Raw genomic sequence first — 72089 nt, forward strand, 5'->3', positions numbered from 1 at the left:
GTTACATGCATTTGAATGGGGAACTCGACCGAAACAAAGTATAGGTTTTCATTATGTGAATAACTTGGAAATCTTAGCTCAAACAGCTGCAAAACCTGTTTGCCCAGCACGGAGACCTTGAGTTCTATAAGATAAAGCCATAAACATGTGTATCCGAGTCTTCTATCAAAAGTTACAGCTATTTATATGAAGTTGTACAAAAACGCTTTCTTTCGCCAAGACAGTGCGTTTCTCACTGTTACATGCATTTGAATGGGGAACTCAACCGAAACAAAGTATAGGTTTTCATTATGTGAATAACTTGGAAATCTTAGCTCAAACAGCTGCAAAACCTATTTGCCCAGCACGGAGACCTTGAGTTCTATAAGATAAAGCCATAAACATGTGTATCCGAGTCTTCTATCAAAAGTTACAGCTATTTATATGAAGTTGTACAAAAACGCTTTCTTTCGCCAAGACAGTGCGTTTCTCACTGTTACATGCATTTGAATGGGGAACTCGACCGAAACAAAGTATAGGTTTTCATTATGTGAATAACTTGGAAATCTTAGCTCAAACAGCTGCAAAACCTGTTTGCCCAGCACGGAGACCTTGAGTTCTATAATATAAGGCCATAAACATGTTTGTCTGAGTCTTCTATCAAAAGTCACAGCTATTTCTATGAAGTTGTACAAAAACGCTTTCTTTCGCCAAGACAGTGCGTTTCTCACTGTTACATGCATTTTGAATGGGGAACTCGACCGAAACAAAGTATAGGTTTTCATTATGTGAATAACTTGGAAATCTTAGCTCAAACAGCTGCAAAACCTGTTTTCCCAGCACGGGAACCTTGAGTTCTATAAGATAAAGCCATAAACATGTGTATCCGAGTCTTCTATCAAAAGTTACAGCTATTTCTATGAAGTTGTACAAAAACGCTTTCTTTCGCCAAGACAGTGCGTTTCTCACTGTTACATGCATTTGAATGGGGAACTCCACCGAAACAAAGTATAAGTTTTCATTATGTGAATAACTTGGAAATCTTAGCTCAAACAGCTGCAAAACCTGTTTGCCTAGCACGGGAACCTTGAGTTCTATAAGATAAAGCCATAAACATGTGTATCCGAGTCTTCTATCAAAAGTTACAGCTATTTATATGAAGTTGTACAAAAACGCTTTCTTTCGCCAAGACAGTGCGTTTCTCACTGTTACATGCATTTGAATGGGGAACTCGACCGAAACAAAGTATAGGTTTTCATTATGTGAATAACTTGGAAATCTTAGCTCAAACAGCTGCAAAACCTATTTGCCCAGCACGGAGACCTTGAGTTCTATAAGATAAAGCCATAAACATGTGTATCCAAGTCTTCTATCAAAAGTTACAGCTATTTATATGAAGTTGTACAAAAACGCTTTCTTTCGCCAAGACAGTGCGTTTCTCACTGTTACATGCATTTGAATGGGGAACTCGACCGAAACAAAGTATAAGTTTTCATTATGTGAATAACTTTAAAATCTTAGCTCAAACAGCTGCAAAACCTGTTTGCCCAGCACGGAGACCTTGAGTTCTATAAGATAAAGCCATAAACATGTGTATCCGAGTCTTCTATCAAAAGTTACAGCTATTTATATGAAGTTGTACAAAAACGCTTTCTTTCGCCAAGACAGTGCGTTTCTCACTGTTACATGCATTTGAATGGGGAACTCGACCGAAACAAAGTATAGGTTTTCATTATGTGAATAACTTGGAAATCTTAGCTCAAACAGCTGCAAAACCTGTTTGACCAGCACGGAGACCTTGAGTTCTATAATATAAGGCCATAAACATGTTTGTCTGAGTCTTCTATCAAAAGTTACAGCTATTTCTATGAAGTTGTACAAAAACGTTTTCTTTCGCCACGACAGTGCGTTTCTCACTGTTACATGCATTTTGAATGGGGAACTCGACCGAAACAAAGTATAGGTTTTCATTATGTGAATAACTTGGAAATCTTAGCTCAAACAGCTGCAAAACCTGTTTTCCCAGCACGGGAACTTTGAGTTCTATAAGATAAAGCCATAAACATGTGTATCCGAGTCTTCTATCAAAAGTTACAGCTATTCATATGAAGTTGTACAAAAACGCTTTCTTTCGCCAAGACAGTGCGTTTCTCACTGTTACATGCATTTGAATGGGGAACTCGACCGAAACAAAGTATAGGTTTTCATTATGTGAATAACTTGGAAATCTTAGCTCAAACAGCTGCAAAACCTGTTTGCCCAGCACGGAGACCTTGAGTTCTATAAGATAAAGCCATAAACATGTGTATCCGAGTCTTCTATCAAAAGTTACAGCTATTTATATGAAGTTGTACAAAAACGCTTTCTTTCGCCAAGACAGTGCGTTTCTCACTGTTACATGCATTTGAATGGGGAACTCGACCGAAACAAAGTATAAGTTTTCATTATGTGAATAACTTGGAAATCTTAGCTCAAACAGCTGCAAAACCTGTTTGACCAGCACGGAGACCTTGAGTTCTATAATATAAGGCCATAAACATGTTTGTCTGAGTCTTCTATCAAAAGTTACAGCTATTTCTATGAAGTTGTACAAAAACGTTTTCTTTCGCCACGACAGTGCGTTTCTCACTGTTACATGCATTTTGAATGGGGAACTCGACCGAAACAAAGTATAGGTTTTCATTATGTGAATAACTTGGAAATCTTAGCTCAAACAGCTGCAAAACCTGTTTTCCCAGCACGGGAACCTTGAGTTCTATAAGATAAAGCCAAAAACATGTGTATCCGAGTCTTCTATCAAAAGTTACAGCTATTTATATGAAGTTGTACAAAAACGCTTTCTTTCGCCAAGACAGTGCGTTTCTCACTGTTACATGCATTTGAATGGGGAACTCGACCGAAACAAAGTATAGGTTTTCATTATGTGAATAACTTGGAAATCTTAGCTCAAACAGCTGCAAAACCTGTTTGCCCAGCACGGGAACCTTGAGTTCTATAAGATAAAGCCATAAACATGTGTATCCGAGTCTTCTATCAAAAGTTACAGCTATTTATATGAAGTTGTACAAAAACGCTTTCTTTCGCCAAGACAGTGCGTTTCTCACTGTTACATGCATTTGAATGGGGAACTCGACCGAAACAAAGTATAGGTTTTCATTATGTGAATAACTTGGAAATCTTAGCTCAAACAGCTGCAAAACCTATTTGCCCAGCACGGAGACCTTGAGTTCTATAAGATAAAGCCATAAACATGTGTATCCGAGTCTTCTATCAAAAGTTACAGCTATTTATATGAAGTTGTACAAAAACGCTTTCTTTCGCCAAGACAGTGCGTTTCTCACTGTTACATGCATTTGAATGGGGAACTCGACCGAAACAAAGTATAGGTTTTCATTATGTGAATAACTTGGAAATCTTAGCTCAAACAGCTGCAAAACCTGTTTGACCAGCACGGAGACCTTGAGTTCTATATTATAAGGCCATAAACATGTTTGTCTGAGTCTTCTATCAAAAGTTACAGCTATTTCTATGAAGTTGTACAAAAACGTTTTCTTTCGCCACGACAGTGCGTTTCTCACTGTTACATGCATTTTGAATGGGGAACTCGACCGAAACAAAGTATAGGTTTTCATTATGTGAATAACTTGGAAATCTTAGCTCAAACAGCTGCAAAACCTGTTTTCCCAGCACGGGAACCTTGAGTTCTATAAGATAAAGCCATAAACATGTGTATCCGAGTCTTCTATCAAAAGTTACAGCTATTCATATGAAGTTGTACAAAAACGCTTTCTTTCGCCAAGACAGTGCGTTTCTCACTGTTACATGCATTTGAATGGGGAACTCGACCGAAACAAAGTATAGGTTTTCATTATGTGAATAACTTGGAAATCTTAGCTCAAACAGCTGCAAAACCTGTTTTCCCAGCACGGAGACCTTGAGTTCTATAATATAAGGCCATAAACGTGTTTGTCTGAGTCTTCTATCAAAAGTTACAGCTATTTCTATGAAGTTGTACAAAAACGTTTTCTTTCGCCACGACAGTGCGTTTCTCACTGTTACATGCATTTTGAATGGGGAACTCGACCGAAACAAAGTATAAGTTTTCATTATGTGAATAACTTGAAAATCTTAGCTCAAACAGCTGCAAAACCTGTTTGCCCAGCACGGAGACCTTGAGTTCTATAAGATAAAGCCATAAACATGTGTATCCGAGTCTTCTATCAAAAGTTACAGCTATTTATATGAAGTTGTACAAAAACGCTTTCTTTCGCCAAGACAGTGCGTTTCTCACTGTTACATGCATTTGAATGGGGAACTCGACCGAAACAAAGTATAGGTTTTCATTATGTGAATAACTTGGAAATCTTAGCTCAAACAGCTGCAAAACCTGTTTGCCCAGCACGGAGACCTTGAGTTCTATAAGATAAAGCCATAAACATGTGTATCCGAGTCTTCTATCAAAAGTTACAGCTATTTATATGAAGTTGTACAAAAACGCTTTCTTTCGCCAAGACAGTGCGTTTCTCACTGTTACATGCATTTGAATGGGGAACTCGACCGAAACAAAGTATAGGTTTTCATTATGTGAATAACTTGGAAATCTTAGCTCAAACAGCTGCAAAACCTGTTTGCCCAGCACGGAGACCTTGAGTTCTATAATATAAGGCCATAAACATGTTTGTCTGAGTCTTCTATCAAAAGTCACAGCTATTTCTATGAAGTTGTACAAAAACATTTTCTTTCGCCAAGACAGTGCGTTTCTCACTGTTACATGCATTTTGAATGGGGAACTCAACCGAAACAAAGTATAGGTTTTCATTATGTGAATAACTTGGAAATCTTAGCTCAAACAGCTGCAAAACCTGTTTGCCCAGCACGGGAACCTTGAGTTCTATAAGATAAAGCCATAAACATGTGTATCCGAGTCTTCTATCAAAAGTTACAGCTATTTCTATGAAGTTGTACAAAAACGCTTTCTTTCGCCAAGACAGTGCGTTTCTCACTGTTACATGCATTTGAATGGGGAACTCCACCGAAACAAAGTATAAGTTTTCATTATGTGAATAACTTGGAAATCTTAGCTCAAACAGCTGCAAAACCTGTTTTCCCAGCACGGAGACCTTGAATTCTATAAGATAAAGCCATAAACATGTTTGTCCGAGTCTTCTATCAAAAGTTACAGCTATTTATATGAAGTTGTACAAAAACGCTTTCTTTCGCCAAGACAGTGCGTTTCTCACTGTTACATGCATTTGAATGGGGAACTCGACCGAAACAAAGTATAGGTTTTCATTATGTGAATAACTTGGAAATCTTAGCTCAAACAGCTGCAAAACCTGTTTGCCCAGCACGGAGACCTTGAGTTCTATAATATAAAGCCATAAACATGTGTATCCGAGTCTTCTATCAAAAGTTACAGCTATTTCTATGAAGTTGTACAAAAACGCTTTCTTTCGCCAAGACAGTGCGTTTCTCACTGTTACATGCATTTGAATGGGGAACTCGACCGAAACAAAGTATAGGTTTTCATTATGTGAATAACTTGGAAATCTTAGCTCAAACAGCTGCAAAACCTGTTTGCCCAGCACGGAGACCTTGAGTTCTATAAGATAAAGCCATAAACATGTGTATCCGAGTCTTCTATCAAAAGTTACAGCTATTCATATGAAGTTGTACAAAAACGCTTTCTTTCGCCAAGACAGTGCGTTTCTCACTGTTACATGCATTTGAATGGGGAACTCCACCGAAACAAAGTATAAGTTTTCATTATGTGAATAACTTGGAAATCTTAGCTCAAACAGCTGCAAAACCTGTTTTCCCAGCACGGAGACCTTGAGTTCTATAAGATAAAGCCATAAACATGTTTGTCTGAGTCTTCTATCAAAAGTTACAGCTATTTATATGAAGTTGTACAAAATAGCTTTCTTTCCCCAAGACAGTGCGTTTCTCACTGTTACATGCATTTGAATGGGGAACTCCACCGAAACAAAGTATAGGTTTTCATTATGTGAATAACTTGGAAATCTTAGCTCAAACAGCTGCAAAACCTGTTTGCCCAGCACGGGAACCTTGAGTTCTATAAGATAAAGCCATAAACATGTGTATCCGAGTCTTCTATCAAAAGTTACAGCTATTTCTATGAAGTTGTACAAAAACGCTTTCTTTCGCCAAGACAGTGCGTTTCTCACTGTTACATGCATTTGAATGGGGAACTCGACCGAAACAAAGTATAGGTTTTCATTATGTGAATAACTTGGAAATCTTAGCTCAAACAGCTGCAAAACCTGTTTGCCCAGCACGGAGACCTTGAGTTCTATAATATAAGGCCATAAACATGTTTGTCTGAGTCTTCTATCAAAAGTCACAGCTATTTCTATGAAGTTGTACAAAAACGCTTTCTTTCGCCAAGACAGTGCGTTTCTCACTGTTACATGCATTTTGAATGGGGAACTCGACCGAAACAAAGTATAGGTTTTCATTATGTGAATAACTTGGAAATCTTAGCTCAAACAGCTGCAAAACCTGTTTTCCCAGCACGGGAACCTTGAGTTCTATAAGATAAAGCCATAAACATGTGTATCCGAGTCTTCTATCAAAAGTTACAGCTATTTCTATGAAGTTGTACAAAAACGCTTTCTTTCGCCAAGACAGTGCGTTTCTCACTGTTACATGCATTTGAATGGGGAACTCCACCGAAACAAAGTATAAGTTTTCATTATGTGAATAACTTGGAAATCTTAGCTCAAACAGCTGCAAAACCTGTTTGCCTAGCACGGGAACCTTGAGTTCTATAAGATAAAGCCATAAACATGTGTATCCGAGTCTTCTATCAAAAGTTACAGCTATTTATATGAAGTTGTACAAAAACGCTTTCTTTCGCCAAGACAGTGCGTTTCTCACTGTTACATGCATTTGAATGGGGAACTCGACCGAAACAAAGTATAGGTTTTCATTATGTGAATAACTTGGAAATCTTAGCTCAAACAGCTGCAAAACCTATTTGCCCAGCACGGAGACCTTGAGTTCTATAAGATAAAGCCATAAACATGTGTATCCAAGTCTTCTATCAAAAGTTACAGCTATTTATATGAAGTTGTACAAAAACGCTTTCTTTCGCCAAGACAGTGCGTTTCTCACTGTTACATGCATTTGAATGGGGAACTCGACCGAAACAAAGTATAGGTTTTCATTATGTGAATAACTTGGAAATCTTAGCTCAAACAGCTGCAAAACCTGTTTGACCAGCACGGAGACCTTGAGTTCTATAATATAAGGCCATAAACATGTTTGTCTGAGTCTTCTATCAAAAGTTACAGCTATTTCTATGAAGTTGTACAAAAACGTTTTCTTTCGCCACGACAGTGCGTTTCTCACTGTTACATGCATTTTGAATGGGGAACTCGACCGAAACAAAGTATAGGTTTTCATTATGTGAATAACTTGGAAATCTTAGCTCAAACAGCTGCAAAACCTGTTTTCCCAGCACGGGAACTTTGAGTTCTATAAGATAAAGCCATAAACATGTGTATCCGAGTCTTCTATCAAAAGTTACAGCTATTCATATGAAGTTGTACAAAAACGCTTTCTTTCGCCAAGACAGTGCGTTTCTCACTGTTACATGCATTTGAATGGGGAACTCGACCGAAACAAAGTATAGGTTTTCATTATGTGAATAACTTGGAAATCTTAGCTCAAACAGCTGCAAAACCTGTTTGCCCAGCACGGAGACCTTGAGTTCTATAAGATAAAGCCCTAAACATGTGTATCCGAGTCTTCTATCAAAAGTTACAGCTATTTATATGAAGTTGTACAAAAACGCTTTCTTTCGCCAAGACAGTGCGTTTCTCACTGTTACATGCATTTGAATGGGGAACTCGACCGAAACAAAGTATAAGTTTTCATTATGTGAATAACTTGGAAATCTTAGCTCAAACAGCTGCAAAACCTGTTTGCCCAGCACGGAGACCTTGAGTTCTATAATATAAGGCCATAAACATGTTTGTCTGAGTCTTCTATCAAAAGTTACAGCTATTTATATGAAGTTGTACAAAAACGCTTTCTTTCGCCAAGACAGTGCGTTTCTCACTGTTACATGCATTTGAATGGGGAACTCGACCGAAACAAAGTATAGGTTTTCATTATGTGAATAACTTGGAAATCTTAGCTCAAACAGCTGCAAAACCTATTTGCCCAGCACGGAGACCTTGAGTTCTATAAGATAAAGCCATAAACATGTGTATCCAAGTCTTCTATCAAAAGTTACAGCTATTTATATGAAGTTGTACAAAAACGCTTTCTTTCGCCAAGACAGTGCGTTTCTCACTGTTACATGCATTTGAATGGGGAACTCGACCGAAACAAAGTATAAGTTTTCATTATGTGAATAACTTTAAAATCTTAGCTCAAACAGCTGCAAAACCTGTTTGCCCAGCACGGAGACCTTGAGTTCTATAAGATAAAGCCATAAACATGTGTATCCGAGTCTTCTATCAAAAGTTACAGCTATTTATATGAAGTTGTACAAAAACGCTTTCTTTCGCCAAGACAGTGCGTTTCTCACTGTTACATGCATTTGAATGGGGAACTCGACCGAAACAAAGTATAGGTTTTCATTATGTGAATAACTTGGAAATCTTAGCTCAAACAGCTGCAAAACCTGTTTGACCAGCACGGAGACCTTGAGTTCTATAATATAAGGCCATAAACATGTTTGTCTGAGTCTTCTATCAAAAGTTACAGCTATTTCTATGAAGTTGTACAAAAACGTTTTCTTTCGCCACGACAGTGCGTTTCTCACTGTTACATGCATTTTGAATGGGGAACTCGACCGAAACAAAGTATAGGTTTTCATTATGTGAATAACTTGGAAATCTTAGCTCAAACAGCTGCAAAACCTGTTTTCCCAGCACGGGAACTTTGAGTTCTATAAGATAAAGCCATAAACATGTGTATCCGAGTCTTCTATCAAAAGTTACAGCTATTCATATGAAGTTGTACAAAAACGCTTTCTTTCGCCAAGACAGTGCGTTTCTCACTGTTACATGCATTTGAATGGGGAACTCGACCGAAACAAAGTATAGGTTTTCATTATGTGAATAACTTGGAAATCTTAGCTCAAACAGCTGCAAAACCTGTTTGCCCAGCACGGAGACCTTGAGTTCTATAAGATAAAGCCATAAACATGTGTATCCGAGTCTTCTATCAAAAGTTACAGCTATTTATATGAAGTTGTACAAAAACGCTTTCTTTCGCCAAGACAGTGCGTTTCTCACTGTTACATGCATTTGAATGGGGAACTCGACCGAAACAAAGTATAAGTTTTCATTATGTGAATAACTTGGAAATCTTAGCTCAAACAGCTGCAAAACCTGTTTGACCAGCACGGAGACCTTGAGTTCTATAATATAAGGCCATAAACATGTTTGTCTGAGTCTTCTATCAAAAGTTACAGCTATTTCTATGAAGTTGTACAAAAACGTTTTCTTTCGCCACGACAGTGCGTTTCTCACTGTTACATGCATTTTGAATGGGGAACTCGACCGAAACAAAGTATAGGTTTTCATTATGTGAATAACTTGGAAATCTTAGCTCAAACAGCTGCAAAACCTGTTTTCCCAGCACGGGAACCTTGAGTTCTATAAGATAAAGCCAAAAACATGTGTATCCGAGTCTTCTATCAAAAGTTACAGCTATTTATATGAAGTTGTACAAAAACGCTTTCTTTCGCCAAGACAGTGCGTTTCTCACTGTTACATGCATTTGAATGGGGAACTCGACCGAAACAAAGTATAGGTTTTCATTATGTGAATAACTTGGAAATCTTAGCTCAAACAGCTGCAAAACCTGTTTGCCCAGCACGGGAACCTTGAGTTCTATAAGATAAAGCCATAAACATGTGTATCCGAGTCTTCTATCAAAAGTTACAGCTATTTATATGAAGTTGTACAAAAACGCTTTCTTTCGCCAAGACAGTGCGTTTCTCACTGTTACATGCATTTGAATGGGGAACTCGACCGAAACAAAGTATAGGTTTTCATTATGTGAATAACTTGGAAATCTTAGCTCAAACAGCTGCAAAACCTATTTGCCCAGCACGGAGACCTTGAGTTCTATAAGATAAAGCCATAAACATGTGTATCCGAGTCTTCTATCAAAAGTTACAGCTATTTATATGAAGTTGTACAAAAACGCTTTCTTTCGCCAAGACAGTGCGTTTCTCACTGTTACATGCATTTGAATGGGGAACTCGACCGAAACAAAGTATAGGTTTTCATTATGTGAATAACTTGGAAATCTTAGCTCAAACAGCTGCAAAACCTGTTTGACCAGCACGGAGACCTTGAGTTCTATATTATAAGGCCATAAACATGTTTGTCTGAGTCTTCTATCAAAAGTTACAGCTATTTCTATGAAGTTGTACAAAAACGTTTTCTTTCGCCACGACAGTGCGTTTCTCACTGTTACATGCATTTTGAATGGGGAACTCGACCGAAACAAAGTATAGGTTTTCATTATGTGAATAACTTGGAAATCTTAGCTCAAACAGCTGCAAAACCTGTTTTCCCAGCACGGGAACCTTGAGTTCTATAAGATAAAGCCATAAACATGTGTATCCGAGTCTTCTATCAAAAGTTACAGCTATTCATATGAAGTTGTACAAAAACGCTTTCTTTCGCCAAGACAGTGCGTTTCTCACTGTTACATGCATTTGAATGGGGAACTCGACCGAAACAAAGTATAGGTTTTCATTATGTGAATAACTTGGAAATCTTAGCTCAAACAGCTGCAAAACCTGTTTTCCCAGCACGGAGACCTTGAGTTCTATAATATAAGGCCATAAACGTGTTTGTCTGAGTCTTCTATCAAAAGTTACAGCTATTTCTATGAAGTTGTACAAAAACGTTTTCTTTCGCCACGACAGTGCGTTTCTCACTGTTACATGCATTTTGAATGGGGAACTCGACCGAAACAAAGTATAAGTTTTCATTATGTGAATAACTTGAAAATCTTAGCTCAAACAGCTGCAAAACCTGTTTGCCCAGCACGGAGACCTTGAGTTCTATAAGATAAAGCCATAAACATGTGTATCCGAGTCTTCTATCAAAAGTTACAGCTATTTATATGAAGTTGTACAAAAACGCTTTCTTTCGCCAAGACAGTGCGTTTCTCACTGTTACATGCATTTGAATGGGGAACTCGACCGAAACAAAGTATAGGTTTTCATTATGTGAATAACTTGGAAATCTTAGCTCAAACAGCTGCAAAACCTGTTTGCCCAGCACGGAGACCTTGAGTTCTATAAGATAAAGCCATAAACATGTGTATCCGAGTCTTCTATCAAAAGTTACAGCTATTTATATGAAGTTGTACAAAAACGCTTTCTTTCGCCAAGACAGTGCGTTTCTCACTGTTACATGCATTTGAATGGGGAACTCAACCGAAACAAAGTATAGGTTTTCATTATGTGAATAACTTGGAAATCTTAGCTCAAACAGCTGCAAAACCTATTTGCCCAGCACGGAGACCTTGAGTTCTATAAGATAAAGCCATAAACATGTGTATCCGAGTCTTCTATCAAAAGTTACAGCTATTTATATGAAGTTGTACAAAAACGCTTTCTTTCGCCAAGACAGTGCGTTTCTCACTGTTACATGCATTTGAATGGGGAACTCGACCGAAACAAAGTATAGGTTTTCATTATGTGAATAACTTGGAAATCTTAGCTCAAACAGCTGCAAAACCTGTTTGCCCAGCACGGAGACCTTGAGTTCTATAATATAAGGCCATAAACATGTTTGTCTGAGTCTTCTATCAAAAGTCACAGCTATTTCTATGAAGTTGTACAAAAACATTTTCTTTCGCCAAGACAGTGCGTTTCTCACTGTTACATGCATTTTGAATGGGGAACTCAACCGAAACAAAGTATAGGTTTTCATTATGTGAATAACTTGGAAATCTTAGCTCAAACAGCTGCAAAACCTGTTTGCCCAGCACGGGAACCTTGAGTTCTATAAGATAAAGCCATAAACATGTGTATCCGAGTCTTCTATCAAAAGTTACAGCTATTTCTATGAAGTTGTACAAAAACGCTTTCTTTCGCCAAGACAGTGCGTTTCTCACTGTTACATGCATTTGAATGGGGAACTCGACCGAAACAAAGTATAGGTTTTCATTATGTGAATAACTTGGAAATCTTAGCTCAAACAGCTGCAAAACCTGTTTGCCCAGCACGGGAACCTTGAGTTCTATAAGATAAAGCCATAAACATGTGTATCCGAGTCTTCTATCAAAAGTTACAGCTATTTATATGAAGTTGTACAAAAACGCTTTCTTTCGCCAAGACAGTGCGTTTCTCACTGTTACATGCATTTGAATGGGGAACTCGACCGAAACAAAGTATAGGTTTTCATTATGTGAATAACTTGGAAATCTTAGCTCAAACAGCTGCAAAACCTATTTGCCCAGCACGGAGACCTTGAGTTCTATAAGATAAAGCCATAAACATGTGTATCCGAGTCTTCTATCAAAAGTTACAGCTATTTATATGAAGTTGTACAAAAACGCTTTCTTTCGCCAAGACAGTGCGTTTCTCACTGTTACATGCATTTGAATGGGGAACTCGACCGAAACAAAGTATAGGTTTTCATTATGTGAATAACTTGGAAATCTTAGCTCAAACAGCTGCAAAACCTGTTTGACCAGCACGGAGACCTTGAGTTCTATATTATAAGGCCATAAACATGTTTGTCTGAGTCTTCTATCAAAAGTTACAGCTATTTCTATGAAGTTGTACAAAAACGTTTTCTTTCGCCACGACAGTGCGTTTCTCACTGTTACATGCATTTTGAATGGGGAACTCGACCGAAACAAAGTATAGGTTTTCATTATGTGAATAACTTGGAAATCTTAGCTCAAACAGCTGCAAAACCTGTTTTCCCAGCACGGGAACCTTGAGTTCTATAAGATAAAGCCATAAACATGTGTATCCGAGTCTTCTATCAAAAGTTACAGCTATTCATATGAAGTTGTACAAAAACGCTTTCTTTCGCCAAGACAGTGCGTTTCTCACTGTTACATGCATTTGAATGGGGAACTCGACCGAAACAAAGTATAGGTTTTCATTATGTGAATAACTTGGAAATCTTAGCTCAAACAGCTGCAAAACCTGTTTTCCCAGCACGGAGACCTTGAGTTCTATAATATAAGGCCATAAACGTGTTTGTCTGAGTCTTCTATCAAAAGTTACAGCTATTTCTATGAAGTTGTACAAAAACGTTTTCTTTCGCCACGACAGTGCGTTTCTCACTGTTACATGCATTTTGAATGGGGAACTCGACCGAAACAAAGTATAAGTTTTCATTATGTGAATAACTTGAAAATCTTAGCTCAAACAGCTGCAAAACCTGTTTGCCCAGCACGGAGACCTTGAGTTCTATAAGATAAAGCCATAAACATGTGTATCCGAGTCTTCTATCAAAAGTTACAGCTATTTATATGAAGTTGTACAAAAACGCTTTCTTTCGCCAAGACAGTGCGTTTCTCACTGTTACATGCATTTGAATGGGGAACTCGACCGAAACAAAGTATAGGTTTTCATTATGTGAATAACTTGGAAATCTTAGCTCAAACAGCTGCAAAACCTGTTTGCCCAGCACGGAGACCTTGAGTTCTATAAGATAAAGCCATAAACATGTGTATCCGAGTCTTCTATCAAAAGTTACAGCTATTTATATGAAGTTGTACAAAAACGCTTTCTTTCGCCAAGACAGTGCGTTTCTCACTGTTACATGCATTTGAATGGGGAACTCAACCGAAACAAAGTATAGGTTTTCATTATGTGAATAACTTGGAAATCTTAGCTCAAACAGCTGCAAAACCTATTTGCCCAGCACGGAGACCTTGAGTTCTATAAGATAAAGCCATAAACATGTGTATCCGAGTCTTCTATCAAAAGTTACAGCTATTTATATGAAGTTGTACAAAAACGCTTTCTTTCGCCAAGACAGTGCGTTTCTCACTGTTACATGCATTTGAATGGGGAACTCGACCGAAACAAAGTATAGGTTTTCATTATGTGAATAACTTGGAAATCTTAGCTCAAACAGCTGCAAAACCTGTTTGCCCAGCACGGAGACCTTGAGTTCTATAATATAAGGCCATAAACATGTTTGTCTGAGTCTTCTATCAAAAGTCACAGCTATTTCTATGAAGTTGTACAAAAACATTTTCTTTCGCCAAGACAGTGCGTTTCTCACTGTTACATGCATTTTGAATGGGGAACTCAACCGAAACAAAGTATAGGTTTTCATTATGTGAATAACTTGGAAATCTTAGCTCAAACAGCTGCAAAACCTGTTTGCCCAGCACGGGAACCTTGAGTTCTATAAGATAAAGCCATAAACATGTGTATCCGAGTCTTCTATCAAAAGTTACAGCTATTTCTATGAAGTTGTACAAAAACGCTTTCTTTCGCCAAGACAGTGCGTTTCTCACTGTTACATGCATTTGAATGGGGAACTCCACCGAAACAAAGTATAAGTTTTCATTATGTGAATAACTTGGAAATCTTAGCTCAAACAGCTGCAAAACCTGTTTTCCCAGCACGGAGACCTTGAATTCTATAAGATAAAGCCATAAACATGTTTGTCCGAGTCTTCTATCAAAAGTTACAGCTATTTATATGAAGTTGTACAAAAACGCTTTCTTTCGCCAAGACAGTGCGTTTCTCACTGTTACATGCATTTGAATGGGGAACTCGACCGAAACAAAGTATAGGTTTTCATTATGTGAATAACTTGGAAATCTTAGCTCAAACAGCTGCAAAACCTGTTTGCCCAGCACGGAGACCTTGAGTTCTATAATATAAAGCCATAAACATGTGTATCCGAGTCTTCTATCAAAAGTTACAGCTATTTCTATGAAGTTGTACAAAAACGCTTTCTTTCGCCAAGACAGTGCGTTTCTCACTGTTACATGCATTTGAATGGGGAACTCGACCGAAACAAAGTATAGGTTTTCATTATGTGAATAACTTGGAAATCTTAGCTCAAACAGCTGCAAAACCTGTTTGCCCAGCACGGAGACCTTGAGTTCTATAAGATAAAGCCATAAACATGTGTATCCGAGTCTTCTATCAAAAGTTACAGCTATTCATATGAAGTTGTACAAAAACGCTTTCTTTCGCCAAGACAGTGCGTTTCTCACTGTTACATGCATTTGAATGGGGAACTCCACCGAAACAAAGTATAAGTTTTCATTATGTGAATAACTTGGAAATCTTAGCTCAAACAGCTGCAAAACCTGTTTTCCCAGCACGGAGACCTTGAGTTCTATAAGATAAAGCCATAAACATGTTTGTCTGAGTCTTCTATCAAAAGTTACAGCTATTTATATGAAGTTGTACAAAATAGCTTTCTTTCCCCAAGACAGTGCGTTTCTCACTGTTACATGCATTTGAATGGGGAACTCCACCGAAACAAAGTATAGGTTTTCATTATGTGAATAACTTGGAAATCTTAGCTCAAACAGCTGCAAAACCTGTTTGCCCAGCACGGGAACCTTGAGTTCTATAAGATAAAGCCATAAACATGTGTATCCGAGTCTTCTATCAAAAGTTACAGCTATTTCTATGAAGTTGTACAAAAACGCTTTCTTTCGCCAAGACAGTGCGTTTCTCACTGTTACATGCATTTGAATGGGGAACTCCACCGAAACAAAGTATAGGTTTTCATTATGTGAATAACTTGGAAATCTTAGCTCAAACAGCTGCAAAACCTGTTTGCCCAGCACGGAGACCTTGAGTTCTATAAGATAAAGCCATAAACATGTTTGTCCGAGTCTTCTATCAAAAGTTACAGCTATTTATATGAAGTTGTACAAAAACGCTTTCTTTCGCCAAGACAGTGCGTTTCTCACTGTTACATGCATTTGAATGGGGAACTCGACCGAAACAAAGTATAGGTTTTCATTATGTGAATAACTTGGAAATCTTAGCTCAAACAGCTGCAAAACCTATTTGCCCAGCACGGAGACCTTGAGTTCTATAAGATAAAGCCATAAACATGTGTATCCGAGTCTTCTATCAAAAGTTACAGCTATTTATATGAAGTTGTACAAAAACGCTTTCTTTCGCCACAACAGTGCGTTTCTCACTGTTACATGCATTTTGAATGGGGAACTCGACCGAAACAAAGTATAGGTTTTCATTATGTGAATAACTTGGAAATCTTAGCTCAAACAGCTGCAAAACCTGTTTGCCCAGCACGGAGACCTTGAGTTCTATAAGATAAAGCCATAAACATGTGTATCCGAGTCTTCTATCAAAAGTTACAGCTATTCATATGAAGTTGTACAAAAACGCTTTCTTTCGCCAAGACAGTGCGTTTCTCACTGTTACATGCATTTGAATGGGGAACTCCACCGAAACAAAGTATAAGTTTTCATTATGTGAATAACTTGGAAATCTTAGCTCATACAGCTGCAAAACCTGTTTGCCCAGCACGGGAACCTTGAGTTCTATAAGATAAAGCCATAAACATGTGTATCCGAGTCTTCTATCAAAAGTTACAGCTATTTATATGAAGTTGTACAAAAACGCTTTCTTTCGCCAAGACAGTGCGTTTCTCACTGTTACATGCATTTGAATGGGGAACTCGACCGAAACAAAGTATAGGTTTTCATTATGTGAATAACTTGGAAATCTTAGCTCAAACAGCTGCAAAACCTATTTGCCCAGCACGGAGACCTTGAGTTCTATAAGATAAAGCCATAAACATGTGTATCCGAGTCTTCTATCAAAAGTTACAGCTATTTCTATGAAGTTGTACAAAAACGCTTTCTTTCGCCAAGACAGTGCGTTTCTCACTGTTACATGCATTTGAATGGGGAACTCGACCGAAACAAAGTATAGGTTTTCATTATGTGAATAACTTGGAAATCTTAGCTCAAACAGCTGCAAAACCTGTTTGCCCAGCACGGGAACCTTGAGTTCTATAAGATAAAGCCATAAACATGTGTATCCGAGTCTTCTATCAAAAGTTACAGCTATTTATATGAAGTTGTACAAAAACGCTTTCTTTCGCCAAGACAGTGCGTTTCTCACTGTTACATGCATTTGAATGGGGAACTCCACCGAAACAAAGTATAGGTTTTCATTATGTGAATAACTTGGAAATCTTAGCTCAAACAGCTGCAAAACCTATTTGCCCAGCACGGAGACCTTGAGTTCTATAAGATAAAGCCATAAACATGTGTATCCGAGTCTTCTATCAAAAGTTACAGCTATTTATATGAAGTTGTACAAAAACGCTTTCTTTCGCCAAGACAGTGCGTTTCTCACTGTTACATGCATTTGAATGGGGAACTCGACCGAAACAAAGTATAGGTTTTCATTATGTGAATAACTTGGAAATCTTAGCTCAAACAGCTGCAAAACCTGTTTGACCAGCACGGAGACCTTGAGTTCTATAATATAAGGCCATAAACATGTTTGTCTGAGTCTTCTATCAAAAGTTACAGCTATTTCTATGAAGTTGTACAAAAACGTTTTCTTTCGCCACGACAGTGCGTTTCTCACTGTTACATGCATTTTGAATGGGGAACTCGACCGAAACAAAGTATAGGTTTTCATTATGTGAATAACTTGGAAATCTTAGCTCAAACAGCTGCAAAACCTGTTTTCCCAGCACGGGAACCTTGAGTTCTATAAGATAAAGCCATAAACATGTGTATCCGAGTCTTCTATCAAAAGTTACAGCTATTCATATGAAGTTGTACAAAAACGCTTTCTTTCGCCAAGACAGTGCGTTTCTCACTGTTACATGCATTTGAATGGGGAACTCGACCGAAACAAAGTATAGGTTTTCATTATGTGAATAACTTGGAAATCTTAGCTCAAACAGCTGCAAAACCTGTTTTCCCAGCACGGAGACCTTGAGTTCTATAATATAAGGCCATAAACGTGTTTGTCTGAGTCTTCTATCAAAAGTTACAGCTATTTCTATGAAGTTGTACAAAAACGTTTTCTTTCGCCACGACAGTGCGTTTCTCACTGTTACATGCATTTTGAATGGGGAACTCGACCGAAACAAAGTATAGGTTTTCATTATGTGAATAACTTGGAAATCTTAGCTCAAACAGCTGCAAAACCTGTTTGCCCAGCACGGAGACCTTGAGTTCTATAAGATAAAGCCATAAACATGTGTATCCGAGTCTTCTATCAAAAGTTACAGCTATTTATATGAAGTTGTACAAAAACGCTTTCTTTCGCCAAGACAGTGCGTTTCTCACTGTTACATGCATTTGAATGGGGAACTCGACCGAAACAAAGTATAGGTTTTCATTATGTGAATAACTTGGAAATCTTAGCTCAAACAGCTGCAAAACCTGTTTGCCCAGCACGGAGACCTTGAGTTCTATAAGATAAAGCCATAAACATGTGTATCCGAGTCTTCTATCAAAAGTTACAGCTATTTATATGAAGTTGTACAAAAACGCTTTCTTTCGCCAAGACAGTGCGTTTCTCACTGTTACATGCATTTGAATGGGGAACTCAACCGAAACAAAGTATAGGTTTTCATTATGTGAATAACTTGGAAATCTTAGCTCAAACAGCTGCAAAACCTATTTGCCCAGCACGGAGACCTTGAGTTCTATAAGATAAAGCCATAAACATGTGTATCCGAGTCTTCTATCAAAAGTTACAGCTATTTATATGAAGTTGTACAAAAACGCTTTCTTTCGCCAAGACAGTGCGTTTCTCACTGTTACATGCATTTGAATGGGGAACTCGACCGAAACAAAGTATAGGTTTTCATTATGTGAATAACTTGGAAATCTTAGCTCAAACAGCTGCAAAACCTGTTTGCCCAGCACGGAGACCTTGAGTTCTATAATATAAGGCAATAAACATGTTTGTCTGAGTCTTCTATCAAAAGTCACAGCTATTTCTATGAAGTTGTACAAAAACGTTTTCTTTCTCCAAGACAGTGCGTTTCTCACTGTTACATGCATTTTGAATGGGGAACTCAACCGAAACAAAGTATAGGTTTTCATTATGTGAATAACTTGGAAATCTTAGCTCAAACAGCTGCAAAACCTGTTTGCCCAGCACGGGAACCTTGAGTTCTATAAGATAAAGCCATAAACATGTGTATCCGAGTCTTCTATCAAAAGTTACAGCTATTTCTATGAAGTTGTACAAAAACGCTTTCTTTCGCCAAGACAGTGCGTTTCTCACTGTTACATGCATTTGAATGGGGAACTCCACCGAAACAAAGTATAAGTTTTCATTATGTGAATAACTTGGAAATCTTAGCTCAAACAGCTGCAAAACCTGTTTTCCCAGCACGGAGACCTTGAGTTCTATAAGATAAAGCCATAAACATGTTTGTCTGAGTCTTCTATCAAAAGTTACAGCTATTTATATGAAGTTGTACAAAATAGCTTTCTTTCCCCAAGACAGTGCGTTTCTCACTGTTACATGCATTTGAATGGGGAACTCGACCGAAACAAAGTATAGGTTTTCATTATGTGAATAACTTGGAAATCTTAGCTCAAACAGCTGCAAAACCTGTTTTCCCAGCACGGGAACCTTGAGTTCTATAAGATAAAGCCATAAACATGTGTATCCGAGTCTTCTATCAAAAGTTACAGCTATTCATATGAAGTTGTACAAAAACGCTTTCTTTCGCCAAGACAGTGCGTTTCTCACTGTTACATGCATTTGAATGGGGAACTCCACCGAAACAAAGTATAGGTTTTCATTATGTGAATAACTTGGAAATCTTAGCTCAAACAGCTGCAAAACCTGTTTTCCCAGCACGGAGACCTTGAGTTCTATAATATAAGGCCATAAACGTGTTTGTCTGAGTCTTCTATCAAAAGTTACAGCTATTTCTATGAAGTTGTACAAAAACGTTTTCTTTCGCCACGACAGTGCGTTTCTCACTGTTACATGCATTTTGAATGGGGAACTCGACCGAAACAAAGTATAAGTTTTCATTATGTGAATAACTTGAAAATCTTAGCTCAAACAGCTGCAAAACCTGTTTGCCCAGCACGGAGACCTTGAGTTCTATAAGATAAAGCCATAAACATGTGTATCCGAGTCTTCTATCAAAAGTTACAGCTATTTATATGAAGTTGTACAAAAACGCTTTCTTTCGCCAAGACAGTGCGTTTCTCACTGTTACATGCATTTGAATGGGGAACTCCACCGAAACAAAGTATAGGTTTTCATTATGTGAATAACTTGGAAATCTTAGCTCAAACAGCTGCAAAACCTGTTTGCCCAGCACGGAGACCTTGAGTTCTATAAGATAAAGCCATAAACATGTGTATCCGAGTCTTCTATCAAAAGTTACAGCTATTTATATGAAGTTGTACAAAAACGCTTTCTTTCGCCAAGACAGTGCGTTTCTCACTGTTACATGCATTTGAATGGGGAACTCAACCGAAACAAAGTATAGGTTTTCATTATGTGAATAACTTGGAAATCTTAGCTCAAACAGCTGCAAAACCTATTTGCCCAGCACGGAGACCTTGAGTTCTATAAGATAAAGCCATAAACATGTGTATCCGAGTCTTCTATCAAAAGTTACAGCTATTTATATGAAGTTGTACAAAAACGCTTTCTTTCGCCAAGACAGTGCGTTTCTCACTGTTACATGCATTTGAATGGGGAACTCGACCGAAACAAAGTATAGGTTTTCATTATGTGAATAACTTGGAAATCTTAGCTCAAACAGCTGCAAAACCTGTTTGCCCAGCACGGAGACCTTGAGTTCTATAATATAAGGCAATAAACATGTTTGTCTGAGTCTTCTATCAAAAGTCACAGCTATTTCTATGAAGTTGTACAAAAACGTTTTCTTTCTCCAAGACAGTGCGTTTCTCACTGTTACATGCATTTTGAATGGGGAACTCGACCGAAACAAAGTATAGGTTTTCATTATGTGAATAACTTGGAAATCTTAGCTCAAACAGCTGCAAAACCTGTTTGCCCAGCACGGGAACCTTGAGTTCTATAAGATAAAGCCATAAACATGTGTATCCGAGTCTTCTATCAAAAGTTACAGCTATTTCTATGAAGTTGTACAAAAACGCTTTCTTTCGCCAAGACAGTGCGTTTCTCACTGTTACATGCATTTGAATGGGGAACTCCACCGAAACAAAGTATAAGTTTTCATTATGTGAATAACTTGGAAATCTTAGCTCAAACAGCTGCAAAACCTGTTTTCCCAGCACGGAGACCTTGAGTTCTATAAGATAAAGCCATAAACATGTTTGTCTGAGTCTTCTATCAAAAGTTACAGCTATTTATATGAAGTTGTACAAAATAGCTTTCTTTCCCCAAGACAGTGCGTTTCTCACTGTTACATGCATTTGAATGGGGAACTCGACCGAAACAAAGTATAGGTTTTCATTATGTGAATAACTTGGAAATCTTAGCTCAAACAGCTGCAAAACCTGTTTGCCCAGCACGGAGACCTTGAGTTCTATAAGATAAAGCCATAAACATGTTTGTCCGAGTCTTCTATCAAAAGTTACAGCTATTTATATGAAGTTGTACAAAAACGCTTTCTTTCGCCAAGACAGTGCGTTTCTCACTGTTACATGCATTTGAATGGGGAACTCGACCGAAACAAAGTATAGGTTTTCATTATGTGAATAACTTGGAAATCTTAGCTCAAACAGCTGCAAAACCTGTTTGCCCAGCACGGAGACCTTGAGTTCTATAATATAAAGCCATAAACATGTGTATCCGAGTCTTCTATCAAAAGTTACAGCTATTTCTATGAAGTTGTACAAAAACGCTTTCTTTCGCCAAGACAGTGCGTTTCTCACTGTTACATGCATTTGAATGGGGAACTCGACCGAAACAAAGTATAGGTTTTCATTATGTGAATAACTTGGAAATCTTAGCTCAAACAGCTGCAAAACCTGTTTGCCCAGCACGGAGACCTTGAGTTCTATAAGATAAAGCCATAAACATGTGTATCCGAGTCTTCTATCAAAAGTTACAGCTATTCATATGAAGTTGTACAAAATAGCTTTCTTTCGCCAAGACAGTGCGTTTCTCACTGTTACATGCATTTGAATGGGGAACTCGACCGAAACAAAGTATAGGTTTTCATTATGTGAATAACTTGGAAATCTTAGCTCAAACAGCTGCAAAACCTGTTTGCCCAGCACGGGAACCTTGAGTTCTATAAGATAAAGCCATAAACATGTGTATCCGAGTCTTCTATCAAAAGTTACAGCTATTTCTATGAAGTTGTACAAAAACGCTTTCTTTCGCCAAGACAGTGCGTTTCTCACTGTTACATGCATTTGAATGGGGAACTCCAACGAAACAAAGTATAAGTTTTCATTATGTGAATAACTTGGAAATCTTAGCTCAAACAGCTGCAAAACCTGTTTTCCCAGCACGGAGACCTTGAGTTCTATAAGATAAAGCCATAAACATGTTTGTCTGAGTCTTCTATCAAAAGTCACAGCTATTTCTATGAAGTTGTACAAAAACGTTTTCTTTCTCCAAGACAGTGCGTTTCTCACTGTTACATGCATTTTGAATGGGGAACTCAACCGAAACAAAGTATAGGTTTTCATTATGTGAATAACTTGGAAATCTTAGCTCAAACAGCTGCAAAACCTGTTTGCCCAGCACGGGAACCTTGAGTTCTATAAGATAAAGCCATAAACATGTGTATCCGAGTCTTCTATCAAAAGTTACAGCTATTTCTATGAAGTTGTACAAAAACGCTTTCTTTCGCCAAGACAGTGCGTTTCTCACTGTTACATGCATTTGAATGGGGAACTCCAACGAAACAAAGTATAAGTTTTCATTATGTGAATAACTTGGAAATCTTAGCTCAAACAGCTGCAAAACCTGTTTTCCCAGCACGGAGACCTTGAGTTCTATAAGATAAAGCCATAAACATGTTTGTCTGAGTCTTCTATCAAAAGTTACAGCTATTTATATGAAGTTGTACAAAATAGCTTTCTTTCGCCAAGACAGTGCGTTTCTCACTGTTACATGCATTTGAATGGGGAACTCGACCGAAACAAAGTATAGGTTTTCATTATGTGAATAACTTGGAAATCTTAGCTCAAACAGCTGCAAAACCTGTTTTCCCAGCACGGGAACCTTGAGTTCTATAAGATAAAGCCATAAACATGTTTGTCTGAGTCTTCTATCAAAAGTTACAGCTATTTATATGAAGTTGTACAAAATAGCTTTCTTTCGCCAAGACAGTGCGTTTCTCACTGTTACATGCATTTGAATGGGGAACTCGACGGAAACAAAGTATAGGTTTTCATTATGTGAATAACTTGGAAATCTTAGCTCAAACAGTTGCAAAACCTGTTTGCCCAGCACGGAGACCTTGAGTTCTATAAGATAAAGCCATAAACATGTGTATCCGAGTCTTCTATCAAAAGTTACAGCTATTCATATGAAGTTGTACAAAAACGCTTTCTTTCGCCAAGACAGTGCGTTTCTCACTGTTACATGCATTTGAATGGGGAACTCCAACGAAACAAAGTATAAGTTTTCATTATGTGAATAACTTGGAAATCTTAGCTCAAACAGCTGCAAAACCTGTTTTCCCAGCACGGAGACCTTGAGTTCTATAAGATAAAGCCATAAACATGTGTATCCGAGTCTTCTATCAAAAGTTACAGCTATTTATATGAAGTTGTACAAAAACGCTTTCTTTCGCCAAGACAGTGCGTTTCTCACTGTTACATGCATTTGAATGGGGAACTCGACCGAAACAAAGTATAGGTTTTCATTATGTGAATAACTTGGAAATCTTAGCTCAAACAGCTGCAAAACCTGTTTGCCCAGCACGGAGACCTTGAGTTCTATAAGATAAAGCCATAAACATGTTTGTCCGAGTCTTCTATCAAAAGTTACAGCTATTTATATGAAGTTGTACAAAAACGCTTTCTTTCGCCAAGACAGTGCGTTTCTCACTGTTACATGCATTTGAATGGGGAACTCGACCGAAACAAAGTATAGGTTTTCATTATGTGAATAACTTGGAAATCTTAGCTCAAACAGCTGCAAAACCTGTTTGCCCAGCACGGAGACCTTGAGTTCTATAATATAAAGCCATAAACATGTGTATCCGAGTCTTCTATCAAAAGTTACAGCTATTTCTATGAAGTTGTACAAAAACGCTTTCTTTCGCCAAGACAGTGCGTTTCTCACTGTTACATGCATTTGAATGGGGAACTCGACCGAAACAAAGTATAGGTTTTCATTATGTGAATAACTTGGAAATCTTAGCTCAAACAGCTGCAAAACCTGTTTGCCCAGCACGGAGACCTTGAGTTCTATAAGATAAAGCCATAAACATGTGTATCCGAGTCTTCTATCAAAAGTTACAGCTATTCATATGAAGTTGTACAAAAACGCTTTCTTTCGCCAAGACAGTGCGTTTCTCACTGTTACATGCATTTGAATGGGGAACTCCACCGAAACAAAGTATAAGTTTTCATTATGTGAATAACTTGGAAATCTTAGCTCAAACAGCTGCAAAACCTGTTTTCCCAGCACGGAGACCTTGAGTTCTATAAGATAAAGCCATAAACATGTTTGTCTGAGTCTTCTATCAAAAGTTACAGCTATTTATATGAAGTTGTACAAAATAGCTTTCTTTCCCCAAGACAGTGCGTTTCTCACTGTTACATGCATTTGAATGGGGAACTCGACCGAAACAAAGTATAGGTTTTCATTATGTGAATAACTTGGAAATCTTAGCTCAAACAGCTGCAAAACCTGTTTGCCCAGCACGGGAACCTTGAGTTCTATAAGATAAAGCCATAAACATGTGTATCCGAGTCTTCTATCAAAAGTTACAGCTATTTCTATGAAGTTGTACAAAAACGCTTTCTTTCGCCAAGACAGTGCGTTTCTCACTGTTACATGCATTTGAATGGGGAACTCCACCGAAACAAAGTATAGGTTTTCATTATGTGAATAACTTGGAAATCTTAGCTCAAACAGCTGCAAAACCTGTTTGCCCAGCACGGAGACCTTGAGTTCTATAAGATAAAGCCATAAACATGTTTGTCCGAGTCTTCTATCAAAAGTTACAGCTATTTATATGAAGTTGTACAAAAACGCTTTCTTTCGCCAAGACAGTGCGTTTCTCACTGTTACATGCATTTGAATGGGGAACTCGACCGAAACAAAGTATAGGTTTTCATTATGTGAATAACTTGGAAATCTTAGCTCAAACAGCTGCAAAACCTATTTGCCCAGCACGGAGACCTTGAGTTCTATAAGATAAAGCCATAAACATGTGTATCCGAGTCTTCTATCAAAAGTTACAGCTATTTATATGAAGTTGTACAAAAACGCTTTCTTTCGCCACAACAGTGCGTTTCTCACTGTTACATGCATTTTGAATGGGGAACTCGACCGAAACAAAGTATAGGTTTTCATTATGTGAATAACTTGGAAATCTTAGCTCAAACAGCTGCAAAACCTGTTTTCCCAGCACGGAGACCTTGAGTTCTATAAGATAAAGCCATAAACATGTGTATCCGAGTCTTCTATCAAAAGTTACAGCTATTCATATGAAGTTGTACAAAAACGCTTTCTTTCGCCAAGACAGTGCGTTTCTCACTGTTACATGCATTTGAATGGGGAACTCCACCGAAACAAAGTATAAGTTTTCATTATGTGAATAACTTGGAAATCTTAGCTCATACAGCTGCAAAACCTGTTTGCCCAGCACGGGAACCTTGAGTTCTATAAGATAAAGCCATAAACATGTGTATCCGAGTCTTCTATCAAAAGTTACAGCTATTTATATGAAGTTGTACAAAAACGCTTTCTTTCGCCAAGACAGTGCGTTTCTCACTGTTACATGCATTTGAATGGGGAACTCGACCGAAACAAAGTATAGGTTTTCATTATGTGAATAACTTGGAAATCTTAGCTCAAACAGCTGCAAAACCTATTTGCCCAGCACGGAGACCTTGAGTTCTATAAGATAAAGCCATAAACATGTGTATCCGAGTCTTCTATCAAAAGTTACAGCTATTTATATGAAGTTGTACAAAAACGCTTTCTTTCGCCAAGACAGTGCGTTTCTCACTGTTACATGCATTTGAATGGGGAACTCGACCGAAACAAAGTATAGGTTTTCATTATGTGAATAACTTGGAAATCTTAGCTCAAACAGCTGCAAAACCTGTTTGCCCAGCACGGGAACCTTGAGTTCTATAAGATAAAGCCATAAACATGTGTATCCGAGTCTTCTATCAAAAGTTACAGCTATTTCTATGAAGTTGTACAAAAACGCTTTCTTTCGCCAAGACAGTGCGTTTCTCACTGTTACATGCATTTGAATGGGGAACTCGACCGAAACAAAGTATAGGTTTTCATTATGTGAATAACTTGGAAATCTTAGCTCAAACAGCTGCAAAACCTATTTGCCCAGCACGGAGACCTTGAGTTCTATAAGATAAAGCCATAAACATGTGTATCCGAGTCTTCTATCAAAAGTTACAGCTATTTATATGAAGTTGTACAAAAACGCTTTCTTTCGCCAAGACAGTGCGTTTCTCACTGTTACATGCATTTGAATGGGGAACTCGACCGAAACAAAGTATAGGTTTTCATTATGTGAATAACTTGGAAATCTTAGCTCAAACAGCTGCAAAACCTGTTTGACCAGCACGGAGACCTTGAGTTCTATAATATAAGGCCATAAACATGTTTGTCTGAGTCTTCTATCAAAAGTTACAGCTATTTCTATGAAGTTGTACAAAAACGTTTTCTTTCGCCACGACAGTGCGTTTCTCACTGTTACATGCATTTTGAATGGGGAACTCGACCGAAACAAAGTATAGGTTTTCATTATGTGAATAACTTGGAAATCTTAGCTCAAACAGCTGCAAAACCTGTTTTCCCAGCACGGGAACCTTGAGTTCTATAAGATAAAGCCATAAACATGTGTATCCGAGTCTTCTATCAAAAGTTACAGCTATTCATATGAAGTTGTACAAAAACGCTTTCTTTCGCCAAGACAGTGCGTTTCTCACTGTTACATGCATTTGAATGGGGAACTCGACCGAAACAAAGTATAGGTTTTCATTATGTGAATAACTTGGAAATCTTAGCTCAAACAGCTGCAAAACCTGTTTTCCCAGCACGGAGACCTTGAGTTCTATAATATAAGGCCATAAACGTGTTTGTCTGAGTCTTCTATCAAAAGTTACAGCTATTTCTATGAAGTTGTACAAAAACGTTTTCTTTCGCCACGACAGTGCGTTTCTCACTGTTACATGCATTTTGAATGGGGAACTCGACCGAAACAAAGTATAAGTTTTCATTATGTGAATAACTTGAAAATCTTAGCTCAAACAGCTGCAAAACCTGTTTGCCCAGCACGGAGACCTTGAGTTCTATAAGATAAAGCCATAAACATGTGTATCCGAGTCTTCTATCAAAAGTTACAGCTATTTATATGAAGTTGTACAAAAACGCTTTCTTTCGCCAAGACAGTGCGTTTCTCACTGTTACATGCATTTGAATGGGGAACTCGACCGAAACAAAGTATAGGTTTTCATTATGTGAATAACTTGGAAATCTTAGCTCAAACAGCTGCAAAACCTGTTTGCCCAGCACGGAGACCTTGAGTTCTATAAGATAAAGCCATAAACATGTGTATCCGAGTCTTCTATCAAAAGTTACAGCTATTTATATGAAGTTGTACAAAAACGCTTTCTTTCGCCAAGACAGTGCGTTTCTCACTGTTACATGCATTTGAATGGGGAACTCAACCGAAACAAAGTATAGGTTTTCATTATGTGAATAACTTGGAAATCTTAGCTCAAACAGCTGCAAAACCTATTTGCCCAGCACGGAGACCTTGAGTTCTATAAGATAAAGCCATAAACATGTGTATCCGAGTCTTCTATCAAAAGTTACAGCTATTTATATGAAGTTGTACAAAAACGCTTTCTTTCGCCAAGACAGTGCGTTTCTCACTGTTACATGCATTTGAATGGGGAACTCGACCGAAACAAAGTATAGGTTTTCATTATGTGAATAACTTGGAAATCTTAGCTCAAACAGCTGCAAAACCTATTTGCCCAGCACGGAGACCTTGAGTTCTATAAGATAAAGCCATAAACATGTGTATCCGAGTCTTCTATCAAAAGTTACAGCTATTTCTATGAAGTTGTACAAAAACGTTTTCTTTCGCCACGACAGTGCGTTTCTCACTGTTACATGCATTTTGAATGGGGAACTCGACCGAAACAAAGTATAGGTTTTCATTATGTGAATAACTTGGAAATCTTAGCTCAAACAGCTGCAAAACCTGTTTTCCCAGCACGGGAACCTTGAGTTCTATAAGATAAAGCCATAAACATGTGTATCCGAGTCTTCTATCAAAAGTTACAGCTATTCATATGAAGTTGTACAAAAACGCTTTCTTTCGCCAAGACAGTGCGTTTCTCACTGTTACATGCATTTGAATGGGGAACTCGACCGAAACAAAGTATAGGTTTTCATTATGTGAATAACTTGGAAATCTTAGCTCAAACAGCTGCAAAACCTGTTTTCCCAGCACGGAGACCTTGAGTTCTATAATATAAGGCCATAAACGTGTTTGTCTGAGTCTTCTATCAAAAGTTACAGCTATTTCTATGAAGTTGTACAAAAACGTTTTCTTTCGCCACGACAGTGCGTTTCTCACTGTTACATGCATTTTGAATGGGGAACTCGACCGAAACAAAGTATAAGTTTTCATTATGTGAATAACTTGGAAATCTTAGCTCAAACAGCTGCAAAACCTATTTGCCCAGCACGGAGACCTTGAGTTCTATAAGATAAAGCCATAAACATGTGTATCCGAGTCTTCTATCAAAAGTTACAGCTATTTATATGAAGTTGTACAAAAACGCTTTCTTTCGCCAAGACAGTGCGTTTCTCACTGTTACATGCATTTGAATGGGGAACTCGACCGAAACAAAGTATAGGTTTTCATTATGTGAATAACTTGGAAATCTTAGCTCAAACAGCTGCAAAACCTGTTTGCCCAGCACGGAGACCTTGAGTTCTATAATATAAGGCAATAAACATGTTTGTCTGAGTCTTCTATCAAAAGTCACAGCTATTTCTATGAAGTTGTACAAAAACGTTTTCTTTCTCCAAGACAGTGCGTTTCTCACTGTTACATGCATTTTGAATGGGGAACTCAACCGAAACAAAGTATAGGTTTTCATTATGTGAATAACTTGGAAATCTTAGCTCAAACAGCTGCAAAACCTGTTTGCCCAGCACGGGAACCTTGAGTTCTATAAGATAAAGCCATAAACATGTGTATCCGAGTCTTCTATCAAAAGTTACAGCTATTTCTATGAAGTTGTACAAAAACGCTTTCTTTCGCCAAGACAGTGCGTTTCTCACTGTTACATGCATTTGAATGGGGAACTCCACCGAAACAAAGTATAAGTTTTCATTATGTGAATAACTTGGAAATCTTAGCTCAAACAGCTGCAAAACCTGTTTTCCCAGCACGGAGACCTTGAGTTCTATAAGATAAAGCCATAAACATGTTTGTCTGAGTCTTCTATCAAAAGTTACAGCTATTTATATGAAGTTGTACAAAATAGCTTTCTTTCCCCAAGACAGTGCGTTTCTCACTGTTACATGCATTTGAATGGGGAACTCGACCGAAACAAAGTATAGGTTTTCATTATGTGAATAACTTGGAAATCTTAGCTCAAACAGCTGCAAAACCTGTTTGCCCAGCACGGGAACCTTGAGTTCTATAAGATAAAGCCATAAACATGTGTATCCGAGTCTTCTATCAAAAGTTACAGCTATTTCTATGAAGTTGTACAAAAACGCTTTCTTTCGCCAAGACAGTGCGTTTCTCACTGTTACATGCATTTGAATGGGGAACTCCACCGAAACAAAGTATAGGTTTTCATTATGTGAATAACTTGGAAATCTTAGCTCAAACAGCTGCAAAACCTGTTTGCCCAGCACGGAGACCTTGAGTTCTATAAGATAAAGCCATAAACATGTTTGTCCGAGTCTTCTATCAAAAGTTACAGCTATTTATATGAAGTTGTACAAAAACGCTTTCTTTCGCCAAGACAGTGCGTTTCTCACTGTTACATGCATTTGAATGGGGAACTCGACCGAAACAAAGTATAGGTTTTCATTATGTGAATAACTTGGAAATCTTAGCTCAAACAGCTGCAAAACCTGTTTGCCCAGCACGGAGACCTTGAGTTCTATAATATAAAGCCATAAACATGTGTATCCGAGTCTTCTATCAAAAGTTACAGCTATTTCTATGAAGTTGTACAAAAACGCTTTCTTTCGCCAAGACAGTGCGTTTCTCACTGTTACATGCATTTGAATGGGGAACTCGACCGAAACAAAGTATAGGTTTTCATTATGTGAATAACTTGGAAATCTTAGCTCAAACAGCTGCAAAACCTGTTTGCCCAGCACGGAGACCTTGAGTTCTATAAGATAAAGCCATAAACATGTGTATCCGAGTCTTCTATCAAAAGTTACAGCTATTCATATGAAGTTGTACAAAATAGCTTTCTTTCGCCAAGACAGTGCGTTTCTCACTGTTACATGCATTTGAATGGGGAACTCGACCGAAACAAAGTATAGGTTTTCATTATGTGAATAACTTGGAAATCTTAGCTCAAACAGCTGCAAAACCTGTTTGCCCAGCACGGAGACCTTGAGTTCTATAATATAAAGCCATAAACATGTGTATCCGAGTCTTCTATCAAAAGTTACAGCTATTCATATGAAGTTGTACAAAAACGCTTTCTTTCGCCAAGACAGTGCGTTTCTCACTGTTACATGCATTTGAATGGGGAACTCCACCGAAACAAAGTATAAGTTTTCATTATGTGAATAACTTGGAAATCTTAGCTCAAACAGCTGCAAAACCTGTTTTCCCAGCACGGAGACCTTGAGTTCTATAAGATAAAGCCATAAACATGTTTGTCTGAGTCTTCTATCAAAAGTTACAGCTATTTATATGAAGTTGTACAAAATAGCTTTCTTTCGCCAAGACAGTGCGTTTCTCACTGTTACATGCATTTGAATGGGGAACTCGACCGAAACAAAGTATAGGTTTTCATTATGTGAATAACTTGGAAATCTTAGCTCAAACAGCTGCAAAACCTGTTTGCCCAGCACGGAGACCTTGAGTTCTATAAGATAAAGCCATAAACATGTTTGTCCGAGTCTTCTATCAAAAGTTACAGCTATTTATATGAAGTTGTACAAAAACGCTTTCTTTCGCCAAGACAGTGCGTTTCTCACTGTTACATGCATTTGAATGGGGAACTCGACCGAAACAAAGTATAGGTTTTCATTATGTGAATAACTTGGAAATCTTAGCTCAAACAGCTGCAAAACCTGTTTGCCCAGCACGGAGACCTTGAGTTCTATAATATAAAGCCATAAACATGTGTATCCGAGTCTTCTATCAAAAGTTACAGCTATTTCTATGAAGTTGTACAAAAACGCTTTCTTTCGCCAAGACAGTGCGTTTCTCACTGTTACATGCATTTGAATGGGGAACTCGACCGAAACAAAGTATAGGTTTTCATTATGTGAATAACTTGGAAATCTTAGCTCAAACAGCTGCAAAACCTGTTTGCCCAGCACGGAGACCTTGAGTTCTATAAGATAAAGCCATAAACATGTGTATCCGAGTCTTCTATCAAAAGTTACAGCTATTCATATGAAGTTGTACAAAATAGCTTTCTTTCGCCAAGACAGTGCGTTTCTCACTGTTACATGCATTTGAATGGGGAACTCGACCGAAACAAAGTATAGGTTTTCATTATGTGAATAACTTGGAAATCTTAGCTCAAACAGCTGCAAAACCTGTTTGCCCAGCACGGAGACCTTGAGTTCTATAAGATAAAGCCATAAACATGTGTATCCGAGTCTTCTATCAAAAGTTACAGCTATTCATATGAAGTTGTACAAAAACGCTTTCTTTCGCCAAGACAGTGCGTTTCTCACTGTTACATGCATTTGAATGGGGAACTCCACCGAAACAAAGTATAGGTTTTCATTATGTGAATAACTTGGAAATCTTAGCTCAAACAGCTGCAAAACCTATTTGCCCAGCACGGAGACCTTGAGTTCTATAAGATAAAGCCATAAACATGTGTATCCGAGTCTTCTATCAAAAGTTACAGCTATTTATATGAAGTTGTACAAAAACACTTTCTTTCGCCAAGACAGTGCGTTTCTCACTGTTACATGCATTTGAATGGGGAACTCGACCGAAACAAAGTATAAGTTTTCATTATGTGAATAACTTGGAAATCTTAGCTCAAACAGCTGCAAAACCTGTTTGACCAGCACGGAGACCTTGAGTTCTATAATATATGGCCATAAACATGTTTGTCTGAGTCTTCTATCAAAAGTTACAGCTATTTCTATGAAGTTGTACAAAATAGCTTTCTTTCGCCAAGACAGTGCGTTTCTCACTGTTACATGCATTTGAATGGGGAACTCGACCGAAACAAAGTATAGGTTTTCATTATGTGAATAACTTGGAAATCTTAGCTCAAACAGCTGCAAAACCTGTTTTCCCAGCACGGAGACCTTGAGTTCTATAAGATAAAGCCATAAACATGTGTATCCGAGTCTTCTATCAAAAGTTACAGCTATTCATATGAAGTTGTACAAAAACGCTTTCTTTCGCCAAGACAGTGCGTTTCTCACTGTTACATGCATTTGAATGGGGAACTCCACCGAAACAAAGTATAGGTTTTCATTATGTGAATAACTTGGAAATCTTAGCTCAAACAGCTGCAAAACCTGTTTGCCCAGCACGGAGACCTTGAGTTCTATAATATAAAGCCATAAACATGTGTATCCAAGTCTTCTATCAAAAGTTACAGCTATTTCTATGAAGTTGTACAAAAACGCTTTCTTTCGCCAAGACAGTGCGTTTCTCACTGTTACATGCATTTGAATGGGGAACTCGACCGAAACAAAGTATAGGTTTTCATTATGTGAATAACTTGGAAATCTTAGCTCAAACAGCTGCAAAACCTGTTTTCCCAGCACGGAAACCTTGAGTTCTATAAGATAAAGCCATAAACATGTGTATCCGAGTCTTCTATCAAAAGTTACAGCTATTTATATGAAGTTGTACAAAAACGCTTTCTTTCGCCAAGACAGTGCGTTTCTCACTGTTACATGCATTTGAATGGGGAACTCGACCGAAACAAAGTATAGGTTTTCATTATGTGAATAACTTGGAAATCTTAGCTCAAACAGCTGCAAAACCTGTTTGCCCAGCACGGAGACCTTGAGTTCTATAAGATAAAGCCATAAACATGTGTATCCGAGTCTTCTATCAAAAATTACAGCTATTTCTATGAAGTTGTACAAAAATGCTTTCTTTCGCCAAGACAGTGCGTTTCTCACTGTTACATGCATTTGAATGGGGAACTCGACCGAAACAAAGTATAGGTTTTCATTATGTGAATAACTTGGAAATCTTAGCTCAAACAGCTGCAAAACCTGTTTTCCCAGCACGGAGACCTTGAGTTCTATAAGATAAAGCCATAAACATGTTTGTCTGAGTCTTCTATCAAAAGTTACAGCTATTTATATGAAGTTGTACAAAATAGCTTTCTTTCGCCAAGACAGTGCGTTTCTCACTGTTACATGCATTTGAATGGGGAACTCGACCGAAACAAAGTATAGGTTTTCATTATGTGAATAACTTGGAAATCTTAGCTCAAACAGTTGCAAAACCTGTTTGCCCAGCACGGAGACCTTGAGTTCTATAAGATAAAGCCATAAAAATGTGTATCCGAGTCTTCTATCAAAAGTTACAGCTATTCATATGAAGTTGTACAAAAACGCTTTCTTTCGCCAAGACAGTGCGTTTCTCACTGTTACATGCATTTGAATGGGGAACTCCAACGAAACAAAGTATAAGTTTTCATTATGTGAATAACTTGGAAATCTTAGCTCAAACAGCTGCAAAACCTGTTTTCCCAGCACGGGAACCTTGAGTTCTATAAGATAAAGCCATAAACATGTGTATCCGAGTCTTCTATCAAAAGTTACAGCTATTTCTATGAAGTTGTACAAAAACGCTTTCTTTCGCCAAGACAGTGCGTTTCTCACTGTTACATGCATTTGAATGGGGAACTCGACCGAAACAAAGTATAAGTTTTCATTATGTGAATAACTTGGAAATCTTAGCTCAAACAGCTGCAAAACCTGTTTTCCCAGCACGGAGACCTTGAGTTCTATAATATAGGGCCATAAACATGTTTGTCTGAGTCTTCTATCAAAAGTTACAGCTATTTATATGAAGTTGTACAAAATAGCTTTCTTTCGCCAAGACAGTGCGTTTCTCACTGTTACATGCATTTGAATGGGGAACTCGACCGAAACAAAGTATAGGTTTTCATTATGTGAATAACTTGGAAATCTTAGCTCAAACAGCTGCAAAACCTGTTTGCCCAGCACGGGAACCTTGAGTTCTATAAGATAAAGCCATAAACATGTGTATCTGAGTCTTCTATCAAAAGTTACAGCTATTTCTATGAAGTTGTACAAAAACGCTTTCTTTCGCCAAGACAGTGCGTTTCTCACTGTTACATGCATTTGAATGGGGAACTCGACCGAAACAAAGTATAGGTTTTCATTATGTGAATAACTTGGAAATCTTACCTCAAACAGCTGCAAAACCTGTTTGCCCAGCACGGAGACCTTGAGTTCTATAAGATAAAGCCATAAACATGTGTATCCGAGTCTTCTATCAAAAGTTACAGCTATTTATATGAAGTTGTACAAAAACGCTTTCTTTCGCCAAGACAGTGCGTTTCTCACTGTTACATGCATTTGAATGGGGAACTCGACCGAAACAAAGTATAGGTTTTCATTATGTGAATAACTTGGAAATCTTAGCTCAAACAGCTGCAAAACCTGTTTTCCCAGCACGGAGACCTTGAGTTCTATAATATAAAGCCATAAACATGTGTATCCGAGTCTTCTATCAAAAGTTACAGCTATTTCTATGAAGTTGTACAAAAACGCTTTCTTTCGCCAAGACAGTGCGTTTCTCACTGTTACATGCATTTGAATGGGGAACTCGACCGAAACAAAGTATAGGTTTTCATTATGTGAATAACTTGGAAATCTTAGCTCAAACAGCTGCAAAACCTGTTTGCCCAGCACGGAGACCTTGAGTTCTATAAGATAAAGCCATAAACATGTGTATCCGAGTCTTCTATCAAAAGTTACAGCTATTTATATGAAGTTGTACAAAAACACTTTCTTTCGCCAAGACAGTGCGTTTCTCACTGTTACATGCATTTGAATGGGGAACTCGACCGAAACAAAGTATAAGTTTTCATTATGTGAATAACTTGGAAATCTTAGCTCAAACAGCTGCAAAACCTGTTTGACCAGCACGGAGACCTTGAGTTCTATAATATAAAGCCATAAACATGTGTATCCAAGTCTTCTATCAAAAGTTACAGCTATTTCTATGAAGTTGTACAAAAACGCTTTCTTTCGCCAAGACAGTGCGTTTCTCACTGTTACATGCATTTGAATGGGGAACTCGACCGAAACAAAGTATAGGTTTTCATTATGTGAATAACTTGGAAATCTTAGCTCAAACAGCTGCAAAACCTGTTTTCCCAGCACGGAAACCTTGAGTTCTATAAGATAAAGCCATAAACATGTGTATCCGAGTCTTCTATCAAAAGTTACAGCTATTTATATGAAGTTGTACAAAAACGCTTTCTTTCGCCAAGACAGTGCGTTTCTCACTGTTACATGCATTTGAATGGGGAACTCGACCGAAACAAAGTATAGGTTTTCATTATGTGAATAACTTGGAAATCTTAGCTCAAACAGCTGCAAAACCTGTTTGCCCAGCACGGAGACCTTGAGTTCTATAAGATAAAGCCATAAACATGTGTATCCGAGTCTTCTATCAAAAATTACAGCTATTTCTATGAAGTTGTACAAAAATGCTTTCTTTCGCCAAGACAGTGCGTTTCTCACTGTTACATGCATTTGAATGGGGAACTCGACCGAAACAAAGTATAGGTTTTCATTATGTGAATAACTTGGAAATCTTAGCTCAAACAGCTGCAAAACCTGTTTTCCCAGCACGGAGACCTTGAGTTCTATAAGATAAAGCCATAAACATGTGTATCCGAGTCTTCTATCAAAAGTTACAGCTATTCATATGAAGTTGTACAAAAACGCTTTCTTTCGCCAAGACAGTGCGTTTCTCACTGTTACATGCATTTGAATGGGGAACTCCACCGAAACAAAGTATAGGTTTTCATTATGTGAATAACTTGGAAATCTTAGCTCAAACAGCTGCAAAACCTGTTTGCCCAGCACGGGAACCTTGAGTTCTATAAGATAAAGCCATAAACATGTGTATCCGAGTCTTCTATCAAAAGTTACAGCTATTTCTATGAAGTTGTACAAAAACGCTTTCTTTCGCCAAGACAGTGCGTTTCTCACTGTTACATGCATTTGAATGGGGAACTCGACCGAAACAAAGTATAGGTTTTCATTATGTGAATAACTTGGAAATCTTAGCTCAAACAGCTGCAAAACCTGTTTGCCCAGCACGGAGACCTTGAGTTCTATAAGATAAAGCCATAAACATGTGTATCCGAGTCTTCTATCAAAAGTTACAGCTATTTATATGAAGTTGTACAAAAACGCTTTCTTTCGCCAAGACAGTGCGTTTCTCACTGTTACATGCATTTGAATGGGGAACTCGACCGAAACAAAGTATAGGTTTTCATTATGTGAATAACTTGGAAATCTTAGCTCAAACAGCTGCAAAACCTGTTTGCCCAGCACGGAGACCTTGAGTTCTATAATATAAAGCCATAAACATGTGTATCCGAGTCTTCTATCAAAAGTTACAGCTATTTCTATGAAGTTGTACAAAAACGCTTTCTTTCGCCAAGACAGTGCGTTTCTCACTGTTACATGCATTTGAATGGGGAACTCGACCGAAACAAAGTATAGGTTTTCATTATGTGAATAACTTGGAAATCTTAGCTCAAACAGCTGCAAAACCTGTTTGCCCAGCACGGAGACCTTGAGTTCTATAAGATAAAGCCATAAACATGTGTATCCGAGTCTTCTATCAAAAGTTACAGCTATTCATATGAAGTTGTACAAAATAGCTTTCTTTCGCCAAGACAGTGCGTTTCTCACTGTTACATGCATTTGAATGGGGAACTCGACCGAAACAAAGTATAGGTTTTCATTATGTGAATAACTTGGAAATCTTAGCTCAAACAGCTGCAAAACCTGTTTGCCCAGCACGGAGACCTTGAGTTCTATAAGATAAAGCCATAAACATGTGTATCCGAGTCTTCTATCAAAAGTTACAGCTATTCATATGAAGTTGTACAAAAACGCTTTCTTTCGCCAAGACAGTGCGTTTCTCACTGTTACATGCATTTGAATGGGGAACTCGACCGAAACAAAGTATAGGTTTTCATTATGTGAATAACTTGGAAATCTTAGCTCAAACAGTTGCAAAACCTGTTTGCCCAGCACGGAGACCTTGAGTTCTATAAGATAAAGCCATAAAAATGTGTATCCGAGTCTTCTATCAAAAGTTACAGCTATTCATATGAAGTTGTACAAAAACGCTTTCTTTCGCCAAGACAGTGCGTTTCTCACTGTTACATGCATTTGAATGGGGAACTCCAACGAAACAAAGTATAAGTTTTCATTATGTGAATAACTTGGAAATCTTAGCTCAAACAGCTGCAAAACCTGTTTTCCCAGCACGGGAACCTTGAGTTCTATAAGATAAAGCCATAAACATGTGTATCCGAGTCTTCTATCAAAAGTTACAGCTATTTCTATGAAGTTGTACAAAAACGCTTTCTTTCGCCAAGACAGTGCGTTTCTCACTGTTACATGCATTTGAATGGGGAACTCGACCGAAACAAAGTATAAGTTTTCATTATGTGAATAACTTGGAAATCTTAGCTCAAACAGCTGCAAAACCTGTTTTCCCAGCACGGAGACCTTGAGTTCTATAATATAGGGCCATAAACATGTTTGTCTGAGTCTTCTATCAAAAGTTACAGCTATTTATATGAAGTTGTACAAAATAGCTTTCTTTCGCCAAGACAGTGCGTTTCTCACTGTTACATGCATTTGAATGGGGAACTCGACCGAAACAAAGTATAGGTTTTCATTATGTGAATAACTTGGAAATCTTAGCTCAAACAGCTGCAAAACCTGTTTGCCCAGCACGGGAACCTTGAGTTCTATAAGATAAAGCCATAAACATGTGTATCCGAGTCTTCTATCAAAAGTTACAGCTATTTCTATGAAGTTGTACAAAAACGCTTTCTTTCGCCAAGACAGTGCGTTTCTCACTGTTACATGCATTTGAATGGGGAACTCGACCGAAACAAAGTATAGGTTTTCATTATGTGAATAACTTGGAAATCTTACCTCAAACAGCTGCAAAACCTGTTTGCCCAGCACGGAGACCTTGAGTTCTATAAGATAAAGCCATAAACATGTGTATCCGAGTCTTCTATCAAAAGTTACAGCTATTTATATGAAGTTGTACAAAAACGCTTTCTTTCGCCAAGACAGTGCGTTTCTCACTGTTACATGCATTTGAATGGGGAACTCGACCGAAACAAAGTATAGGTTTTCATTATGTGAATAACTTGGAAATCTTAGCTCAAACAGCTGCAAAACCTGTTTGCCCAGCACGGAGACCTTGAGTTCTATAATATAAAGCCATAAACATGTGTATCCGAGTCTTCTATCAAAAGTTACAGCTATTTCTATGAAGTTGTACAAAAACGCTTTCTTTCGCCAAGACAGTGCGTTTCTCACTGTTACATGCATTTGAATGGGGAACTCGACCGAAACAAAGTATAGGTTTTCATTATGTGAATAACTTGGAAATCTTAGCTCAAACAGCTGCAAAACCTGTTTGCCCAGCACGGAGACCTTGAGTTCTATAAGATAAAGCCATAAACATGTGTATCCGAGTCTTCTATCAAAAGTTACAGCTATTCATATGAAGTTGTACAAAATAGCTTTCTTTCGCCAAGACAGTGCGTTTCTCACTGTTACATGCATTTGAATGGGGAACTCGACCGAAACAAAGTATAGGTTTTCATTATGTGAATAACTTGGAAATCTTAGCTCAAACAGCTGCAAAACCTGTTTGCCCAGCATGGGAACCTTGAGTTCTATAAGATAAAGCCATAAACATGTGTATCCGAGTCTTCTATCAAAAGTTACAGCTATTTCTATGAAGTTGTACAAAAACGCTTTCTTTCGCCAAGACAGTGCGTTTCTCACTGTTACATGCATTTGAATGGGGAACTCGACCGAAACAAAGTATAGGTTTTCATTATGTGAATAACTTGGAAATCTTAGCTCAAACAGCTGCAAAACCTGTTTGCCCAGCACGGAGACCTTGAGTTCTATAAGATAAAGCCATAAACATGTGTATCCGAGTCTTCTATCAAAAGTTACAGCTATTTATATGAAGTTGTACAAAAACGCTTTCTTTCGCCAAGACAGTGCGTTTCTCACTGTTACATGCATTTGAATGGGGAACTCGACCGAAACAAAGTATAGGTTTTCATTATGTGAATAACTTGGAAATCTTAGCTCAAACAGCTGCAAAACCTGTTTGCCCAGCACGGAGACCTTGAGTTCTATAAGATAAAGCCATAAACATGTGTATCCGAGTCTTCTATCAAAAGTTACAGCTATTCATATGAAGTTGTACAAAATAGCTTTCTTTCGCCAAGACAGTGCGTTTCTCACTGTTACATGCATTTGAATGGGGAACTCCACCGAAACAAAGTATAGGTTTTCATTATGTGAATAACTTGGAAATCTTAGCTCAAACAGCTGCAAAACCTGTTTGCCCAGCACGGAGACCTTGAGTTCTATAAGATAAAGCCATAAACATGTGTATCCGAGTCTTCTATCAAAAGTTACAGCTATTCATATGAAGTTGTACAAAAACGCTTTCTTTCGCCAAGACAGTGCGTTTCTCACTGTTACATGCATTTGAATGGGGAACTCCACCGAAACAAAGTATAAGTTTTCATTATGTGAATAACTTGGAAATCTTAGCTCAAACAGCTGCAAAACCTGTTTTCCCAGCACGGAGACCTTGAGTTCTATAAGATAAAGCCATAAACATGTTTGTCTGAGTCTTCTATCAAAAGTTACAGCTATTTATATGAAGTTGTACAAAATAGCTTTCTTTTGCCAAGACAGTGCGTTTCTCACTGTTACATGCATTTGAATGGGGAACTCGACCAAAACAAAGTATAGGTTTTCATTATGTGAATAACTTGGAAATCTTAGCTCAAACAGCTGCAAAACCTGTTTGCCCAGCACGGGAACCTTGAGTTCTATAAGATAAAGCCATAAACATGTGTATCCGAGTCTTCTATCAAAAGTTACAGCTATTTCTATGAAGTTGTACAAAAACGCTTTCTTTCGCCAAGACAGTGCGTTTCTCACTGTTACATGCATTTGAATGGGGAACTCGACCGAAACAAAGTATAAGTTTTCATTATGTGAATAACTTGGAAATCTTAGCTCAAACAGCTGCAAAACCTGTTTGACCAGCACGGAGACCTTGAGTTCTATAATATAAGGCCATAAACATGTTTGTCTGAGTCTTCTATCAAAAGTTACAGCTATTTCTATGAAGTTGTACAAAAACGTTTTCTTTCGCCACGACAGTGCGTTTCTCACTGTTACATGCATTTTGAATGGGGAACTCGACCGAAACAAAGTATAGGTTTTCATTATGTGAATAACTTGGAAATCTTAGCTCAAACAGCTGCAAAACCTGTTTTCCCAGCACGGGAACCTTGAGTTCTATAAGATAAAGCCATAAACATGTGTATCCGAGTCTTCTATCAAAAGTTACAGCTATTCATATGAAGTTGTACAAAAACGCTTTCTTTCGCCAAGACAGTGCGTTTCTCACTGTTACATGCATTTGAATGGGGAACTCCACCGAAACAAAGTATAAGTTTTCATTATGTGAATAACTTGGAAATCTTAGCTCAAACAGCTGCAAAACCTGTTTTCCCAGCACGGAGACCTTGAGTTCTATAAGATAAAGCCATAAACATGTTTGTCTGAGTCTTCTATCAAAAGTTACAGCTATTTATATGAAGTTGTACAAAATAGCTTTCTTTCGCCAAGACAGTGCGTTTCTCACTGTTACATGCATTTGAATGGGGAACTCGACCGAAACAAAGTATAGGTTTTCATTATGTGAATAACTTGGAAATCTTAGCTCAAACAGCTGCAAAACCTGTTTGCCCAGCACGGGAACCTTGAGTTCTATAAGATAAAGCCATAAACATGTGTATCCGAGTCTTCTATCAAAAGTTACAGCTATTTATATGAAGTTGTACAAAAACGCTTTCTTTCGCCAAGACAGTGCGTTTCTCACTGTTACATGCATTTGAATGGGGAACTCGACCGAAACAAAGTATAGGTTTTCATTATGTGAATAACTTGGAAATCTTAGCTCAAACAGCTGCAAAACCTGTTTGCCCAGCACGGAGACCTTGAGTTCTATAATATAAAGCCATAAACATGTGTATCCGAGTCTTCTATCAAAAGTTACAGCTATTTCTATGAAGTTGTACAAAAACGCTTTCTTTCGCCAAGACAGTGCGTTTCTCACTGTTACATGCATTTGAATGGGGAACTCGACCGAAACAAAGTATAGGTTTTCATTATGTGAATAACTTGGAAATCTTAGCTCAAACAGCTGCAAAACCTGTTTGCCCAGCACGGAGACCTTGAGTTCTATAAGATAAAGCCATAAACATGTGTATCCGAGTCTTCTATCAAAAGTTACAGCTATTCATATGAAGTTGTACAAAATAGCTTTCTTTCGCCAAGACAGTGCGTTTCTCACTGTTACATGCATTTGAATGGGGAACTCGACCGAAACAAAGTATAGGTTTTCATTATGTGAATAACTTGGAAATCTTAGCTCAAACAGCTGCAAAACCTGTTTGCCCAGCACGGAGACCTTGAGTTCTATAAGATAAAGCCATAAACATGTGTATCCGAGTCTTCTATCAAAAGTTACAGCTATTCATATGAAGTTGTACAAAAACGCTTTCTTTCGCCAAGACAGTGCGTTTCTCACTGTTACATGCATTTGAATGGGGAACTCCACCGAAACAAAGTATAAGTTTTCATTATGTGAATAACTTGGAAATCTTAGCTCAAACAGCTGCAAAACCTGTTTTCCCAGCACGGAGACCTTGAGTTCTATAAGATAAAGCCATAAACATGTTTGTCTGAGTCTTCTATCAAAAGTTACAGCTATTTATATGAAGTTGTACAAAATAGCTTTTTTTCGCCAAGACAGTGTGTTTCTCACTGTTACATGCATTTGAATGGGGAACTCGACCGAAACAAAGTATAGGTTTTCATTATGTGAATAACTTGGAAATCTTAGCTCAAACAGCTGCAAAACCTGTTTGCCCAGCACGGGAACCTTGAGTTCTATAAGATAAAGCCATAAACATGTGTATCCGAGTCTTCTATCAAAAGTTACAGCTATTTCTATGAAGTTGTACAAAAACGCTTTCTTTCGCCAAGACAGTGCGTTTCTCACAGTTACATGCATTTGAATGGGGAACTCGACCGAAACAAAGTATAGGTTTTCATTATGTGAATAACTTGGAAATCTTAGCTCAAACAGCTGCAAAACCTGTTTGCCCAGCACGGAGACCTTGAGTTCTATAAGATAAAGCCATAAACATGTTTGTCCGAGTCTTCTATCAAAAGTTACAGCTATTTATATGAAGTTGTACAAAAACGCTTTCTTTCGCCAAGACAGTGCGTTTCTCACTGTTACATGCATTTGAATGGGGAACTCGACCGAAACAAAGTATAGGTTTTCATTATGTGAATAACTTGGAAATCTTAGCTCAAACAGCTGCAAAACCTGTTTGCCCAGCACGGAGACCTTGAGTTCTATAATATAAAGCCATAAACATGTGTATCCGAGTCTTCTATCAAAAGTTACAGCTATTTCTATGAAGTTGTACAAAAACGCTTTCTTTCGCCAAGACAGTGCGTTTCTCACTGTTACATGCATTTGAATGGGGAACTCGACCGAAACAAAGTATAGGTTTTCATTATGTGAATAACTTGGAAATCTTAGCTCAAACAGCTGCAAAACCTGTTTGCCCAGCACGGAGACCTTGAGTTCTATAAGATAAAGCCATAAACATGTGTATCCGAGTCTTCTATCAAAAGTTACAGCTATTCATATGAAGTTGTACAAAATAGCTTTCTTTCGCCAAGACAGTGCGTTTCTCACTGTTACATGCATTTGAATGGGGAACTCGACCGAAACAAAGTATAGGTTTTCATTATGTGAATAACTTGGAAATCTTAGCTCAAACAGCTGCAAAACCTGTTTGCCCAGCACGGAGACCTTGAGTTCTATAAGATAAAGCCATAAACATGTGTATCCGAGTCTTCTATCAAAAGTTACAGCTATTTATATGAAGTTGTACAAAAACGCTTTCTTTCGCCAAGACAGTGCGTTTCTCACTGTTACATGCATTTGAATGGGGAACTCCACCGAAACAAAGTATAAGTTTTCATTATGTGAATAACTTGGAAATCTTAGCTCAAACAGCTGCAAAACCTGTTTTCCCAGCACGGAGACCTTGAGTTCTATAAGATAAAGCCATAAACATGTTTGTCTGAGTCTTCTATCAAAAGTTACAGCTATTTATATGAAGTTGTACAAAATAGCTTTCTTTCGCCAAGACAGTGCGTTTCTCACTGTTACATGCATTTGAATGGGGAACTCGACCGAAACAAAGTATAGGTTTTCATTATGTGAATAACTTGGAAATCTTAGCTCAAACAGCTGCAAAACCTGTTTGCCCAGCACGGGAACCTTGAGTTCTATAAGATAAAGCCATAAACATGTGTATCCGAGTCTTCTATCAAAAGTTACAGCTATTTATATGAAGTTGTACAAAAACGCTTTCTTTCGCCAAGACAGTGCGTTTCTCACTGTTACATGCATTTGAATGGGGAACTCGACCGAAACAAAGTATAGGTTTTCATTATGTGAATAACTTGGAAATCTTAGCTCAAACAGCTGCAAAACCTATTTGCCCAGCACGGAGACCTTGAGTTCTATAAGATAAAGCCATAAACATGTGTATCCGAGTCTTCTATCAAAAGTTACAGCTATTTATATGAAGTTGTACAAAAACGCTTTCTTTCGCCAAGACAGTGCGTTTCTCACTGTTACATGCATTTGAATGGGGAACTCGACCGAAACAAAGTATAAGTTTTCATTATGTGAATAACTTGGAAATCTTAGCTCAAACAGCTGCAAAACCTGTTTGCCCAGCACGGAGACCTTGAGTTCTATAAGATAAAGCCATAAACATGTGTATCCGAGTCTTCTATCAAAAGTTACAGCTATTTATATGAAGTTGTACAAAAACGCTTTCTTTCGCCAAGACAGTGCGTTTCTCACTGTTACATGCATTTGAATGGGGAACTCGACCGAAACAAAGTATAGGTTTTCATTATGTGAATAACTTGGAAATCTTAGCTCAAACAGCTGCAAAACCTATTTGCCCAGCACGGAGACCTTGAGTTCTATAATATAAAGCCATAAACATGTGTATCCGAGTCTTCTATCAAAAGTTACAGCTATTTATATGAAGTTGTACAAAAACGCTTTCTTTCGCCAAGACAGTGCGTTTCTCACTGTTACATGCATTTGAATGGGGAACTCGACCGAAACAAAGTATAGGTTTTCATTATGTGAATAACTTGGAAATCTTAGCTCAAACAGCTGCAAAACCTGTTTTCCCAGCACGGAGACCTTGAGTTCTATAATATAAAGCCATAAACATGTGTATCCGAGTCTTCTATCAAAAGTTACAGCTATTTCTATGAAGTTGTACAAAAACGCTTTCTTTCGCCAAGACAGTGCGTTTCTCACTGTTACATGCATTTGAATGGGGAACTCGACCGAAACAAAGTATAGGTTTTCATTATGTGAATAACTTGGAAATCTTAGCTCAAACAGCTGCAAAACCTGTTTGCCCAGCACGGAGACCTTGAGTTCTATAAGATAAAGCCATAAACATGTTTGTCTGAGTCTTCTATCAAAAGTTACAGCTATTTATTTGAAGTTGTACAAAATAGCTTTCTTTCGCCAAGACAGTGCGTTTCTCACTGTTACATGCATTTGAATGGGGAACTCGACCGAAACAAAGTATAGGTTTTCATTATGTGAATAACTTGGAAATCTTAGCTCAAACAGCTGCAAAACCTGTTTGCCCAGCACGGGAACCTTGAGTTCTATAAGATAAAGCCATAAACATGTGTATCCGAGTCTTCTATCAAAAGTTACAGCTATTTCTATGAAGTTGTACAAAAACGCTTTCTTTTGCCAAGACAGTGCGTTTCTCACTGTTACATGCATTTGAATGGGGAACTCCACCGAAACAAAGTATAGGTTTTCATTATGTGAATAACTTGGAAATCTTAGCTCAAACAGCTGCAAAACCTATTTGCCCAGCACGGAGACCTTGAGTTCTATAATATAAAGCCATAAACATGTGTATCCGAGTCTTCTATCAAAAGTTACAGCTATTTATATGAAGTTGTACAAAAACGCTTTCTTTCGCCAAGACAGTGCGTTTCTCACTGTTACATGCATTTGAATGGGGAACTCGACCGAAACAAAGTATAGGTTTTCATTATGTGAATAACTTGGAAATCTTAGCTCAAACAGCTGCAAAACCTGTTTTCCCAGCACGGAGACCTTGAGTTCTATAATATAAAGCCATAAACATGTGTATCCGAGTCTTCTATCAAAAGTTACAGCTATTTCTATGAAGTTGTACAAAAACGCTTTCTTTCGCCAAGACAGTGCGTTTCTCACTGTTACATGCATTTGAATGGGGAACTCGACCGAAACAAAGTATAGGTTTTCATTATGTGAATAACTTGGAAATCTTAGCTCAAACAGCTGCAAAACCTGTTTGCCCAGCACGGAGACCTTGAGTTCTATAAGATAAAGCCATAAACATGTTTGTCTGAGTCTTCTATCAAAAGTTACAGCTATTTATATGAAGTTGTACAAAATAGCTTTCTTTCGCCAAGACAGTGCGTTTCTCACTGTTACATGCATTTGAATGGGGAACTCGACCGAAACAAAGTATAGGTTTTCATTATGTGAATAACTTGGAAATCTTAGCTCAAACAGCTGCAAAACCTGTTTGCCCAGCACGGGAACCTTGAGTTCTATAAGATAAAGCCATAAACATGTGTATCCGAGTCTTCTATCAAAAGTTACAGCTATTTCTATGAAGTTGTACAAAAACGCTTTCTTTCGCCAAGACAGTGCGTTTCTCACTGTTACATGCATTTGAATGGGGAACTCGACCGAAACAAAGTAATAGTTTTCATTATGTGAATAACTTGGAAATCTTAGCTCAAACAGCTGCAAAACCTGTTTGCCCAGCACGGAGACCTTGAGTTCTATAAGATAAAGCCATAAACATGTTTGTCTGAGTCTTCTATCAAAAGTTACAGCTATTTATATGAAGTTGTACAAAATAGCTTTCTTTCGCCAAGACAGTGCGTTTCTCACTGTTACATGCATTTGAATGGGGAACTCGACCGAAACAAAGTATAGGTTTTCATTATGTGAATAACTTGGAAATCTTAGCTCAAACAGCTGCAAAACCTGTTTGCCCAGCACGGGAACCTTGAGTTCTATAAGATAAAGCCATAAACATGTGTATCCGAGTCTTCTATCAAAAGTTACAGCTATTTATATGAAGTTGTACAAAAACGCTTTCTTTCGCCAAGACAGTGCGTTTCTCACTGTTACATGCATTTGAATGGGGAACTCGACCGAAACAAAGTATAGGTTTTCATTATGTGAATAACTTGGAAATCTTAGCTCAAACAGCTGCAAAACCTGTTTGCCCAGCACGGAGACCTTGAGTTCTATAAGATAAAGCCATAAACATGTGTATCCGAGTCTTCTATCAAAAGTTACAGCTATTTATATGAAGTTGTACAAAAACGTTTTCTTTCGCCAAGACAGTGCGTTTCTCACTGTTACATGCATTTGAATGGGGAACTCGACCGAAACAAAGTATAGGTTTTCATTATGTGAATAACTTGGAAATCTTAGCTCAAACAGCTGCAAAACCTGTTTGCCCAGCACGGGAACCTTGAGTTCTATAAGATAAAGCCATAAACATGTGTATCCGAGTCTTCTATCAAAAGTTACAGCTATTTCTATGAAGTTGTACAAAAACGCTTTCTTTCGCCAAGACAGTGCGTTTCTCACTGTTACATGCATTTGAATGGGGAACTCGACCGAAACAAAGTATAGGTTTTCATTATGTGAATAACTTGGAAATCTTAGCTCAAACAGCTGCAAAACCTGTTTGCCCAGCACGGAGACCTTGAGTTCTATAAGATAAAGCCATAAACATGTGTATCCGAGTCTTCTATCAAAAGTTACAGCTATTTATATGAAGTTGTACAAAAACGCTTTCTTTCGCCAAGACAGTGCGTTTCTCACTGTTACATGCATTTGAATGGGGAACTCGACCGAAACAAAGTATAGGTTTTCATTATGTGAATAACTTGGAAATCTTAGCTCAAACAGCTGCAAAACCTATTTGCCCAGCACGGAGACCTTGAGTTCTATAAGATAAAGCCATAAACATGTGTATCCGAGTCTTCTATCAAAAGTTACAGCTATTTCTATGAAGTTGTACAAAAACGCTTTCTTTCGCCAAGACAGTGCGTTTCTCACTGTTACATGCATTTGAATGGGGAACTCGACCGAAACAAAGTATAGGTTTTCATTATGTGAATAACTTGGAAATCTTAGCTCAAACAGCTGCAAAACCTGTTTGCCCAGCACGGAGACCTTGAGTTCTATAATATAAAGCCATAAACATGTGTATCCGAGTCTTCTATCAAAAGTTACAGCTATTTATATGAAGTTGTACAAAAACGCTTTCTTTCGCCAAGACAGTGCGTTTCTCACTGTTACATGCATTTGAATGGGGAACTCGACCGAAACAAAGTATAGGTTTTCATTATGTGAATAACTTGGAAATCTTAGCTCAAACAGCTGCAAAACCTGTTTGCCCAGCACGGAGACCTTGAGTTCTATAAGATAAAGCCATAAACATGTGTATCCGAGTCTTCTATCAAAAGTTACAGCTATTCATATGAAGTTGTACAAAATAGCTTTCTTTCGCCAAGACAGTGCGTTTCTCACTGTTACATGCATTTGAATGGGGAACTCGACCGAAACAAAGTATAGGTTTTCATTATGTGAATAACTTGGAAATCTTAGCTCAAACAGCTGCAAAACCTGTTTGCCCAGCACGGAGACCTTGAGTTCTATAAGATAAAGCCATAAACATGTGTATCCGAGTCTTCTATCAAAAGTTACAGCTATTTATATGAAGTTGTACAAAAACGCTTTCTTTCGCCAAGACAGTGCGTTTCTCACTGTTACATGCATTTGAATGGGGAACTCCACCGAAACAAAGTATAAGTTTTCATTATGTGAATAACTTGGAAATCTTAGCTCAAACAGCTGCAAAACCTGTTTTCCCAGCACGGAGACCTTGAGTTCTATAAGATAAAGCCATAAACATGTTTGTCTGAGTCTTCTATCAAAAGTTACAGCTATTTATATGAAGTTGTACAAAATAGCTTTCTTTCGCCAAGACAGTGCGTTTCTCACTGTTACATGCATTTGAATGGGGAACTCGACCGAAACAAAGTATAGGTTTTCATTATGTGAATAACTTGGAAATCTTAGCTCAAACAGCTGCAAAACCTGTTTGCCCAGCACGGGAACCTTGAGTTCTATAAGATAAAGCCATAAACATGTGTATCCGAGTCTTCTATCAAAAGTTACAGCTATTTATATGAAGTTGTACAAAAACGCTTTCTTTCGCCAAGACAGTGCGTTTCTCACTGTTACATGCATTTGAATGGGGAACTCGACCGAAACAAAGTATAGGTTTTCATTATGTGAATAACTTGGAAATCTTAGCTCAAACAGCTGCAAAACCTATTTGCCCAGCACGGAGACCTTGAGTTCTATAAGATAAAGCCATAAACATGTGTATCCGAGTCTTCTATCAAAAGTTACAGCTATTTATATGAAGTTGTACAAAAACGCTTTCTTTCGCCAAGACAGTGCGTTTCTCACTGTTACATGCATTTGAATGGGGAACTCGACCGAAACAAAGTATAAGTTTTCATTATGTGAATAACTTGGAAATCTTAGCTCAAACAGCTGCAAAACCTGTTTGCCCAGCACGGAGACCTTGAGTTCTATAAGATAAAGCCATAAACATGTGTATCCGAGTCTTCTATCAAAAGTTACAGCTATTTATATGAAGTTGTACAAAAACGCTTTCTTTCGCCAAGACAGTGCGTTTCTCACTGTTACATGCATTTGAATGGGGAACTCGACCGAAACAAAGTATAGGTTTTCATTATGTGAATAACTTGGAAATCTTAGCTCAAACAGCTGCAAAACCTATTTGCCCAGCACGGAGACCTTGAGTTCTATAATATAAAGCCATAAACATGTGTATCCGAGTCTTCTATCAAAAGTTACAGCTATTTATATGAAGTTGTACAAAAACGCTTTCTTTCGCCAAGACAGTGCGTTTCTCACTGTTACATGCATTTGAATGGGGAACTCGACCGAAACAAAGTATAGGTTTTCATTATGTGAATAACTTGGAAATCTTAGCTCAAACAGCTGCAAAACCTGTTTTCCCAGCACGGAGACCTTGAGTTCTATAATATAAAGCCATAAACATGTGTATCCGAGTCTTCTATCAAAAGTTACAGCTATTTCTATGAAGTTGTACAAAAACGCTTTCTTTCGCCAAGACAGTGCGTTTCTCACTGTTACATGCATTTGAATGGGGAACTCGACCGAAACAAAGTATAGGTTTTCATTATGTGAATAACTTGGAAATCTTAGCTCAAACAGCTGCAAAACCTGTTTGCCCAGCACGGAGACCTTGAGTTCTATAAGATAAAGCCATAAACATGTTTGTCTGAGTCTTCTATCAAAAGTTACAGCTATTTATTTGAAGTTGTACAAAATAGCTTTCTTTCGCCAAGACAGTGCGTTTCTCACTGTTACATGCATTTGAATGGGGAACTCGACCGAAACAAAGTATAGGTTTTCATTATGTGAATAACTTGGAAATCTTAGCTCAAACAGCTGCAAAACCTGTTTGCCCAGCACGGGAACCTTGAGTTCTATAAGATAAAGCCATAAACATGTGTATCCGAGTCTTCTATCAAAAGTTACAGCTATTTCTATGAAGTTGTACAAAAACGCTTTCTTTTGCCAAGACAGTGCGTTTCTCACTGTTACATGCATTTGAATGGGGAACTCCACCGAAACAAAGTATAGGTTTTCATTATGTGAATAACTTGGAAATCTTAGCTCAAACAGCTGCAAAACCTATTTGCCCAGCACGGAGACCTTGAGTTCTATAATATAAAGCCATAAACATGTGTATCCGAGTCTTCTATCAAAAGTTACAGCTATTTATATGAAGTTGTACAAAAACGCTTTCTTTCGCCAAGACAGTGCGTTTCTCACTGTTACATGCATTTGAATGGGGAACTCGACCGAAACAAAGTATAGGTTTTCATTATGTGAATAACTTGGAAATCTTAGCTCAAACAGCTGCAAAACCTGTTTGCCCAGCACGGAGACCTTGAGTTCTATAAGATAAAGCCATAAACATGTTTGTCTGAGTCTTCTATCAAAAGTTACAGCTATTTATATGAAGTTGTACAAAATAGCTTTCTTTCGCCAAGACAGTGCGTTTCTCACTGTTACATGCATTTGAATGGGGAACTCGACCGAAACAAAGTATAGGTTTTCATTATGTGAATAACTTGGAAATCTTAGCTCAAACAGCTGCAAAACCTGTTTGCCCAGCACGGGAACCTTGAGTTCTATAAGATAAAGCCATAAACATGTGTATCCGAGTCTTCTATCAAAAGTTACAGCTATTTATATGAAGTTGTACAAAAACGCTTTCTTTCGCCAAGACAGTGCGTTTCTCACTGTTACATGCATTTGAATGGGGAACTCGACCGAAACAAAGTATAGGTTTTCATTATGTGAATAACTTGGAAATCTTAGCTCAAACAGCTGCAAAACCTGTTTGCCCAGCACGGAGACCTTGAGTTCTATAAGATAAAGCCATAAACATGTGTATCCGAGTCTTCTATCAAAAGTTACAGCTATTTATATGAAGTTGTACAAAAACGTTTTCTTTCGCCAAGACAGTGCGTTTCTCACTGTTACATGCATTTGAATGGGGAACTCGACCGAAACAAAGTATAGGTTTTCATTATGTGAATAACTTGGAAATCTTAGCTCAAACAGCTGCAAAACCTGTTTGCCCAGCACGGGAACCTTGAGTTCTATAAGATAAAGCCATAAACATGTGTATCCGAGTCTTCTATCAAAAGTTACAGCTATTTCTATGAAGTTGTACAAAAACGCTTTCTTTCGCCAAGACAGTGCGTTTCTCACTGTTACATGCATTTGAATGGGGAACTCGACCGAAACAAAGTATAGGTTTTCATTATGTGAATAACTTGGAAATCTTAGCTCAAACAGCTGCAAAACCTGTTTGCCCAGCACGGAGACCTTGAGTTCTATAAGATAAAGCCATAAACATGTGTATCCGAGTCTTCTATCAAAAGTTACAGCTATTTATATGAAGTTGTACAAAAACGCTTTCTTTCGCCAAGACAGTGCGTTTCTCACTGTTACATGCATTTGAATGGGGAACTCGACCGAAACAAAGTATAGGTTTTCATTATGTGAATAACTTGGAAATCTTAGCTCAAACAGCTGCAAAACCTATTTGCCCAGCACGGAGACCTTGAGTTCTATAAGATAAAGCCATAAACATGTGTATCCGAGTCTTCTATCAAAAGTTACAGCTATTTCTATGAAGTTGTACAAAAACGCTTTCTTTCGCCAAGACAGTGCGTTTCTCACTGTTACATGCATTTGAATGGGGAACTCGACCGAAACAAAGTATAGGTTTTCATTATGTGAATAACTTGGAAATCTTAGCTCAAACAGCTGCAAAACCTGTTTGCCCAGCACGGAGACCTTGAGTTCTATAATATAAAGCCATAAACATGTGTATCCGAGTCTTCTATCAAAAGTTACAGCTATTTATATGAAGTTGTACAAAAACGCTTTCTTTCGCCAAGACAGTGCGTTTCTCACTGTTACATGCATTTGAATGGGGAACTCGACCGAAACAAAGTATAGGTTTTCATTATGTGAATAACTTGGAAATCTTAGCTCAAACAGCTGCAAAACCTGTTTGCCCAGCACGGAGACCTTGAGTTCTATAAGATAAAGCCATAAACATGTGTATCCGAGTCTTCTATCAAAAGTTACAGCTATTTATATGAAGTTGTACAAAATAGCTTTCTTTCGCCAAGACAGTGCGTTTCTCACTGTTACATGCATTTGAATGGGGAACTCGACCGAAACAAAGTATAGGTTTTCATTATGTGAATAACTTGGAAATCTTAGCTCAAACAGCTGCAAAACCTGTTTGCCCAGCACGGGAACCTTGAGTTCTATAAGATAAAGCCATAAACATGTGTATCCGAGTCTTCTATCAAAAGTTACAGCTATTTCTATGAAGTTGTACAAAAACGCTTTCTTTCGCCAAGACAGTGCGTTTCTCACTGTTACATGCATTTGAATGGGGAACTCGACCGAAACAAAGTATAGGTTTTCATTATGTGAATAACTTGGAAATCTTAGCTCAAACAGCTGCAAAACCTGTTTGCCCAGCACGGAGACCTTGAGTTCTATAAGATAAAGCCATAAACATGTGTATCCGAGTCTTCTATCAAAAGTTACAGCTATTTATATGAAGTTGTACAAAAACGCTTTCTTTCGCCAAGACAGTGCGTTTCTCACTGTTACATGCATTTGAATGGGGAACTCCACCGAAACAAAGTATAAGTTTTCATTATGTGAATAACTTGGAAATCTTAGCTCAAACAGCTGCAAAACCTGTTTTCCCAGCACGGAGACCTTGAGTTCTATAAGATAAAGCCATAAACATGTTTGTCTGAGTCTTCTATCAAAAGTTACAGCTATTTATATGAAGTTGTACAAAATAGCTTTCTTTCGCCAAGACAGTGCGTTTCTCACTGTTACATGCATTTGAATGGGGAACTCGACCGAAACAAAGTATAGGTTTTCATTATGTGAATAACTTGGAAATCTTAGCTCAAACAGCTGCAAAACCTGTTTGCCCAGCACGGAGACCTTGAGTTCTATAAGATAAAGCCATAAACATGTGTATCCGAGTCTTCTATCAAAAGTTACAGCTATTTATATGAAGTTGTACAAAAACGCTTTCTTTCGCCAAGACAGTGCGTTTCTCACTGTTACATGCATTTGAATGGGGAACTCGACCGAAACAAAGTATAGGTTTTCATTATGTGAATAACTTGGAAATCTTAGCTCAAACAGCTGCAAAACCTGTTTGCCCAGCACGGAGACCTTGAGTTCTATAAGATAAAGCCATAAACATGTGTATCCGAGTCTTCTATCAAAAGTTACAGCTATTTATATGAAGTTGTACAAAAACGCTTTCTTTCGCCAAGACAGTGCGTTTCTCACTGTTACATGCATTTGAATGGGGAACTCGACCGAAACAAAGTATAGGTTTTCATTATGTGAATAACTTGGAAATCTTAGCTCAAACAGCTGCAAAACCTGTTTTCCCAGCACGGGAACCTTGAGTTCTATAAGATAAAGCCATAAACATGTGTATCCGAGTCTTCTATCAAAAGTTACAGCTATTTCTATGAAGTTGTACAAAAACGCTTTCTTTCGCCAAGACAGTGCGTTTCTCACTGTTACATGCATTTGAATGGGGAACTCGACCGAAACAAAGTATAGGTTTTCATTATGTGAATAACTTGGAAATCTTAGCTCAAACAGCTGCAAAACCTGTTTGCCCAGCACGGAGACCTTGAGTTCTATAAGATAAAGCCATAAACATGTGTATCCGAGTCTTCTATCAAAAGTTACAGCTATTTATATGAAGTTGTACAAAAACGCTTTCTTTCGCCAAGACAGTGCGTTTCTCACTGTTACATGCATTTGAATGGGGAACTCGACCGAAACAAAGTATAGGTTTTCATTATGTGAATAACTTGGAAATCTTAGCTCAAACAGCTGCAAAACCTGTTTTCCCAGCACGGGAACCTTGAGTTCTATAAGATAAAGCCATAAACATGTGTATCCGAGTCTTCTATCAAAAGTTACAGCTATTTCTATGAAGTTGTACAAAAACGCTTTCTTTCGCCAAGACAGTGCGTTTCTCACTGTTACATGCATTTGAATGGGGAACTCGACCGAAACAAAGTATAGGTTTTCATTATGTGAATAACTTGGAAATCTTAGCTCAAACAGCTGCAAAACCTGTTTGCCCAGCACGGGAACCTTGAGTTCTATAAGATAAAGCCATAAACATGTGTATCTGAGTCTTCTATCAAAAGTTACAGCTATTTCTATGAAGTTGTACAAAAACGCTTTCTTTCGCCAAGACAGTGCGTTTCTCACTGTTACATGCATTTGAATGGGGAACTCGACCGAAACAAAGTATAGGTTTTCATTATGTGAATAACTTGGAAATCTTAGCTCAAACAGCTGCAAAACCTGTTTGCCCAGCACGGAGACCTTGAGTTCTATAAGATAAAGCCATAAACATGTGTATCCGAGTCTTCTATCAAAAGTTACAGCTATTTATATGAAGTTGTACAAAAACGCTTTATTTCGCCAAGACAGTGCGTTTCTCACTGTTACATGCATTTGAATGGGGAACTCGACCGAAACAAAGTATAGGTTTTCATTATGTGAATAACTTGGAAATCTTAGCTCAAACAGCTGCAAAACCTATTTGCCCAGCACGGAGACCTTGAGTTCTATAAGATAAAGCCATAAACATGTGTATCCGAGTCTTCTATCAAAAGTTACAGCTATTTATATGAAGTTGTACAAAAACGCTTTCTTTCGCCAAGACAGTGCGTTTCTCACTGTTACATGCATTTGAATGGGGAACTCGACCGAAACAAAGTATAGGTTTTCATTATGTGAATAACTTGGAAATCTTAGCTCAAACAGCTGCAAAACCTGTTTGCCCAGCACGGAGACCTTGAGTTCTATAAGATAAAGCCATAAACATGTGTATCCGAGTCTTCTATCAAAAGTTACAGCTATTTATATGAAGTTGTACAAAAACGCTTTCTTTCGCCAAGACAGTGCGTTTCTCACTGTTACATGCATTTGAATGGGGAACTCGACCGAAACAAAGTATAGGTTTTCATTATGTGAATAACTTGGAAATCTTAGCTCAAACAGCTGCAAAACCTGTTTTCCCAGCACGGGAACCTTGAGTTCTATAAGATAAAGCCATAAACATGTGTATCCGAGTCTTCTATCAAAAGTTACAGCTATTTATATGAAGTTGTACAAAATAGCTTTCTTTCGCCAAGACAGTGCGTTTCTCACTGTTACATGCATTTGAATGGGGAACTCGACCGAAACAAAGTATAGGTTTTCATTATGTGAATAACTTGGAAATCTTAGCTCAAACAGCTGCAAAACCTGTTTGCCCAGCACGGGAACCTTGAGTTCTATAAGATAAAGCCATAAACATGTGTATCCGAGTCTTCTATCAAAAGTTACAGCTATTTCTATGAAGTTGTACAAAAACGCTTTCTTTCGCCAAGACAGTGCGTTTCTCACTGTTACATGCATTTGAATGGGGAACTCGACCGAAACAAAGTATAGGTTTTCATTATGTGAATAACTTGGAAATCTTAGCTCAAACAGCTGCAAAACCTGTTTGCCCAGCACGGAGACCTTGAGTTCTATAAGATAAAGCCATAAACATGTGTATCCGAGTCTTCTATCAAAAGTTACAGCTATTTATATGAAGTTGTACAAAAACGCTTTCTTTCGCCAAGACAGTGCGTTTCTCACTGTTACATGCATTTGAATGGGGAACTCGACCGAAACAAAGTATAGGTTTTCATTATGTGAATAACTTGGAAATCTTAGCTCAAACAGCTGCAAAACCTGTTTGCCCAGCACGGAGACCTTGAGTTCTATAAGATAAAGCCATAAACATGTGTATCCGAGTCTTCTATCAAAAGTTACAGCTATTTATATGAAGTTGTACAAAAACGCTTTCTTTCGCCAAGACAGTGCGTTTCTCACTGTTACATGCATTTGAATGGGGAACTCGACCGAAACAAAGTATAGGTTTTCATTATGTGAATAACTTGGAAATCTTAGCTCAAACAGCTGCAAAACCTGTTTTCCCAGCACGGGAACCTTGAGTTCTATAAGATAAAGCCATAAACATGTGTATCCGAGTCTTCTATCAAAAGTTACAGCTATTTCTATGAAGTTGTACAAAAACGCTTTCTTTCGCCAAGACAGTGCGTTTCTCACTGTTACATGCATTTGAATGGGGAACTCGACCGAAACAAAGTATAGGTTTTCATTATGTGAATAACTTGGAAATCTTAGCTCAAACAGCTGCAAAACCTGTTTGCCCAGCACGGAGACCTTGAGTTCTATAAGATAAAGCCATAAACATGTGTATCCGAGTCTTCTATCAAAAGTTACAGCTATTTATATGAAGTTGTACAAAAACGCTTTCTTTCGCCAAGACAGTGCGTTTCTCACTGTTACATGCATTTGAATGGGGAACTCGACCGAAACAAAGTATAGGTTTTCATTATGTGAATAACTTGGAAATCTTAGCTCAAACAGCTGCAAAACCTGTTTGCCCAGCACGGAGACCTTGAGTTCTATAAGATAAAGCCATAAACATGTGTATCCGAGTCTTCTATCAAAAGTTACAGCTATTTATATGAAGTTGTACAAAAACGCTTTCTTTCGCCAAGACAGTGCGTTTCTCACTGTTACATGCATTTGAATGGGGAACTCGACCGAAACAAAGTATAGGTTTTCATTATGTGAATAACTTGGAAATCTTAGCTCAAACAGCTGCAAAACCTGTTTTCCCAGCACGGGAACCTTGAGTTCTATAAGATAAAGCCATAAACATGTGTATCCGAGTCTTCTATCAAAAGTTACAGCTATTTATTTGAAGTTGTACAAAAACGCTTTCTTTCGCCAAGACAGTGCGTTTCTCACTGTTACATGCATTTGAATGGGGAACTCGACCGAAACAAAGTATAGGTTTTCATTATGTGAATAACTTGGAAATCTTAGCTCAAACAGCTGCAAAACCTGTTTTCCCAGCACGGGAACCTTGAGTTCTATAAGATAAAGCCATAAACATGTGTATCCGAGTCTTCTATCAAAAGTTACAGCTATTTCTATGAAGTTGTACAAAAACGCTTTCTTTCGCCAAGACAGTGCGTTTCTCACTGTTACATGCATTTGAATGGGGAACTCGACCGAAACAAAGTATAGGTTTTCATTATGTGAATAACTTGGAAATCTTAGCTCAAACAGCTGCAAAACCTGTTTGCCCAGCACGGGAACCTTGAGTTCTATAAGATAAAGCCATAAACATGTGTATCTGAGTCTTCTATCAAAAGTTACAGCTATTTCTATGAAGTTGTACAAAAACGCTTTCTTTCGCCAAGACAGTGCGTTTCTCACTGTTACATGCATTTGAATGGGGAACTCGACCGAAACAAAGTATAGGTTTTCATTATGTGAATAACTTGGAAATCTTAGCTCAAACAGCTGCAAAACCTGTTTGCCCAGCACGGAGACCTTGAGTTCTATAAGATAAAGCCATAAACATGTGTATCCGAGTCTTCTATCAAAAGTTACAGCTATTTATATGAAGTTGTACAAAAACGCTTTATTTCGCCAAGACAGTGCGTTTCTCACTGTTACATGCATTTGAATGGGGAACTCGACCGAAACAAAGTATAGGTTTTCATTATGTGAATAACTTGGAAATCTTAGCTCAAACAGCTGCAAAACCTATTTGCCCAGCACGGAGACCTTGAGTTCTATAAGATAAAGCCATAAACATGTGTATCCGAGTCTTCTATCAAAAGTTACAGCTATTTATATGAAGTTGTACAAAAACGCTTTCTTTCGCCAAGACAGTGCGTTTCTCACTGTTACATGCATTTGAATGGGGAACTCGACCGAAACAAAGTATAGGTTTTCATTATGTGAATAACTTGGAAATCTTAGCTCAAACAGCTGCAAAACCTGTTTGCCCAGCACGGAGACCTTGAGTTCTATAAGATAAAGCCATAAACATGTGTATCCGAGTCTTCTATCAAAAGTTACAGCTATTTATATGAAGTTGTACAAAAACGCTTTCTTTCGCCAAGACAGTGCGTTTCTCACTGTTACATGCATTTGAATGGGGAACTCGACCGAAACAAAGTATAGGTTTTCATTATGTGAATAACTTGGAAATCTTAGCTCAAACAGCTGCAAAACCTGTTTTCCCAGCACGGGAACCTTGAGTTCTATAAGATAAAGCCATAAACATGTGTATCCGAGTCTTCTATCAAAAGTTACAGCTATTTATATGAAGTTGTACAAAATAGCTTTCTTTCGCCAAGACAGTGCGTTTCTCACTGTTACATGCATTTGAATGGGGAACTCGACCGAAACAAAGTATAGGTTTTCATTATGTGAATAACTTGGAAATCTTAGCTCAAACAGCTGCAAAACCTGTTTTCCCAGCACGGGAACCTTGAGTTCTATAAGATAAAGCCATAAACATGTGTATCCGAGTCTTCTATCAAAAGTTACAGCTATTTATATGAAGTTGTACAAAATAGCTTTCTTTCGCCAAGACAGTGCGTTTCTCACTGTTACATGCATTTGAATGGGGAACTCGACCGAAACAAAGTATAGGTTTTCATTATGTGAATAACTTGGAAATCTTAGCTCAAACAGCTGCAAAACCTGTTTTCCCAGCACGGAGACCTTGAGTTCTATAAGATAAAGCCATAAACATGTGTATCCGAGTCTTCTATCAAAAGTTACAGCTATTTATATGAAGTTGTACAAAAACGCTTTCTTTCGCCAAGACAGTGCGTTTCTCACTGTTACATGCATTTGAATGGGGAACTCGACCGAAACAAAGTATAGGTTTTCATTATGTGAATAACTTGGAAATCTTAGCTCAAACAGCTGCAAAACCTGTTTTCCCAGCACGGGAACCTTGAGTTCTATAAGATAAAGCCATAAACATGTTTGTCTGAGTCTTCTATCAAAAGTTACAGCTATTTATATGAAGTTGTACAAAAACGCTTTCTTTCGCCAAGACAGTGCGTTTCTCACTGTTACATGCATTTGAAGTGGGAACTCCACCGAAACAAAGTATAGGTTTTCATTATGTGAATAACTTGGAAATCTTAGCTCAAACAGCTGCAAAACCTGTTTTCCCAGCACGGGAACCTTGAGTTCTAAAAGATAAAGCCATAAACATGTTTGTCTGAGTCTTCTATCAAAAAGTTACAGCTATTTATATGAAGTTGTACAAAAACGCTTTCTTTTGCCAAGACAGTGCGTTTCTCACTGTTACATGCATTTGAATGGGGAACTCGACCGAAACAAAGTATAAGTTTTCATTATGTGAATAACTTGGAAATCTTAGCTCAAACAGCTGCAAAACCTGTTTGCCCAGCACGGAGACCTTGAGTTCTATAAGATAAAGCCATAAACATGTGTATCCGAGTCTTCTATCAAAAGTTACAGCTATTTCTATGAAGTTGTACAAAAACGCTTTCTTTCGCCAAGACAGTGCGTTTCTCACTGTTACATGCATTTGAAGTGGGAACTCCACCGAAACAAAGTATAGGTTTTCATTATGTGAATAACTTGGAAATCTTAGCTCAAACAGCTGCAAAACCTGTTTGCCCAGCACGGAGACCTTGAGTTCTATAATATAAAGCCATAAACATGTGTATCCGAGTCTTCTATCAAAAGTTACAGCTATTCATATGAAGTTGTACAAAAACGCTTTCTTTCGCCAAGACAGTGCGTTTCTCACTGTTACATGCATTTGAATGGGGAACTCCACCGAAACAAAGTATAAGTTTTCATTATGTGAATAACTTGGAAATCTTAGCTCAAACAGCTGCAAAACCTGTTTTCCCAGCACGGAGACCTTGAGTTCTATAAGATAAAGCCATAAACATGTTTGTCTGAGTCTTCTATCAAAAGTTACAGCTATTTATATGAAGTTGTACAAAATAGCTTTCTTTCGCCAAGACAGTGCGTTTCTCACTGTTACATGCATTTGAATAGGGAACTCGACCGAAACAAAGTATAGGTTTTCATTATGTGAATAACTTGGAAATCTTAGCTCAAACAGCTGCAAAACCTGTTTGCCCAGCACGGGAACCTTGAGTTCTATAAGATAAAGCCATAAACATGTGTATCCGAGTCTTCTATCAAAAGTTACAGCTATTTCTATGAAGTTGTACAAAAACGCTTTCTTTCGCCAAGACAGTGCGTTTCTCACTGTTACATGCATTTGAATGGGGAACTCGACCGAAACAAAGTATAGGTTTTCATTATGTGAATAACTTGGAAATCTTAGCTCAAACAGCTGCAAAACCTGTTTGCCCAGCACGGAGACCTTGAGTTCTATAAGATAAAGCCATAAACATGTGTATCCGAGTCTTCTATCAAAAGTTACAGCTATTTATATGAAGTTGTACAAAATAGCTTTCTTTCGCCAAGACAGTGCGTTTCTCACTGTTACATGCATTTGAATGGGGAACTCGACCGAAACAAAGTATAGGTTTTCATTATGTGAATAACTTGGAAATCTTAGCTCAAACAGCTGCAAAACCTGTTTTCCCAGCACGGGAACCTTGAGTTCTATAAGATAAAGCCATAAACATGTTTGTCTGAGTCTTCTATCAAAAGTTACAGCTATTTATATGAAGTTGTACAAAAACGCTTTCTTTCGCCAAGACAGTGCGTTTCTCACTGTTACATGCATTTGAATGGGGAACTCGACCGAAACAAAGTATAAGTTTTCATTATGTGAATAACTTGGAAATCTTAGCTCAAACAGCTGCAAAACCTGTTTTCCCAGCACGGAGACCTTGAGTTCTATAATATAAGGCCATAAACATGTTTGTCTGAGTCTTCTATCAAAAGTTACAGCTATTTCTATGAAGTTGTACAAAAACGTTTTCTTTCGCCACGACAGTGCGTTTCTCACTGTTACATGCATTTTGAATGGGGAACTCGACCGAAACAAAGTATAGGTTTTCATTATGTGAATAACTTGGAAATCTTAGCTCAAACAGCTGCAAAACCTGTTTTCCCAGCACGGAAACCTTGAGTTCTATAAGATAAAGCCATAAACATGTGTATCCGAGTCTTCTATCAAAAGTTACAGCTATTCATATGAAGTTGTACAAAAACGCTTTCTTTCGCCAAGACAGTGCGTTTCTCACTGTTACATGCATTTGAATGGGGAACTCCACCGAAACAAAGTATAAGTTTTCATTATGTGAATAACTTGGAAATCTTAGCTCAAACAGCTGCAAAACCTGTTTGCCCAGCACGGAGACCTTGAGTTCTATAAGATAAAGCCATAAACATGTGTATCCGAGTCTTCTATCAAAAGTTACAGCTATTTATATGAAGTTGTACAAAAACGCTTTCTTTCGCCAAGACAGTGCGTTTCTCACTGTTACATGCATTTGAATGGGGAACTCGCCCGAAACAAAGTATAGGTTTTCATTATGTGAATAACTTGGAAATCTTAGCTCAAACAGCTGCAAAACCTGTTTGCCCAGCACGGAGACCTTGAGTTCTATAAGATAAAGCCATAAACATGTGTATCCGAGTCTTCTATCAAAAGTTACAGCTATTTCTATGAAGTTGTACAAAAACGCTTTCTTTCGCCAAGACAGTGCGTTTCTCACTGTTACATGCATTTGAAGTGGGAACTCCACCGAAACAAAGTATAGGTTTTCATTATGTGAATAACTTGGAAATCTTAGCTCAAACAGCTGCAAAACCTGTTTTCCCAGCACGGAGACCTTGAGTTCTATAAGATAAAGCCATAAACATGTTTGTCTGAGTCTTCTATCAAAAGTTACAGCTATTTATATGAAGTTGTACAAAATAGGTTTCTTTCGCCAAGACAGTGCGTTTCTCACTGTTACATGCATTTGAATAGGGAACTCGACCGAAACAAAGTATAGGTTTTCATTATGTGAATAACTTGGAAATCTTAGCTCAAACAGCTGCAAAACCTGTTTGCCCAGCACGGGAACCTTGAGTTCTATGAGATAAAGCCATAAACATGTGTATCCGAGTCTTCTATCAAAAGTTACAGCTATTTCTATGAAGTTGTACAAAAACGCTTTCTTTCGCCAAGACAGTGCGTTTCTCACTGTTACATGCATTTGAATGGGGAACTCGACCGAAACAAAGTATAGGTTTTCATTATGTGAATAACTTGGAAATCTTAGCTCAAACAGCTGCAAAACCTGTTTTCCCAGCACGGGAACCTTGAGTTCTATAAGATAAAGCCATAAACATGTTTGTCTGAGTCTTCTATCAAAAGTTACAGCTATTTATATGAAGTTGTACAAAAACGCTTTCTTTCGCCAAGACAGTGCGTTTCTCACTGTTACATGCATTTGAATGGGGAACTCCACCGAAACAAAGTATAGGTTTTCATTATGTGAATAACTTGGAAATCTTAGCTCAAACAGCTGCAAAACCTGTTTTCCCAGCACGGGAACCTTGAGTTCTATAAGATAAAGCCATAAACATGTTTGTCTGAGTCTTCTATCAAAAAGTTACAGCTATTTATATGAAGTTGTACAAAAACGCTTTCTTTCGCCAAGACAGTGCGTTTCTCACTGTTACATGCATTTGAATGGGGAACTCCACCGAAACAAAGTATAAGTTTTCATTATGTGAATAACTTGGAAATCTTAGCTCAAACAGCTGCAAAACCTGTTTGCCCAGCACGGAGACCTTGAGTTCTATAAGATAAAGCCATAAACATGTGTATCCGAGTCTTCTATCAAAAGTTACAGCTATTTCTATGAAGTTGTACAAAAACGCTTTCTTTCGCCAAGACAGTGCGTTTCTCACTGTTACATGCATTTGAATGGGGAACTCGACCGAAACAAAGTATAGGTTTTCATTATGTGAATAACTTGGAAATCTTAGCTCAAACAGCTGCAAAACCTGTTTGCCCAGCACGGAGACCTTGAGTTCTATAAGATAAAGCCATAAACATGTGTATCCGAGTCCTCTATCAAAAGTTACAGCTATTTATATGAAGTTGTACAAAATAGCTTTCTTTCGCCAAGACAGTGCGTTTCTCACTGTTACATGCATTTGAATGGGGAACTCGACCGAAACAAAGTATAGGTTTTCATTATGTGAATAACTTGGAAATCTTAGCTCAAACAGCTGCAAAACCTGTTTTCCCAGCACGGGAACCTTGAGTTCTATAAGATAAAGCCATAAACATGTTTGTCTGAGTCTTCTATCAAAAGTTACAGCTATTTATATGAAGTTGTACAAAAACGCTTTCTTTCGCCAAGACAGTGCGTTTCTCACTGTTACATGCATTTGAATGGGGAACTCGACCGAAACAAAGTATAAGTTTTCATTATGTGAATAACTTGGAAATCTTAGCTCAAACAGCTGCAAAACCTGTTTTCCCAGCACGGAGACCTTGAGTTCTATAATATAAGGCCATAAACATGTTTGTCTGAGTCTTCTATCAAAAGTTACAGCTATTTCTATGAAGTTGTACAAAAACGTTTTCTTTCGCCACGACAGTGCGTTTCTCACTGTTACATGCATTTTGAATGGGGAACTCGACCGAAACAAAGTATAGGTTTTCATTATGTGAATAACTTGGAAATCTTAGCTCAAACAGCTGCAAAACCTGTTTTCCCAGCACGGAAACCTTGAGTTCTATAAGATAAAGCCATAAACATGTGTATCCGAGTCTTCTATCAAAAGTTACAGCTATTCATATGAAGTTGTACAAAAACGCTTTCTTTCGCCAAGACAGTGCGTTTCTCACTGTTACATGCATTTGAATGGGGAACTCGACCGAAACAAAGTATAAGTTTTCATTATGTGAATAACTTGGAAATCTTAGCTCAAACAGCTGCAAAACCTGTTTGCCCAGCACGGAGACCTTGAGTTCTATAAGATAAAGCCATAAACATGTGTATCCGAGTCTTCTATCAAAAGTTACAGCTATTTCTATGAAGTTGTACAAAAACGCTTTCTTTCGCCAAGACAGTGCGTTTCTCACTGTTACATGCATTTGAAGTGGGAACTCCACCGAAACAAAGTATAGGTTTTCATTATGTGAATAACTTGGAAATCTTAGCTCAAACAGCTGCAAAACCTGTTTGCCCAGCACGGAGACCTTGAGTTCTATAATATAAAGCCATAAACATGTGTATCCGAGTCTTCTATCAAAAGTTACAGCTATTCATATGAAGTTGTACAAAAACGCTTTCTTTCGCCAAGACAGTGCGTTTCTCACTGTTACATGCATTTGAATGGGGAACTCCACCGAAACAAAGTATAAGTTTTCATTATGTGAATAACTTGGAAATCTTAGCTCAAACAGCTGCAAAACCTGTTTTCCCAGCACGGAGACCTTGAGTTCTATAAGATAAAGCCATAAACATGTTTGTCTGAGTCTTCTATCAAAAGTTACAGCTATTTATATGAAGTTGTACAAAATAGCTTTCTTTCGCCAAGACAGTGCGTTTCTCACTGTTACATGCATTTGAATAGGGAACTCGACCGAAACAAAGTATAGGTTTTCATTATGTGAATAACTTGGAAATCTTAGCTCAAACAGCTGCAAAACCTGTTTGCCCAGCACGGGAACCTTGAGTTCTATAAGATAAAGCCATAAACATGTGTATCCGAGTCTTCTATCAAAAGTTACAGCTATTTCTATGAAGTTGTACAAAAACGCTTTCTTTCGCCAAGACAGTGCGTTTCTCACTGTTACATGCATTTGAATGGGGAACTCGACCGAAACAAAGTATAGGTTTTCATTATGTGAATAACTTGGAAATCTTAGCTCAAACAGCTGCAAAACCTGTTTGCCCAGCACGGAGACCTTGAGTTCTATAAGATAAAGCCATAAACATGTGTATCCGAGTCTTCTATCAAAAGTTACAGCTATTTATATGAAGTTGTACAAAATAGCTTTCTTTCGCCAAGACAGTGCGTTTCTCACTGTTACATGCATTTGAATGGGGAACTCGACCGAAACAAAGTATAGGTTTTCATTATGTGAATAACTTGGAAATCTTAGCTCAAACAGCTGCAAAACCTGTTTTCCCAGCACGGGAACCTTGAGTTCTATAAGATAAAGCCATAAACATGTTTGTCTGAGTCTTCTATCAAAAGTTACAGCTATTTATATGAAGTTGTACAAAATAGCTTTCTTTCGCCAAGACAGTGCGTTTCTCACTGTTACATGCATTTGAATGGGGAACTCGACCGAAACAAAGTATAAGTTTTCATTATGTGAATAACTTGGAAATCTTAGCTCAAACAGCTGCAAAACCTGTTTTCCCAGCACGGAGACCTTGAGTTCTATAATATAAGGCCATAAACATGTTTGTCTGAGTCTTCTATCAAAAGTTACAGCTATTTCTATGAAGTTGTACAAAAACGTTTTCTTTCGCCACGACAGTGCGTTTCTCACTGTTACATGCATTTTGAATGGGGAACTCGACCGAAACAAAGTATAGGTTTTCATTATGTGAATAACTTGGAAATCTTAGCTCAAACAGCTGCAAAACCTGTTTTCCCAGCACGGGAACCTTGAGTTCTATAAGATAAAGCCATAAACATGTGTATCCGAGTCTTCTATCAAAAGTTACAGCTATTCATATGAAGTTGTACAAAAACGCTTTCTTTCGCCAAGACAGTGCGTTTCTCACTGTTACATGCATTTGAATGGGGAACTCCACCGAAACAAAGTATAAGTTTTCATTATGTGAATAACTTGGAAATCTTAGCTCAAACAGCTGCAAAACCTGTTTGCCCAGCACGGAGACCTTGAGTTCTATAAGATAAAGCCATAAACATGTGTATCCGAGTCTTCTATCAAAAGTTACAGCTATTTATATGAAGTTGTACAAAAACGCTTTCTTTCGCCAAGACAGTGCGTTTCTCACTGTTACATGCATTTGAATGGGGAACTCCACCGAAACAAAGTATAGGTTTTCATTATGTGAATAACTTGGAAATCTTAGCTCAAACAGCTGCAAAACCTGTTTTCCCAGCACGGGAACCTTGAGTTCTATAAGATAAAGCCATAAACATGTTTGTCTGAGTCTTCTATCAAAAAGTTACAGCTATTTATATGAAGTTGTACAAAAACGCTTTCTTTCGCCAAGACAGTGCGTTTCTCACTGTTACATGCATTTGAATGGGGAACTCGACCGAAACAAAGTATAAGTTTTCATTATGTGAATAACTTGGAAATCTTAGCTCAAACAGCTGCAAAACCTGTTTGCCCAGCACGGAGACCTTGAGTTCTATAAGATAAAGCCATAAACATGTGTATCCGAGTCTTCTATCAAAAGTTACAGCTATTTCTATGAAGTTGTACAAAAACGCTTTCTTTCGCCAAGACAGTGCGTTTCTCACTGTTACATGCATTTGAAGTGGGAACTCCACCGAAACAAAGTATAGGTTTTCATTATGTGAATAACTTGGAAATCTTAGCTCAAACAGCTGCAAAACCTGTTTGCCCAGCACGGAGACCTTGAGTTCTATAATATAAAGCCATAAACATGTGTATCCGAGTCTTCTATCAAAAGTTACAGCTATTCATATGAAGTTGTACAAAAACGCTTTCTTTCGCCAAGACAGAGCGTTTCTCACTGTTACATGCATTTGAATGGGGAACTCCACCGAAACAAAGTATAAGTTTTCATTATGTGAATAACTTGGAAATCTTAGCTCAAACAGCTGCAAAACCTGTTTTCCCAGCACGGAGACCTTGAGTTCTATAAGATAAAGCCATAAACATGTTTGTCTGAGTCTTCTATCAAAAGTTACAGCTATTTATATGAAGTTGTACAAAATAGCTTTCTTTCGCCAAGACAGTGCGTTTCTCACTGTTACATGCATTTGAATAGGGAACTCGACCGAAACAAAGTATAGGTTTTCATTATGTGAATAACTTGGAAATCTTAGCTCAAACAGCTGCAAAACCTGTTTGCCCAGCACGGGAACCTTGAGTTCTATAAGATAAAGCCATAAACATGTGTATCCGAGTCTTCTATCAAAAGTTACAGCTATTTCTATGAAGTTGTACAAAAACGCTTTCTTTCGCCAAGACAGTGCGTTTCTCACTGTTACATGCATTTGAATGGGGAACTCGACCGAAACAAAGTATAGGTTTTCATTATGTGAATAACTTGGAAATCTTAGCTCAAACAGCTGCAAAACCTGTTTGCCCAGCACGGAGACCTTGAGTTCTATAAGATAAAGCCATAAACATGTGTATCCGAGTCTTCTATCAAAAGTTACAGCTATTTATATGAAGTTGTACAAAATAGCTTTCTTTCGCCAAGACAGTGCGTTTCTCACTGTTACATGCATTTGAATGGGGAACTCGACCGAAACAAAGTATAGGTTTTCATTATGTGAATAACTTGGAAATCTTAGCTCAAACGGCTGCAAAACCTGTTTTCCCAGCACGGGGACCTTGAGTTCTACAGGATAAAGCCATAAACATGTGTATCCGAGTCTTCTATCAAAAGTTACAGCTATTTATATGAAGTTGTACAAAAACGCTTTCTTTCGCCAAGACAGTGCGTTTCTCACTGTTACATGCATTTGAAGTGGGAACTCGACCGAAACAAAGTAATAGTTTTCATTATGTGAATAACTTGGAAATCTTAGCTCAAACAGCTGCAAAACCTGTTTTCCCAGCACGGGGACCTTGAGTTCTACAGGATAAAGCCATAAACATGTGTATCCGAGTCTTCTATCAAAAGTTACAGCTATTTATATGAAGTTGTACGAAAATGCTTTCTTTCGCCAAGACAGTGCGTTTCTTACTGTTGCATGCATTTGAAGTGGGAACTCGACCGAAACAAAGTAATAGTTTTCATTATGTGAATAACTTGGAAATCTTAGCTCAAACAGCTGCAAAACCTGTTTTTCCAGCACAGGGACCTTGAGTTCTATAAGATAAAGCCATAAACATGTTTGTCTGAGTCTTCTATCAAAAGTTACAGCTATTTATTTGAAGTTGTACAAAAACGCTTTATTTCGCCAAGACAGTGCGTTTCTCACTGTTAGATGCATTTGAATGGGGAACTCGCCCGAAACAAAGTAATAGTTTTCAGTATGTGAATAACTTGGAAATCTTAGCTCAAACGGCTGCAAAACCTGTTTTCCCAGCACAGGGACCTTGAGTTCTATAAGATAAAGCCATAAACATGTGTATCCGAGTCTTCTATCAACAGTTACAGCTATTTATATGAAGTTGTACAAAAACGCTTTCTTTTGCCAAGACAGTGCGTTTCTTACTGTTGCATGCATTTGAAGTGGGAACTCGACCGAAATAAAGTAATAGTTTTCATTATGTGAATAACTTGGAAATCTTAGCTCAAACAGCTGCAAAACCTGTTTTCCCAGCACAGGGACCTTGAGTTCTATAAGATAAAGCCATAAACATGTGTATCCGAGTCTTCTATCAAAAGTTACAGCTATTTATATGAAGTTGTACGAAAATGCTTTCTTTCGCCAAGACAGTGCGTTTCTTACTGTTGCATGCATTTGAAGTGGGAACTCGACCGAAATAAAGTAATAGTTTTCATTATGTGAATAACTTGGAAATCTTAGCTCAAACAGCTGCAAAACCTGTTTTCCCAGCACAGGGACCTTGAGTTCTATAAGATAAAGCCATAAACATGTTTGTCTGAGTCTTCTATCAAAAGTTACAGCTATTTATTTGAAGTTGTACAAAAACGCTTTATTTCGCCAAGACAGTGCGTTTCTCACTGTTAGATGCATTTGAATGGGGAACTCGCCCGAAACAAAGTAATAGTTTTCAGTATGTGAATAACTTGGAAATCTTAGCTCAAACGGCTGCAAAACCTGTTTTCCCAGCACAGGGACCTTGAGTTCTATAAGATAAAGCCATAAACATGTGTATCCGAGTCTTCTATCAAAAGTTACAGCTATTTATATGAAGTTGTACAAAAACGCTTTCTTTCGCCAAGACAGTGCGTTTCTCACTGTTACATGCATTTGAAGTGGGAACTCGACCGAAACAAAGTATAGGTTTTCATTATGTGAATAACTTGGAAATCTTAGCTCAAACAGCTGCAAAACCTGTTTTCCCAGCACAGGGACCTTGAGTTCTATAAGATAAAGCCATAAACATGTGTATCCGAGTCTTCTATCAAAAGTTACAGCTATTTATATGAAGTTGTACGAAAATGCTTTCTTTCGCCAAGACAGTGCGTTTCTTACTGTTGCATGCATTTGAAGTGGGAACTCGACCGAAATAAAGTAATAGTTTTCATTATGTGAATAACTTGGAAATCTTAGCTCAAACAGCTGCAAAACCTGTTTTCCCAGCACAGGGACCTTGAGTTCTATAAGATAAAGCCATAAACATGTTTGTCTGAGTCTTCTATCAAAAGTTACAGCTATTTATTTGAAGTTGTACAAAAACGCTTTATTTCGCCAAGACAGTGCGTTTCTCACTGTTAGATGCATTTGAATGGGGAACTCGCCCGAAACAAAGTAATAGTTTTCAGTATGTGAATAACTTGGAAATCTTAGCTCAAACGGCTGCAAAACCTGTTTTCCCAGCACAGGGACCTTGAGTTCTATAAGATAAAGCCATAAACATGTGTATCCGAGTCTTCTATCAAAAGTTACAGCTATTTATATGAAGTTGTACAAAAACGCTTTCTTTCGCCAAGACAGTGCGTTTCTCACTGTTACATGCATTTGAAGTGGGAACTCGACCGAAACAAAGTATAGGTTTTCATTATGTGAATAACTTGGAAATCTTAGCTCAAACAGCTGCAAAACCTGTTTTCCCAGCACGGGGACCTTGAGTTCTACAGGATAAAGCCATAAACATGTGTATCCGAGTCTTCTATCAAAAGTTACAGCTATTTATATGAAGTTGTACAAAAACGCTTTCTTTCGCCAAGACATTGCGTTTCTCACTGTTACATGCATTTGAAGTGGGAACTCGACCGAAACAAAGTAATAGTTTTCATTATGTGAATAACTTGGAAATCTTAGCTCAAACAGCTGCAAAACCTGTTTTTCCAGCACAGGGACCTTGAGTTCTATAAGATAAAGCCATAAACATGTTTGTCTGAGTCTTCTATCAAAAGTTACAGCTATTTATTTGAAGTTGTACAAAAACGCTTTATTTCGCCAAGACAGTGCGTTTCTCACTGTTAGATGCATTTGAATGGGGAACTCGCCCGAAACAAAGTAATAGTTTTCAGTATGTGAATAACTTGGAAATCTTAGCTCAAACAGCTGCAAAACCTGTTTTCCCAGCACAGGGACCTTGAGTTCTATAAGATAAAGCCATAAACATGTGTATCCGAGTCTTCTATCAAAAGTTACAGCTATTTATATGAAGTTGTACAAAAACGCTTTCTTTCGCCAAGACAGTGCGTTTCTTACTGTTGCATGCATTTGAAGTGGGAACTCGACCGAAATAAAGTAATAGTTTTCATTATGTGAATAACTTGGAAATCTTAGCTCAAACAGCTGCAAAACCTGTTTTCCCAGCACAGGGACCTTGAGTTCTATAAGATAAAGCCATAAACATGTGTATCCGAGTCTTCTATCAAAAGTTACAGCTATTTATATGAAGTTGTACAAAAACGCTTTCTTTCGCCAAGACAGTGCGTTTCTCACTGTTACATGCATTTGAAGTGGGAACTCGACCGAAACAAAGTAATAGTTTTCATTATGTGAATAACTTGGAAATCTTAGCTCAAACAGCTGCAAAACCTGTTTTGCCAGCACGGGGACCTTGAGTTCTACAGGATAAAGCCATAAACATGTGTATCCGAGTCTTCTATCAACAGTTACAGCTATTTATATGAAGTTGTACGAAAATGCTTTCTTTCGCCAAGACAGTGCGTTTCTTACTGTTGCATGCATTTGAAGTGGGAACTCGACCGAAACAAAGTAATAGTTTTCATTATGTGAATAACTTGGAAATCTTAGCTCAAACAGCTGCAAAACCTGTTTTTCCAGCACAGGGACCTTGAGTTCTATAAGATAAAGCCATAAACATGTTTGTCTGAGTCTTCTATCAAAAGTTACAGCTATTTATTTGAAGTTGTACAAAAACGCTTTATTTCGCCAAGACAGTGCGTTTCTCACTGTTAGATGCATTTGAATGGGGAACTCCACCGAAACAAAGTAATAGTTTTCATTATGTGAATAACTTGGAAATCTTAGCTCAAACGGCTGCAAAACCTGTTTTCCCAGCACAGGGACCTTGAGTTCTATAAGATAAAGCCATAAACATGTGTATCCGAGTCTTCTATCAAAAGTTACAGCTATTTATATGAAGTTGTACAAAAACGCTTTCTTTCGCCAAGACAGTGCGTTTCTTACTGTTGCATGCATTTGAAGTGGGAACTCGACCGAAATAAAGTAATAGTTTTCATTATGTGAATAACTTGGAAATCTTAGCTCAAACAGCTGCAAAACCTGTTTTCCCAGCACAGGGACCTTGAGTTCTATAAGATAAAGCCATAAACATGTGTATCCGAGTCTTCTATCAAAAGTTACAGCTATTTATATGAAGTTGTACAAAAACGCTTTCTTTCGCCAAGACAGTGCGTTTCTCACTGTTAC

The sequence above is a fragment of the Rhamphochromis longiceps genome, linkage group LG13 (assembly GCF_057381845.1).
Source record: "Rhamphochromis longiceps isolate RC_006_pf linkage group LG13, R_longiceps_female_GT1.1, whole genome shotgun sequence".
NCBI classification, from domain to species: Eukaryota; Metazoa; Chordata; class Actinopteri; order Cichliformes; family Cichlidae; genus Rhamphochromis; species Rhamphochromis longiceps.